General features: G+C 36.7%; 1 protein-coding gene across 1 annotated transcript; it reads left to right on the top strand.

Moving 5' to 3' along the window:
- The first annotated feature begins 17145 nt into the window (after positions 1 to 17145).
- On the top strand, positions 17146 to 67624 carry LOC140170130 (uncharacterized). The gene is made up of 21 exons (XM_072193457.1): positions 17146 to 17277; positions 25003 to 25098; positions 37259 to 37384; positions 39807 to 39959; positions 41145 to 41570; positions 42651 to 42764; positions 44747 to 44860; positions 45555 to 45668; positions 46673 to 46786; positions 47505 to 47657; positions 48339 to 48764; positions 49208 to 49321; positions 50140 to 50283; positions 52108 to 52554; positions 55118 to 55228; positions 60186 to 60299; positions 61554 to 61679; positions 62912 to 63064; positions 64238 to 64662; positions 65612 to 65731; positions 67515 to 67624. Exons 2-20 carry the CDS (start codon positions 25041 to 25043, stop codon positions 65654 to 65656), a joined length of 3477 nt encoding a protein of 1158 aa, XP_072049558.1. The 5' UTR covers positions 17146 to 17277; positions 25003 to 25040; the 3' UTR covers positions 65657 to 65731; positions 67515 to 67624.
- The last annotated feature ends 4465 nt before the right edge of the window (positions 67625 to 72089 follow it).

Raw genomic sequence — 72089 nt, 5'->3', positions numbered from 1 at the left:
TATGCTGGTGGTTCGCAATACTGTTATTTAAGAGAAGGTATCTTCCAAATCCAAATTCAAATGCACGTTTGAGAATTGGTAGTACATGTCATAGACTTTGGGTTGCGATCATTTCGAGCGTGGTGCAGAACTCAAAAGCGTGATCCAGTTGGCATAGTGATAATCGGATTACACGTAACACTTCGCTGGCGAATAGAGGTTATCCACTTGGGGGAGGGGCACCGATCATGATTGGGGGCACCGGGTCTGATACGGGGGCACAAGCCGTTTTTTTGGCAATTTTCCTATGGGATTTTCTAAATTTTTCAATCGATTGGGAGGGGCCACTGCGCCAGCCTTAAGGGGGTACTACACCCCTGCCCACACCCCTGTGTACTCTAGACATTGTTTTTTTCTCGCAAAATTGAGCTTTTTTGAAATGTATTTACTTTGTTATGTTTTTTTATAAATACATGGAAAGAAAATCCAGATTTGTTAACTCCATCTGCTCTAAGCACCACGGAAGCACTGATTTCACAAAAACCTAGCGGTCAAATGGCTCCGTTTTAGGTGATAAAATGTGAATTTTTTCAAGTTCTTTCCCCTGATTTAAACATCAAGATATAGATAGATTTCGCCCAAACTTCTCATGGGGCTGTGAATTTACCCGATGTTTGCGTAATGTAAGGTAGAAAAACGAGAACTGCCGCATTCTCCTGTGAAGCTTCGATCAAAGTGCAAAATATGACCACTTTAAACTTCAACGGCTTTTATTTCAATGTTCATTTTCTCGGTAAAATGACGATTTAGGTACACGATAACTCAATAAATACAGCATCTATAGGTAAGCAATTATGCTCATCATGCTCATCATAAAAAGCATGATCGACTTAAGAAACGGTTTTCTAATTTTTTTATATATTGGTCTATTTCCAATTTTAGGCATCATTTTGTGCAAATATGTGTTTGTAATTGTAAAAAGTTCATTTTGATGCCTTATAGGGTCAATATCTCAAAAAATAAGGCCAATATCAAAAAAAACTAAAAAAAACACGTTTTTTGGAATAGTGCCTCAAGATTAAGAACAAACAAAAAAAAACTTTGGAAAAAGTGTTTTTCTGTTATGATGTACCGAACAAAAATTGCCAAAAATTCACTTTTTTGAGATTTTCTTCATAATACTGTTGTTTTTACACCAAATCTGTATTTATACTGAGATTCATTGATGTTTTGCCTTTATAAAAATGTAAACTTTTATATGTCTTGCGTGAATAATTACAAAGTTATGGCACTTTTACTACATGCATGTCTGAGAGTACACAGTCTCCTTAAAAATATCATATAAAGGAAGAAGCCCATGCATCGTACACTGACTGGAACAAAGAAACATTCAAACAGTACCAATTAGTGCACAATAATATAATTTATTTATATAATTTTAATGCTCTGCGTGCTATAGCCATGCGCTTCAATGGAAAAAGTTCAAAATATTTTCTCAAAATATCAAGAGCTATCTTAAGAACTACTGAATCAATATTAGGCTTGTTTGTACTCATTTTAATGTATTTTTCATGCTGATTCCAAATATGGTCATGAACATTTACATTTCTGAAATTTTTGAATTTCTAATTTTTTTTGGAAACTTGTCGTCTGCAGTCGACACCCGCGTGAAGAGAGTTAATATATCAATTACAGGGCAAAGAAGAAACCCATCTCGTGCACTACCAAAATGTAACAATTAAATTGGTAACAAAACATGCATGTATAGGCAGATGAACCAGAGAAAAAAAAACTCCGGACATACCTTCCATCCTGTGCGGGGATTTGAACTCCAGACCACCAGTGTACGATGTGCGGGCTTCTTTCCTTGTTAGTATGCAGTTACAGAAACCCGCAATGACGGCATTCAACACAAAGATTTTTTTATACTCACGTAGTTATTCGAATTTGTGAGCCCCACTCGACGCCTCCGGGCCCTGGGGATTGGGGAGACGACAGAGCTGCACTCCGCTGGGTGGGGTTCCGTGTTATCATGTTTGGCGAGGGACTGTGTTGGAGATTGGACGTCAGGACCCAACATGTGAAGAGAATTATTATAAGAAAAAACTTAATGAAACAGGATGAAGAAGGCGCATTCTTGGAAAAAAAATGCAATATTACAAAACATGATTAACGTCAATTATGTAGTAAGCTGACATAAAAATAGTGACTTGAGTCAGACTTGAGTCCAAGTCACACGACTCAAGTCTACATCTCTGGAACCTCGGTGGTGCAAAATGGACAGAACCGCTACACTGCCTGCTGCTCCGATAGAGAAACTAATAAAAACTGCCGACGTATACGCGCATTGTGTGAAAAAATAGGTTGTCAAAGTAATATGCTTACCTCCTCCTTGATGACATCACTGACATCAACTGATACAGACTGCTTGACCTCGCCATCCTCACCATCCTCCGGCCGGGACTCGATAATATCTTTTGAGACCGCCTGCTGGACCTCAGCATTCTCGGACTGGGATTCTTCCCTGGTAGGCATATTGTCTGAGATCGGTTTCTGGATTTCGGCAACGGCACAATCAGCATTATCGGGCCGTGATTCATATCTGGTATCATCAAAGATTGGTTTCTGGACCTCGCGCTCGAAACCCTCCGCATTCTCGGGCCGGGTCTCTTCTTGAACTTGGCAGATGGTGTGGCTTACCTCTTCCAGGATGATGTCCTCTTCGCTGGCATCCTCGGAGGTCGACTGCAGGACTTCATCACATTTGACATTATCCGGTTGGGAGTCTTCCTGGACTTCATGCAGCACACTAGTACCACATTTGCTAAAGGAAACAACTTCCTTCTGCTCTACAACTTCACGGACATCCTGATGCTGTTGGTCATCAGAGTCACACATTTGACCGGAAGGATCTTCATCCTCCCTTGCTTCTTTACGGGAATCAGCATCACTCTTGTGAAGAAAATAATATAAAAAATAACTTCAAAATGACGAAGGAGACAAAGGTAAAAAAGAAAAGATTATGAGAACTACCTGGCGATTGGCCAAATTGAATATTGTGTCCACTTTTGAACCAATCAAGGAGGGTATTAATAAGATCATCTGCAAAATGTAAGTCTGACCATAAATAGGTTAAAACCTGTAGTCATAATTTGCAATTGAAATGAGCATTTCAAGTTATCAACCAATCAGAAATGCTGTTAGATGACCAGTAGTGTCCAGAGGGTTAAAGAGGTATAATAGCAATTAGATGGAACAAAGAAAGGAAATGCAAAAATGAATAAAAACAACAAGAACAAAACGAACAATACAGATCTTCGAGAAGGAGGAGGAAAAAGTAACATTGACAGCGAAAGGAAAGAAAGAAGAAGAAAAACGAAATCAAAGAAGAAGAAAATGAAAAAAAAAGAAAAAGAAATAACAAAAAGGACGGAGATCAAGGATAAACTGAAAAGAAGAAAAAGAATTTTCTCTGTAACGTTTGCATCTTTAAAAATTAGCTTGTCAGTTATTGTGGATTAAGTTGCTTTGAATAATTAGTGTGGCAGTAGTACGTCGATCCATATAGCGAGGTGCCGGGGGGGGGGGGGATCCCATGCATATATATTGGTACGCGTCATGTGCCTGTTAATGGACCATCGTTTTCATCAGCTTACAGTAACCCAGTGACCCCTTTTTTCAAATCTGCCACCCAATGACCCCCTTTTTCATCAGCGAATACAACAAATCTGCAGATTTTTGCGCGCTTCGCTAATTGCTAATTTTCACAAACCTTTGCACATTTTTGCCCAGAAAGTTACTTTTTCACCGTCAATGACATCCAATTTTTAGCGTTTCACCACTGTATAACCCCCATTTTCTTGGAACCGCCACTACTGAATGGCCCCCTTTTACCCCTAGTTTTGTACTCCGGTATAGACACAGGTAGGCCTACGTCACTTTCATATTCGAGTGGGACGGGGCCTTTAAAATAATATAGCTTGTAACCTGGCCCAGAGCCCTGATAAAGAACAATCTGTTTCTGTACCGTTATGACAATACTGTAAGTACTTACCTCTTTATACACGTAAGGTGCAGGGGCAACCTTTTTCCTCTTAAACCTGCACAATATGGACAAATAAAAACGAATAAATAAATAAATACATAAATAAATAAATAAATAAATAAATAAATAAATAAATAAATAAATAAATAAATAAATAAATAAATAAATAAATAAATAAATAGATAAATAAATCAGTAAATAAATAAATGCATGAATGTACGAACGAATAAAGAAATGAAGAAATACATATAGGCCTACGTAATTAAATAAATAAATACGGAATAGTTATAAAATAAATAAATAATTTATATAAATATAAACATTACTTAATTAGAACTAAGTATGAAACAATTAATATAACAATTGATAATGAATATTTTTTTTTCGTTAAATAAGAATGAATGAATAATAGTCCAGTCAATCTAAGCAAATTAGTGGTGTCACCCACCACTAATTGCAACATCATGAGAGCGCACCACCAATGATTGCGCCATTGGATTACGCAGGGAAATACGCACGTTTGGATGACGTTTTTCACTGCAAAAACGTAATATAGATAAAAAGTTTGGTATCAAATTAAAGCTTATCACGTGTAGAATATTATTCTTTTAACAGAATATATTGGTGACCATCTACTTTTTTTGCTATTTGGCCGCAAAGAAAAAAACGTGCAAATTTAACCCTAAAAATCACTCAATTTTTGAAACCGGACGTTGTTTCACCTCTGAAATAAAATATTGGGATTTTTTCTCAGATTCCTTCATGTAGACACTTGTCGGAAGCAAATGAGCTGAAAAAGTGCACATTTTGACATTATCTTGAGAAAATAAAGCCGCAACTAGCTGAAATAAGCGGTGGACTATTTTAACCGAATTTCACTGGTACATAGATCGTGGAGTGATTTGGTGGTGCGCCCTCTCGTACCAAAAATATACTAAAATATACTTGGTGGAAAGGTAGTTTTTGGTAGGAAAAGGTCATGCAGGGGTCAAATTTCAAAATTGCTTTAATCTTTTTAAAAACTACACCAAAGCATTCCTCTAGTCTTAAGGATTCAGAAAAAGTATAGTTTGTCATATCTGTGATGTACCATTCTCCAGTTATAAGCAAAAAGGTAAAAGGTCAAATTTTGGGCTCCACGTGGGTCAACTTCGAAAAAATGCTCCGATCTCCTTTAAAATGGTCTCAATGTGTATGTCCTTTAAAAACACTCCAAAATAAGAATAGTTTGCCATATCATGGGTGTTTCGTTACCTAGCTAGCAGGGTAAAAGAGGTCATTGACCATTGAACTCTATTGACCCCGACCTAGTTTTCGATGTTACGCATGTATAATTAAACAACCTAATCAGTGTAAATATTCTTTAAATGAATTATGTTTGCAGGCTGAACAATTTGAGACCATTTTGGTTAAAATCAGACAATTTTTAGTTTTTTGACCTCTGTTGACCCCAACATTTGACCTTTGACCTTTTCGGTTATAACTCAAAAACCGTACATCACAGATATGTCAAAGTATATTTTTTCTGAATCCTTATGACTAGAGGAATAATTTGGTATAGTTTTTAAAATGATTGGAGCGATTTTGAAATTTGACCCCTGTATGACCTTTTCCCGCCAAAAACTACATTTCCAACAAGTATATTTTAGTATACTTTTTGTATGCTGTTCAGGGGACATCTCTGACATTCATAGCAGTGAAAAATATTCTGTTGCAATTAGTGGTGAGTCAAAACCCACTTTGACTGGACTATAAATGAATGAGTGAATGAATGATGAACGAAAGAATGTACAATCGAACGAATGAACGAATAAGAATGGACTAAAACATAAGTAAACAAGAAATAAAATAAAGAAATAAATAAGAAATAATTATTAAACAAATAAATAAATAGATATATAAATAAAAACATTAATTAATTAGAACTTCTATAAGAAAATTAATAAAATAATTGATAATGAATGAATGCATGAATGAATAAACGAATTTTTCGTTAAACAAGAATGAATGAATGAATGAGTGAATGAATGAATGAATGAGTGAATGAGTGAATGAATGAATGAATGAATGAACGAGTTAAAAGCAATGAGTTTACACAGTACTTCAACACAATTAACAGATGTAGCAAAAGTAATAATGAATATTTAAAACCAGGTTGACGATAAAATAAAAAACGGATTTTTTAATTAAAATCGGATCATTGAAAAAATTATATCGATTACAAAAATAATTAAATCGATTTTTTTTAAATTCCAAGAACTGCTATATCCCATGATAAAGTCAAAATAAACCATTAGAATGCTAGATATATTCGCAATCCTATTTTTTTAAAAGTCAAAACATGTTTTATAACATGAGAAAATTTCGAAGAGAAGTTAAAAATTGTGCGGAAAACCTGTTGAATTTTGCACATTAAAGATGAATTTTTAGCAAGAGATAAAATGTCACCATTGTATTGTAATTGTATCCACAAGTTGTAGAAGCATTAGGAATGAAGTAAAACAGTCAATTTAAGAAAGAAATTAACTGACATTCATCAAAAACTTGTAAAAATGAAAAAGTTGATCAATTATGTTGGGAAAAAATCATGTGATTTAAATCGCGTGATTTAAATCAAGTAACTCTATATAAAACTCAAAAACAAATTAACAGTTTAACATAAAGCGATTAGTCCAGACTCCTCCGTGTAATAATGCCATAGGGGGATCGCTACACCTCCTCCACAGCGAGTCTGTTACCTCCCCATCATTTAAGAATGCTGGTACCCATTATATACACCTGGGTGGAGAGGAGTAATCGAGATAAAGTTCCTTACTCAAGGGCACAGCACGATGGCGTCGCCGGGTCTCGAACCCGCAACCTTCCGATTATGAGTCCGAGCCCGTTCCGCTCGGCCACCGTGCTCTCTTAACATAAACAGTACCGTACAAAAATAACAGCAGCAAGTGTAATATAACCTTGGTAACAACAAGAAAGTAAACTAACTTCGCGCCCATAATTAAACTGTAATAAATGTGTTATCTTCAGTAGACAGCAGCGCGGATCTAGGCTTATGAACAACTTCGCTCTCCAAAGGTTAAGACAAGAGCGAATGTATTTGTCATTCTTGGCGAGCCGGAGGGGTTGCCCCTTGGAGTTGAAGAATTTTGAAACAAGTTTTATACGTAGGCCTACAAATAAATTACATATCTCTCCTTGTATGAACGTATGAATTACAGAAGTTAACCTCGCACGTATTTAAGGCGTAAAAAAGACGTTTCAAAGTTATGTCCAAAATAACGTTGTAAATACGTCACTGTGCAAAATTAACTTCTAACAAGTAGGCCTACAACGTCAGCGAAAACGTAGTGCGCGATCACCGCGTGCGAAACCAGGAGTTGAGTGTTCACAAACACAGGAATTCAAGGAGGTTAGACCCAAAAAACAGTAATTCGAGGAGCTTCTCAAAGTGGAGAACCCTATAGGGTTGGAACGTCTTTTTCTGACATTTTTGCCTTCAATTCGAGGAGATCCATAATTGTATTTGTGCTAAGTTCTCCTCACACACCTCCTCATATTCCTGTGAAAACTCCTCGTTTTGTATGTAAAGTGTGCACACCCAACACACTTCATGTCTCCTAGTTTAGACTGCGCTACGAGTAGGCCTATAAATGTGTTGGCTGGGAAAGTGATACTAGGGCCCTATGTAGACCATAATACAGTGTGGGCCAAAAACAACTTTACCCAATTTAAAAGATTCATATCTCAAAATTGAAAAGTCTGTTTCAAATTGTTTTCACATATTCATTAAGAACATTTTCTTAAGATTATTTGGTGAAAAAACTGTCCAAAAATGTATTAAATTAAAAACGTGACGCTAGTTTTAAATGAAAGAGTCAAAATTAACTTTGTCCACGCGAAGACATACTAGCTGTCGCGTCGCATCATTTGCAATAGCGAGTTCGATAGAGAATGAGAACCACTCAGTAACGCACACATTTGTTCAGCAGTTTTATATAACACAATGAAATAAATCAAACATAAACAATTTAAATGTCAAGCTACGATATTTCGTCATGATATGCAGCTTTCTTGCTGCAAAGATAATTAAAAAAACAATTCTCTTCAAATATGCGCAAAGCAGTTGTAACCTTAGACCTCATTTGTGTCATTTTTTGTCAAATGTTATCTACAAGAAAGTTATTGCACTTATTGCATTCGTAGCATGTTAGGCAAATTGCTGCGTCGACAACTGACTCGGGGGTAGTGGGGTTAGCTGCAAGTTCCCTTTGTACCGTGGCAATCGTACTTGCAGCTGAACGGCCAGTTCTTGGACGTCTGCTCCGTGCTTTGCATCTATTCATCACACTTCCGAGGTTGTGAAAGTTGTTCGGAAGTTGAGTTATGGTAGGTTTCGGCGGGACTCTTACGTTCGGGAATCGAATCCGAAATTGACGCTGCACTTCCATAAAGAATTCTGTTCTTAAGTATACCTCAACCATAAAAGTCCTCTCTTGTGTTGTGAATTGGCTTATTTTGACACCTTGCAAACCTATTTAGAAATAAGCCACGCAGTCACAAAATGCACGAAGTCCTATTTAAAATTTAAAAATTGCGCCAGATGAAACCTTTGTAATTGTATAATTATTTTGCTAATTATTGGTCAATGACAGGAGTGAAGTGCGAGTACATGACAAGTAAATGGGGATTAAAATCGATTGTATTTCTTTCATGCATGTTAAACAATCACCACTTTTCAAAGACAAGCTAAACGTGTTTACTAATTACATGTATGCCTATATGTATGTCTTACTCTTAGAAATCGAACAAATCCCATTGAATTACGTGTGGACGAAGTGATTTTTGACCCTCGGACGTAAAACTAGCACCACTTTGTTAATTTAGCTCCTTTTGCTTTCATTGTTTCATCACATACTTTTAGAAAGATATACATTTAGAATATGTAACAATATCATGAATAGCTCTTCTACAATTTGAGCAACCACCCTGTGAAATTGGGTAAAGTTGTTTTTGGCCCACACTGTATAGTGAGATCTTGACCATTAAATGCCCAGTTAATAGTACAGTGATCAAAACTGTGTATAGGCATAAGTCATTGAAACTGTCTTTTTGTATCTTTAAAATAAAAACCTCAGTATTGACAAAGTTAACAATGGTTAAGCCCATTTATATACATGTTGCTAAGTTATCTAAAGTAGGCCTACAGATGTTGTACGCGTATAATTATGTCAACTCAAATTTCCAATAGGCCTATTTTGTCTTTAAAAATGGGCTTTCGGCCTGACCGCTAAATGTTAACATATCTATGTTAAGTATAGTGAAATTATTTATGTTTAATGTTGATAATTTCAAGAATTTTCTCAATGAGAAAATCGCTGAAAATGCATTTATTTAGCCAATCAGATTCACTGATACATGCATTCACGAGACCGCTGGAAGCAACCATTTACTGAAAAGAAAGCGATCTAGTCATGCGCGTACTTTTTTTTTTGGGGGGGCGAGCCCCACGGGTAGGCCTAAAAGCAGGGGCGACAAAAAGAAGGGAGGCGGCAGATAAAGGGGCGGCAAAAAGAATAACTACAGAAAAAAGGGCGTGACCTAAGGGGCGGCAAGAATAATTATCAAGGAAAGAGGGCGAAAAATTATGGAACATTAATGACACTATACCTTTCCGATCGTCATGTCAACAGGGCAACAGCTCTAGGCGGTGGTGTTAATTCGATGGGGGGGGGGCGGGGCTGGTGTAACACCTGCAAAGTTTTACTTTAAAAAAAAATTGCGGCAAATTTTTTAGCTCATACGTTTCTTTGAACAACTTTATTAAGGGTTCATACCACTAAATCCGCCTGTGACGTGAAACGGTTTCCGGTAAAAGTTTATCACGACTATACTATAGTCCCAACTTTGCATAAAAATTGTGCAAAATCGGTACAATATTAACAATTTTAGTGTTGCAAGTCGTGTTTTGCTAGAACTTGTGAATGTGATCTCTACTAATTTGAACAGAAAACGCAAAAATTTGAGTGATGTTTACGATGATGAGCGCATGAACACACGAGGTCAAAACGCGGTTAGCAGTCGGACGTAAACACGGGAAAACGGGCCTTTTATATAGCGCTATTTTTCTCAAAAATAGACCTAAAATATGGTGTCATTTTCAGATATGTTATGCAGAATTTTGTTCTGATTAAGATGATATCAAACATATATTTCAAAGTAAGACTTAACTCGACTTATAGCCTAAAACGTGACCCCTATTTTGGGGGATTTGCCATTTGGTCTAATACCATTTCGTCTAATACCCATTTCTTCTATATCCATTTAATCTAAACCCATTAGGTCTATATCCAGTACGTCCAATAATTATTTGGTCCTATAACCATTTGGTCCGATTACCATTTGGTCCGATAACCATTTGGTCTAATAACCAATAAGTCTAAAACCATTTAGTCTAACAACCATTTAGTCTAATACCCATTTGGTCTATAGCCAATAAGTCTAATAGCCATTTGGTCTAATAGCCAATTGGTCTACAAACCGATTGGTCTAATAGCACGTGTGAGGCTACATAGGCGCAATAACGCTATTACACATACTGTGAGCGTGAGGTCATAGTCCAGGGTCACCGTGGTCTTAAAGGAGCATGTTTCATAAACAGTGTAAACAGGTCTACATGTATTATCCCACATAACTCCATATGCAAATGACAAAAACATGAAACCTAATTTGTTTTAATTTTGGAATGGCAATACCGGCAATTAATGCCCTGTACCGTGGCACACCCAGTGATGCGTGATGAGTCTATTATCATATTAACCTTAAAAGACTGAGGAAAGAAGGACAAATAGTCCGGCAAAATGTCACTTTCACTCGAGTAGGCAATACATGCAGGCTACATGTATCAGTCTTCATTTTTTGGATATATCAATAAGCAATAACAATTATTCTACTTAGAATGCATAAGATTTCATACATATAGTTTACATGAGCTCATCTCTTAACACATGCTTGCCTCATAACATGTATTTTCAGTCCGTAACCGGTAGTAGACGAAATGGCAATTTTTTTAGACGAATTGGCAAATAGACGAAATGATATTAGACTAACTGGTTATTAGACCATATGAGTATTGGACCTAACGGTTATTAGACCAAATGGTTATTAGACCAAATGGTTATTGAAAAAATATTAGACCAAATGGTTATTAGACTATAGGCCTATGGTTAGTAGACATACTGGATATTAGACCAAACAATATTAGACTAAATGGACATTAGACTATATGATTATTAGACTAAATGGCAATTAGCCTTTCTGGTAATAGACCAATTGAGTATAGACGAAACAGGAATGAGACCAAATGGTATTAGACCAAATGGCAATAGACCCTATTTTGCACGTAAAGTCTATGGAAAGCTATTTTGTGGCATGTACCCTTACTCGAATAAGCATGGTATAAATTATACTTCATAACATCAAATGGACTTACCATCTCCGGATCGAGGCAAACGGGCCACCTCCTCGTCTTTTCTTCCTCCGCTCGTTTGCCTCAGTCCCTCCTGCATGGCATCGTCGCCCTCCTACTGCTCCAACAGCTCCTACTACTGCTCCTACTCCTAATGCTACTCCTTCTATTACTCCTGCTCCTACTCCTGCTGCCACTCCTTCTGCTGCTCCTGCTGTTACTCCTGCTCCTACTCCAACTGCTACTCCTTCTGCTGCTCCTGCAGTAACTCCTGCTCCTACTCCTACTGCTACTCCTTCTGCTGCTCCTGCTGTTACTCCTGCTCCTGCTCCTACTCCTACTGCTACTCCTTCTGCTGCTCCTGCTGTAACTCCTGCTCCTACTCCTTCTGTTACTCCTGCTGTTACTCCTGCTCCTACTTCTACTGTTACTCCTTCTGTTGCTTCTGCTGTAACTCCTGCTCCTACTGCTACTCCTTCTGCTGCTCCTGCTGTAACTCCTGCTCCTACTCCTACTCTTTCTGCTGCTCCTGCTGTTACTCCTGCTTCTACTGCTACTGCTACTCCTTCTGCTGCTCCTGCTGTTACTCCTGCTCCTACTCCTACTGCTACTCCTTCTACTGCTCCTCTCTTCTGTCTCCCTTCTCCTTTTCCTCTTCCATCAACGTTCCCTACTGCTCTACTTCTTGCACCCTCTCCTACTTCACCCTCTACTCCCCTCGTCCTCCAACTTCCCCTTCTTAACTCCTCCTTCTCTCGATCTTCCTCTTTCTACTCCTCCTCTTCCTCCTTTCTTTAGACCTAAACTCCTCCTCAGACGCTTGAACGTACAGAAATGAAAAGATTGAAATGAAATTAATTTTAAAGTACAATTTGAATTAGGCTTGAACTTTTAGAGTGCGCGTGTATCAGATTTATAGGCCTACCGTGTGCATATCAGGTAGGCCTATAATTCATTCACTTTCGTGCTAGATTTCGTTCCGATGTTCCAAAAGTGTCATTAGTTAGTATTCGACGATTCAAATAAAACAAAAATTAATTTATATTACAAAAAATTACTGTTTACTTACATTTTTTCTCGCAAGAAATGGTGTGACGTGCTTTATCCGAATGGATAAAGCGGTGTCTGATTTATCTCGTGTTTACGCGTCCTTGTCATAGTGCTGTTACTATGCTGTAACGCGTCACGCCGTCTCACGCATAGCGGTAACGCGTAACGCATAGCAATAAACTGCGGCACAACGCGTTTAATTTCGCCGGGAATTTCGCAATTGGCGTAAATGTTAATTAAGGGTGTGTACCACCAAATCATGAAATCGCTGCGCTGCCAATATTATAATTCATTGTAATTTAATGTGAAATCAGGATGCTTTCGTTTCCATAAACCGGTAGTTATTTGGGGTTTTTTTTAATGCAGATAGGTTTAAATTGGTAAAGTTATATCCAAAGGTGGCCTACCGTCCCACATAGTTGGACGTGCACCTCTATCTGTTATCATGTAGGCCTACTTATACACCCCTTTTTATTTTTTATCGGACCAAGTTAAAATTACGTTCCATTGTGAATATCGGCAACTGCTCCCCATTCTTGGATTAATGATATATAGGCCTACATACATACAAAAGATATTTAGGACGCAATTCGCAATATTGCGTTTACAAAAACAACAAAGCAGTAAAACAAGATAAACAAACAAAGTTCAGAATAAATGAGTTTTTAACAGTTTCTTGAAAGTGTTTGTGGATGTTGCACCCCTGATGTGCAGTGGCAGATTGCAATGTTCCAGGCTTTGGCAGCAGTAGCAGTGAATCTGCGTTCTCCAGCAACAGAGCTGTATCTATGAACTGCAGACGTGAAGGATCATTTGAAGATGTGAGAGGGCGGCCGGGAACACAATAAGAGAACAATTTAGTTATGTACCCAGCAAAGACAAAAACGTTTTAAAAACGTTTTAAATAAGTTATATTTTGGCTTTTGGTTTAGGTAAAAACGTTTTAATAACATTAAAATGTCGGGTTGTATAAATGATAACGTTTTAAAACGTTTTGTATGAAAACACACTACAACAATATTTTTAAAATGTTTTCAAAAAATGTTAGTGTAAACTATTTTTGCAACCATTTTTGCCAAATATTGTGTCAATACTTAAATAACATTATGTTAAAATATTTGAACCCAGCAAACACCGAAATGTTCTTAAAATGTTTTTTCAAAACCTTTTAATAACGTTTAAATATCGGGTTTATAAAGGTCATGAAAACGTGTTTAAAAGGTTATTGAAAATATTTTGGGCAAACATTTTTCGCAAAATATTTTTTCAAACCCAAAATAACATTCTGTTTAGAATGTTTTGTATCAAGTTTTCAAGAACGTTTTTTGGAATGTTATTAAAACGTTTTTATACCCCTTATATAGCCCGACATTTAAACGTTTTCTGTAAAACATTTTTGTTTGTTGAGCAGTAGATTATCAACAAATGTTTTTTAAAGTTATGAAAATGTTTTATACTCTTAATATAGGCCTACCCTTTATATAACCCGACATTTAAACGTTTTCTGACAACCTTTTATTTTTAACCTTTTGCGAATGATGTCGAAAACGTTTTGTGTTTGCTGGGTAAGCTGGTGAGTGGTCATTTAATGCTTTGTATACATAGAGCAAGATCTTGTAAGTTACTCTTTGTGCTATATAAAACACTGAATTGCGACACAATTTACAATTTATAAACATCAAAATTTACACATTAATTAACACAACATAAAAATATATATATACAATTTCAAAGTAATATATTACTACATCAAAAACATATTTAAAAGAAAAGGATTTTAAAAACACAATTTAAATCAATTTCACAAAAAGTCAAAGAGGTAAGAGTAGTGCACTGGTAGGGAGCTCAATTATTGCACAAAAAAACTTTTATATTGATTGAAATGATACATGAATATTGCACACTGTTATGGTGAAAGGTTTTCACTGAGCATTATACAAGCTAAACTACACTTTAATAAAAGTTAAAAAAGACACGGATGAAAATCATGCAAACAGCTAGCACAACAAAAATGAGTGATTTAGGAAGTATAGGAGGGTAGTTCATTTAAAGATAGGGCAGTGGGCTGTTCTTGAATCGGTCAGTTTTGAATCGGTATGGTTTGAATTTTGCTTGTTTCCGGAGTTGCATACTTGACCTGAACTTAGAGCAGGGGAACCACCTTGAGAATCTTTCAGAGCTGCTAGCTTTGATAGCAAATTCCTTGCAGATATGAATTCTGCGGTCCACAAGAGATTGAAGGTTGGGGACTTCCAATGCATCAGAGTAGGTTGATTAATCTGATGAAAGGATGCAACGGCATACACGCTTCTGAATCTTCTCAAGGTGGTTCACCTGCTGCTGAGCGAGGCCATGCAGCACTCCACAATGGTGCAGCATACTCTAGGTCTACATGGGCGGAAATAACCTTTGTAAACAGTAAGGAGATCTTCTTTGTCAAGCCCGGCTCCTTTCAGTTTTCTGAGTATGAACAGCTTTCTGTTGGCCTTAATGTACATTGTATTTACCTGACCCTCCCACTTCAAATCCTTATCAATGATAACTCCAAGTAGTTTGACCTTATCAACAACCACAAGATTCTGACTAGAAATACGGACTTCCACGTTGGGAGCAGGTTTTCTACCAAAATGGACTTGCATGACCTGACATTTTGTAGGATTGAGCATCGTCTAATTATCAACAGTCCATTGGTGCAACGAGTCCAGGCTTTTCTGGATCTTACTAGGTTTCCCATAGCCCCTGCTTTCACCTATGGTCAGGTCGTCGACATATTTCCATACGTGGATGTCCGATTTCTTGTCATTCTCTTGGGCACTGTCATGACTGTTGATCATACTTAAAAAATATTATTGGGCCAAGATTGTACCTTGTGGAACCCCTCCCAATAATGTTTCCCATTCAGACAGACTATTTTTATACTTTACTCTTTGTTACCTACCAGAAATGATATGAAGTCGGCCACCCACTGCACAATAGTTGGTGACATAACCATGCTCAGGAGATTTGAAACAGCAATGCTGTGGTCGATGACATCGAAGGCTTTTGAGAAATCTGTTAGTACCAACGTACTGATTGTACCAGATTTCTCAGCCTCCGAGACCAACTGGTGGTAAACATCTATCAAGCAGTGGGTAGTCGACATACCTTTCTGGTTGCCATATTGCCTCTCATCGACCTGGGATTGAATAGAATCAACAACAAATTTGGAAACCTTGCCTTCAGCTATTTTGGCCAAATAATAATATTTAACGTTGACATTACAACACTTCCCGGGGCATTCCCAAAATGATGTCAAATCCATTTTACGTTCTTGGTGATTCCAAATCCATAATTAGTCCTGAATGTGTTTACTTGTTTACTGTGATTACATGACAAAGGGATTCCAAACTTTATTGTAAACAAAGATAGGCCTCGGCCTAAATGATCAAATTTGGAACATCACAACTTGACATGCTTGGTAAGGGTTTTTTTCTAATAATTTGGGGTTGTGGAACACATATGTGACTCCTCGCCACAACTGAGCCCGGATGTCGCCAGTGCCACTATTGAGATATGCTCCATCGAACTTAACAATAAACAATAGGAAAGAAAGGATTTATTGACTGTTTTATTGATTTTTCACTACTTAAATGTCAAGTACTATAGACATGATATACATCATTTTAAAGCTAATTTCAAGCAGAATATTTTGGTTGAATATCTCAAAAATGATGATTGGCGACATCCGGGCTCAGTTGTGGCGAGGAGTCACATATTGTGGATGCACTGGTATCCATTCATAACCCACCCATCGATATACCAAAATTGTTGAAAAGGTACCCAAAACCGTGCAACCCAAACCGTGCACATCCCCGTATACCTTCAACCAGGAATACCCCCGCCCCGGAGGGATAAAAATGCAGGCATGAGAGTGGTTTTACTTGAAAAAAGCTGAAGTAGAACAAACAAAAAATATTTAAAAAAAGCTGCAAAACAGCATGAAATTGGCAAAAAAAGACCCAAAATTGGGCTGGAAATAAATAAAAATGCGTAAATTTGAATAGTCAAAAAAGCTGATCAGCTGAAAAATCTCATTCCTGAAACCTACGGGGTTAGGCTGTTATACAATGCTAATCTTTCAAAAATAGAATGACTTAGTGTGTCCTCTGTATCATCATGATCATAGGATGGCCTATGCTTGCTTTGCCTTGTAGTATTTTGATATTAGTAGTGAAGTACATAATATTTTCGACCTAAAAATAACTTTTTAATACCAGCTGGGCTTTTTTTTTCTTTTTTTCTTTCTTTCTTTTTTCTTTTCTTTTCTTTTCTTTTTTTTTTTTTTTGCAATCCTCTCAGTTTCTCTCAAACACTCAGGTCTGCACCCCCACACTGCATTTTGAATGCACGGCGTGTATCCTAGGTAACAAACCAACCGTGTTAAACAAACAAATAAACTACTAAAAAGGTTTAAAACCGTAGTTGTCACGTGATTTCTGAACCCGATTTTCTGAACCCTGATAATGTATTGTCGAGACGCGGTCAGCAGTGGCAAAAACTAAATATATGCTATGATGTCAATGTCATGGTATTTGATATTGTTATTTAGTATTCTTACTATGTTCATGTATAAATCGGTGCGCATTCGAGATTCCAGTTCGTAGCAGAAACCTCACTTGGATATCTAATTGAATCGGTTACGATACAGGCACTCGCTTTGATTTTGAAAGACATGTAGAAGATATCTGAAGAATCACAGGTAGTATGTTCTTTTTGAAAAAAAATCGTGACTTGTATTTAAAGGGATCCGTTGAAGAACAAACAAAACTGTACAGTGTTCTTTCAAGAATGGTTAATCAATTAACATGATCAAGTTAGGAAATATCCTTCTAAACCATTTTCTTTTTAAAATATCGACAAAACATAGGGGTAATTGACATGTTAATTAAAAAACAATATCAGATAACAGATATAACAGATAGGGCCTACACTCAAACGCGGACAAACAGAATGTTGGGGTCCATAGGAACCCCCTCCCCACCGACCCCCACCTCACACCCTTAACCGTGGCCACTTTTAAGGATTGAAAGTGGTCAACAACCTCCCTTCATTTTGTGTGGTTCTATAATAAACTATAAGCCTAGGCCTACTATAATTGTATTGCATAGTAGGCCTATAGGCTTTACACGTTATGCTGAACATTTTTTTGTGCATGAGGGTTGGAAAAGGTTCAAACGCACTATACTGTAATCCTATTTAGTGTTAAAAAAAGAGTATATATAGAAATGTGAACCCTATTTATAGAGGCTGGCCTATAATAATGGGCTATTCCATATAAAATCCACACTACCCCTGTGGAAGATTTTGGAAATATCTTCGACAGGGGGAGTATGTTTTTCATATATAATTGGTCAGGGTTAGGTCTATTCAATTTGAAAGTCACACTCCTAACTGTAATGGCCATACCGACATCTTCCACAAGTGGAGTGAGTATTATAAATGGAAGTTACCCAATTCTCTGTTCTATTCAAAATTTATTCTCCCTCTGTGGAAGATTTTAGCTAAATCTTCTACAGGGGTAGTATGGTTTTCAACTGGAATAGTATAGTTTAAACACTGCCAATGGGATCTCTATACAGCCCATGTAATGCGTACGTGCTATAGCCATAGGCTTCAATATAAAACGTCCAAAAATCTCAAGAACCACTGAACAAAACTGGGTTTGATTGCACTCATGCTGATTCAAATTATAATGGCCATGAAAATGAACAATTCTGAACTTTTTGGTTTTTATTATTTATTTTGAATCGACACCCACATGGAGTGAGTTAAGGGTAGACTAAGTATTATCCATGCAACCCCCCCCAAAAAAATCGATTTTCATTATGTAAATAACATGACATTCTTGTCGACAACCAACATGGCCGGTTTCGGGCGAAGAGGTCAACGGAGTCGCAACTTATTTTAACAATTGACGATATCGCCAAAGACCTGGGCCGATATTCATAAAGCCTTGCTAAATTAGCAACCAACTAGTGCTTAGCAAGATGCTAAATCCACTAGTTGATAGCTACGTAGCAATCAACTAATTTCTTATTCATAAAACCTTGCTAAACACTTTGCTAACTAGCTATCAACTAGAAATATTTAGCTGATAACTCATTTGGGTGTTTTGGGTGATATGGCCTTCAACAGTTGTGTAACATCTAATACAATAGGCTTATATAATACATGTCTATTATACTTGAGCTCTGAACCACAGTCAAAATGATCAAAATGTAATGACTCATTGCTGATGGTCTTCATTGAGATTTCGTTAATAAAATTACATGTGTATTTTGTAAGCTATATAGGCCTACAAGGTTGTTACGGCAAATTAAATTAAAAAAGATACTCTGAACAAGTAAAGTTCATATACATGTTAAGTCCTTGGTTTGTTGTAAAAACATACTATACATACTATATTGCTTCATCAAATAGAAAACAACATGCATCCACTTAACGCTGCTCATTTAGCTTCATGAGCAACACTGTGTAAATAATATTAGATAATTTAAGGGATCTAAAATGAGCATTTATTGCGTTTCGACAGTATTTTTGTGGGACATGAGAGCACCTCAGACCTATCGAATTGCATTCTGAATACGAAGCATGTCTTTCTGATATCAAATAATTTTCATTTTTGAAAATCACAATATAATACAAATTTTATGACAAATTATAAAAATTTGATATTTTTTCAAATTTTGATATATAACAGTCCTCGAAGTAAATTATATAAATCTAATGACATATTCTTAAAGTGTATGTAGCAGGGAGGAAAAGCCGACGGTCAATTGAAAATTTTGACCTTTCATATTGAAGATATGGATTTTTTCCCAAAAGACCTAATTTTTTTTGGTGTTTTGGGAAAAAAATCCATATCTTCAATACGAAAGGTCAAAATTTTCAATTGATCGTCGGCTTTTCATCCCACCTACATACACTTTAAGTATAAATCATCAGATATATAAAGTTTACTTCAAGTACTGTTAAATATCAAAATATCAATTTTTAATGATTTGCCATAAAATGTGTATTAAATTGCGAATTTCAAAAATCAAAATTATTTGATATCAGAATGACATTCTTCGTATTCAGAATGCAATTCGATATGTCTGATGTGCTCTAATGTCCCACAATAAATACTGTCCAAACGTTCATACCCCAGCCCTTAATAGCATATGATATATCTTGCTTGTTGTCCTGACAAAAGCCAAGCATGATTTATCTTTATCAAATTGACATATAATTTGTTATTGAAAATAAGTCATGCATCTTTACCAAAGAGAACATTGGTAACATGTAGTCAAAATATATATTTTACGTATCAAACAATTGAACAGAATTGCTTCGATTGATCATATCTGCTTAACTAAAGATTACTTGCTATATCATAATCATTTTTCTTGTGCAAATTTGGTTAAACAATACTGGCTTAGTTCAATGTTTATTCATTCACCCTAAATTTGTTGTGTGTTTTAAGACAGTTTCTTATGTGTAAAACACACTGAAGACCTCAGAAACAGAATATTCTGAGAACATTATTTTTCATAATTGACAACAGTTAATATGAAATTAAAACAATAAATCATGTCAAACTTAGTTCAAAATCATTAAGACTAGTTGTCAACTAGTGACTTAGCGCTGCCCCAGATCAACTCTAAGTTTTGGCAAAATTTTAGAATGTTGCTAACTCTAACTGGGTTTTATGAATAAGAATTAGCAATCAGCTAGGCTTAGCAGCTTGCTAAAGTCAATTTTAGCTGTCAACTAGGCCTAGCGTGGTTTTATGAATATCAGCCCTGAATGATAAGAAACATGTGGATGTGGCATGCAGTTTAAGACTTTACGAATGCTTTTGATAAAGTCCCGCACAGACGTTTAATTCACAAACTTAAGCACTATGGGATTCAACACTTTCTCTGCGATTGGGTTGAAAACTTCCTGAGCAACAGAGTTCAAAGCGTGGTCGTGGAAGGAGAAAAGTCTGCATCAGCAATGGTTCTGTCAGGAGTACCTCAAGGAACAGTGCTGGGGCCATTACTCGTTTTGATTTACATCAATGATATACCCGACAAGCTTCAATCGAAATGCCGTCTTTTGCAGACGACTGTCTGATTTACAAAGATATTTCAACATCTACCGACAAAGACATTCTTCTTGAACAAGACATGCGGCAGTTAGAGTCCTGCGGGGAGTCCTGGCAAGATAAATGGCTCATACAGTTTAATCCCAAGAAGTGTAACACAGTACCTTTTGGCACAAGAGATCCACCAAACAACGAGTATTTCTTCTGTGACGAAATGCTGAAGTCTGAGGAAAGTACAACATACCTCGCCGTTGAGCTCAGTAATACCTTGCGCTGGAACAACCAGACCAAGGCAGCGGTCAAAGAAAGCTCGATAAGTGCTGGGTATGGTTAGGAGGAACCTATGGAATTGCCCTGAAAAAGAAAAAGTCACAGCTTACATCTCGCTTGTGCGACCACACCTTGAGTATGCTGCGGGAGCTTGGTGCCCATACAGGAAGAAGAACATAATGTCCTTGGAAAGAGTCCAAAGGCAAGCTGCCCGGTTTTGTAAAAGGGAATACTCAAGAGAAAAGGGAACCATCACAAAACTTCAATTAAACTGTGGAATAAAATGCCTGCCGATGTAGAAGAAGCAAAAACCTTGCAGAGCTTCAAGTCATCACTGCGCAGCCATTGTAGTGATGTTCAACTTAATACAATTCAAGTTTTCTGCACATCTCCATGCGAGCTCATTGGTCAAGTTGACTTTAATATATGCTTAAAGCACAACGTCGGCTTACCAGAACCAAAAATATGTTATTGAAAAATGATGTTTTGAAAAAGTTTATTATACAAATCATATAGGCCTACTTTGAAAACATGCTTGATTTTATTGTTGTTAATGAGTTATGTACGTTTTACATAAGTGTTGTTGTTTCAGCCCTGTTTGCAACATATCTCAAGAACCACATGACCTATAAATGTATATCTGTGATATTTGAAATTAATTTGTCGATCTTTTTTTTGTTTGTTTGTTTGTTTGTTTTTTGTTTAAGATCCAAGAGTTGTTCGTAGTGTCGTAGCTCGTAGCTTGCCTTGGACCATTTTGGTCAATGAGAAACACTTATAGCTATTAATTATAGCTCGTTTACAGGCACAGGCTGTTGTGTAAGACTTTCAGCGAACAGTTGTTGGTCTTGGTCAGTAACACCGAGGCACCGAGGCTAACAGAATGTACATGAAACTGTATGACTAAAAGTTCATGCAGTTCAATATAGCATTTGTTTTAAATGTACATCATTCATAGACGTCTATAGGTGAATATATTGGGTCTACATCACCGTTCAATATATAAATTTCACTAACATTTATTAAAACGTTTAAAAAATTAGATTGTGATTGTAACTTTTTTTTAAAATTATTATTATTTTTTGGGTCGATCCGGAAAGACTTGATGATTCATTGTACATGTAGAGTTGGTTGTTCCAGTGTTTGAAAATAATTGTGATAACTGAGACTAAAATGTCACAAATAGCAAATGAAAAAAGCAAACAAACAAACAGACAATGCAATTGCAACACCCACACACCGTTCCTGCATGGTTGCTTCCAAATCAAAAGGATCTATGAGCAAGTGAGATATACAGGGTGTATCAAAATGATTGGTACCAAGGACTTCTCATTTTTACTGATTTTTCTTTACTATTTGCTGTACCAGTTTGGGGTAAATTGTTTAACTGTGTGTAATTATAGTAGGCCTAGTGTTATCTTCTCTAAGAACTTTAGATCATAAAAATAGCACATTCTGTTCAGAAGTTACATGATTCTAAAGGAAAGTAGGTGGTTTTACACTTTTCATCGTAACGCTCGATCAGTAGCACACCGTTTTGAAAGCTCTTTTTTACTACAAATACCTTGCATATTGAAAATCATGGAAATGTTTGTTTTCTCCCTTGCCTATAAATGTTGTAATCAATATTTATTGGTTGAGAGTAATATTATTGACTTAAATAATTTTGGTGGGGTGAAAGAAGTTTGTGTATCAACACCTTCCACGGCGGTAATTTAAGTTGTAGTATAAGATGCATTGAGATTACTAAGTAGATGGTGTGGCAGAATGGCTATAGACTGAAGACAGTGTAGGCTAGACTTGGTAAAAGTTATTGGAATGGCTCCACAGTATTCCACACTTTACCGAACATTCATAGTAAAGAATTACTGGCTATGGAGAAGTGCAGAGAAGATTTATAAGACAGTTTCCAAGAGCAAGGAGTATTTCATGCAAACATGCTATAACTTGCAATGTTTCAAAAAATTGATATGGGCAGTTACAACATGGATCCATCCCAGGTGTTAAGTTCATTCAAGATAGGGCTTCACTTTACACTGCCAGAGTCGTTAGTCAGGGACGTTAGGAACTATCTTTCTATAAAAGCATGTGTAAAGCAATTTTATGTTATGCAGACTGAGGTGAGATATTGAAGACCATGTATGCAATAAACAGTTCAACTTCAAGCAGTGAACCTATCCATCTTTTTTTGTGTAAGTAAAACCATGATTACGTCGATCTTCGTTTAAATGACAATAGCTCCCAGATGCAGCAACCTGTTATCTTCTGATTATTAGATGAATAAGTTAACATATGCCCCTTTCTATTTATAGTGAAAAAAACCCTATATTAATTAGCCATTTTATATTTTTGATATATTTTTGAAAATGTCACATTGCCCGGTACCAATCATTTTGATACACCCTGTATAGTGTGCATCAAAATAAAGCAAACATTGAAAATGCCAATATATTTATTATTATGAATATAATTATTTAAATAGAGTATTTGGATAAAATGCTCTAGCCCGGTGGTCTGAATCACCATCTTGCCCTCCCACCACTCTAACATAACTGGCGTATGACCATTGACAAGTACTCGCTATTTTTGTGAGCTGAGTAAAAACGTTAGTTAAGTCAAAAAACTCAATTTGGTGACCACTCTCTGGCTAGTAAGGTTTCACGATTGATTCGACTTCTATGGACCATTTAGAAACAAAATAGCCTCCATGTCCCTCGCGAAAATCCCGGCATTTTTCGCAAAGGGCGCCTTATCCTTAAATAAGGGAATGTAAACCCAAGTTATGGCAGTTTAAACCCCATATAAGGGACATAAACCCCAGATAAGGCGGTAATGACACACTTATGCTTCTGCTCTCATTCAAAAATCACATTTACGCTCTACCAATTGGGGGCCATCTTGGATTTCTGGGCAAAAATTATGTTATAACGTCAATTAATGTCAGATTCGGATTTCTTGGGGTCGACTTACCTGAAAAAGTGTCTTTGTATCCATCTTGGATTTCTGGGTAAAAATGAGGTCGTAATGTCAAAGTAATGTCAGATTCAAAATCCCTGTGGTCGACTAATGCAAAAAAGTGTCTTTGTACACGATTTTAGTTCCTCTGGTTCAAAACTAAATTTTTCAAGATGGTGCCGGCCACCATCTTGGATTTCTGGGTAAAAATGATGCCGTAATGTCAAACTAATGTCAGAATCGGAATCTTTGTACTCGACATATTCGAAAAAGTCTCTGTGTGCATGATTATAGGTTCTCTGGTTCAAAACTTACATTTTCAAAATGGTGGCGGCGGCCATTTTGGATTTTGGCCTCTAGCGAAAAATGACGGTATTTTCGAGAGGGACATGGAGGCTATTTTGTTTCCAAATGGTCCATAGAAGTCGAATCAATCGTCAAACCTTACTAGCCAGAGAGTGGCCACCAAATTGAGTTTTTTGACTTAACTACGTAGTTGCACAAAGTCAGTTAAATCAAAACAACATGAAAATCAGATGTTTTGCCAGTAAATGATATAACATCTTGTAGAATTGTTTTACTGTCGTGTAATTACGTCGCACTTTGCACAACTGGAGTTTTTCTTGTGGAGCTACCTGAAATCAAAGATTTTCTCACGTTCTCCTGAAGACCTTGATGAACTCTAGAGATGCATAATTAATCATGTGATTGCTTTGATACTTCAAGTGGATTGCCCCCGGACTCTGATCTTAAACGTATTTCTTCTTGAGTTTCTTGTAGGGCTATCTATTATCAAATGTTTTCACAAGTTCTCCTGAAGACCTTGATGAGTGACGCATGACATCCTCAGGAAGGACAGACATCTGATTAAGACTCTGCGGAGACACGATGTTGAGGAGAGCTGAAATCTGAATGCAGAAGAATGGCTGCCAAATGATTGACAGTCCAGTGATTTGACAGTTGTTGAAGGACAAGATGTTGATTCAGCTATCAAGTAGATCACTGTCCGGCTTTCCATAAAAATCAGAAAAACGTACCTGCAAGGGAGTTAGCTTACAAAGAAGTACAGAATTTATTCTGATAAATATTGTCATTGTTTTATTAAAGTGTTTGTATTAAATCGAATAGGACAATAAGCTGCGACAGCCTTTACCAAGGTAACCAGGATGATTTTGTTCTGTGTAGTTCTGCTTTTGACGGGCACGTCCCTTACTCTTGGTCAGGGTAAGTTGGATTATTCTTGATATCAAAATTGATTCAGCTGTTATAGTTTTGTTATTAGGCTATTCCATTTAAAATCCCCACTACCCCTGAATAAGATTTTCAAAATATCTTTCACAGGGGGAGTATACATTTCAAAATGGAAAGCACGTTGGGCAGCTCTATTTGAAATTCACCCATCCTCTGCGGAAGATTCAGATCGAATCTTTCTCAGAGGATGTATGAAATTCAAATTGAGCTGCCTACTGTGTTGATTCCATTTGAAATGCATACTCCCCCTGTGAAAGATATTTTCAAAATTTTCCACAGGGGTTGTGTGTATTTAAAATGGAATAGTCCGATTTTGTTTCCACATAGCTTCTTTCACGAAGGCTTTTTATCACCAAATGTTAAAAGTGAGGGGTGGAGAGTAGGAGTGTGGGTGGGCCGGGTGTGGGGATATATATGTGATGGTGTAAGGGGGTGGGGCGGGGTATGTGTGTAGTTGTGTGGTGGTGGGGTGATGGGGTGGGTGTGTTTGGACATATCTTTCTTTGATCGTTCACACACCATTAATGTATAATTATCATAAATATTACTCCCGAAATACGACTCTACAGTGATGCGACATGATAATGAGCGTTTATGGCGTTTCGACAGTATTTTTTGTGGGACATGAGAGCACCTCAGACGTATCGAATTGCATTCTGAATACGAAGCATGTCTTTCTGATATCAAATAATTTTTGAAATTCACGATATAATACAAATTTTATGACAAATTATTAAAATTTGATATTTTTCAAATTTTTGATATATAGTAGTCATCGAAGTAAATTTTTTATAAATCTAATGATATATTCTTAAAGTATATGTAGCTGGGAGGAAAAGCCGACGATCAATTGAAAATTTTGACCATTTATATTGAAGATATGGATTTTTTTCCCAAAAAACCTGGTTTTTTTTTGGTAAAAAAAAAAAAAATCCATATCTTCAATACGAAAGGTCAAAATTTTCAATTGATCCCCAACAAACACAAAAACGTTTTTAAAACGCTTTAAATAAGTTATATTTTGGCTTTTGGTTCAGGTAAAAACGTTTTAATAACATTAAAATGTCGGGTTATATAAAGGTCATGAAAACGTTTTAAAACGTTTTGTATGAAAACACACTACAACAAAACTGTTATTGTAAACTATTTTTGCAAACATTTTTGCCAAATATTGTGTCAATACCTAAATAAGATTATATTAAAATGTTTGAACCCAGCAAACACAGAAATGCTCTTAAAATGTTTTATCAAAACCTTTTAATAACATTTAAATGTCGGGTTATATAAAGGTCATGAAAACGTTTTTAAAACGTTATTGAAAATATTTTGGGCAAACATTTTCGCAAAATAATTTTGTCAACTCCCAAAATAACATTCTGTTTAGAATGTTTTGTGTCAAGTTTTCAAGAATGTTTTTGGAATGTTATTAAAACGTTTTTATATCCTTTATATAACCCGACATTTAAACGTTTTCTGTCAAACATGTTTGTTTGCTGAGCAGTCGATTATCATAAAATGTTTTTTATGGTCATGAAAACGTTTTATACTCTTAAAAGGGCATTTCGTGATCCACAGCTTCGTCCCCCCACTTTTCTCAAAAAAAGTTGAGATTTTTATATCACTGGAAACCTCTGTCTACACAATGTTTATATACAAAATATTTCTTGCAGATTAATTCGTTTAGCAGAGATATCGTGAAATTTGAATTTCGTTCTGGTGCACCAGAACGAAATTACAACGCATTGTCTATGGAGCAGTGTAATACACATAATCATGCATAACTCGCGAACGCAAAATCGGAATCAACTGAAATTTTGGGAATAGGTTTTTTCGTGGATATCTACTGAAAAATGACATAAATAGCGGATGCTAGGATCACGAAATACTCCTTTAATATACCCTTTATATAACCCCACATTTAAACGTTTTCTGACAACCTTTTATAACCTTTTGCGAATGATGTCCAAAACGTTTTGTGTTTGCTGGGTCGTCGGCTTTTCATCCCACCTACATACACTTTAAGTATAAATCATCAGATTTATAAAGTTTACTTCGAGTACAGTTAAATATCAAAAATATCAATTTTTAATGATTTGCCATAAAATGTGTACTACATTGCGAATTTCAAAAAATCAAATTATTTGATATCAGAAGGACATTCTTCGTATTCAGAATGCGATTCGATATGTCTGATGTGCTCTAATGTCCCACAATAAATACTGTCCAAACGTTCATACCCCTTCCCTTAACGGAATACGGTATATATAATATTAAAAGCATATATCTGTTCTTATATCCATAGTTCTAGTATGGCAAAATTTGTAGAACGATCTGGGAAGGGATGGATGGAGAGGTTTCAACCCTAACATATTTTTGTTTGTTCAATATATGACGATATTTTTTGGATTGAATAAATTTCTTTTGCACAAAACAAGAATTTTACTCACGATTGACGGTTTTGTCTGATCAAAGAAATGATATTGTCATATCACTGAATTGATTCATCAAGTTTGTAGATAAACAGATTAAATAAATTTCTTTTGCACAAAACCAGATTTTTACTCACGAATTGACGGTTTCGTCTATTATGGTAGATAGACATCTACAGAATGATGATGGCAGATCCTCACTAGTCGGGCTCTCATTCACGCGCGGATGGGAAATAGTGTTCACTTTATGTTTGATACGGTGTCTAGACTGAAATTTTGCGTAGAACACGCCCCGTAGTCCACTTTAATTAAAAATGTGCCCAAAGTGCTTTTTCCGGGGGGTGCCCCTACAATGGGGGTCAAAATTACTAAAAATGTATTCTAAGGCCAATGGTGGTGATTTTGGTGTCTAAATATATGTTTATGGACATGAGAAAGTCATTTAGACAGTTTACGAAATCCAAAATGGCTTCCTTATGTTCCAAAATTCAAAATGGCGGCCAAAATCGTGAATTTTAGCCAAACTTATTTGAACGGCTTTTTCAGGCCGATGGTGGTGATTTGAGTGTCTATGAATATATCTGTGGACATGAAAAAGTTATTTACATAGTTTATCAAAATCCAAAATGGCTGCCTTATACAAAAAAATTCAAAATGGCCGCCAAAATGCCGAAAATTATTCTAACTTATTTGAACGGCGCTCTCGGCCCGATGGTCGTGATTTGGGTGTAGGTATATGTTTGCGGACATGATACAGTCATTTATATTGCTTATAAAAATCCAAAATGGCTGAACTATGCCCAAAAATTCAAAATGGCGGTCAAAATGTCGAATATTAGTCTATATCATTTGAACGATGGTGGTGATTTTGGTGTCCAGTTATATGTTAGGGGACATGACAAAGTCATTCAGCTAGTTTACAAAATCCAAAAAAGTTGCCCTATGGTCCAGAATTCAAAATGGCGGCTAAAATAGTGAATTTTAGTAAAAATTACTTGAAAGATATTCTTAGGCCGATGGTAGCGATATTGGTGTCTAGAGGGCGCAACACTAAATCACTCCGCATTTTATGTAAGAACGAAATTCGGCTAATATAGTCCATAGTGAATATGAGATTGTAGCAACCATATCTACCGACATGTTCACTTTAAATCCCTCAATATTGGCTCATATGAATTCGACAAGTGTCTTTAATGATAACATGCAGAAAAAAACTGGACAATTGATCTCAAAAGCAATTCTCTGTGGCGGATTAAGAGAAAACCCGATTTTGAAATGTGAGTGGTGAATTTAGTATATTTTTAGCTATTTTATTTTGCACCGCAAAATAGCGAAAAAAGTCAATGGTCATCGATATATGCCGACAAAAGTTTTGGAATCTAGAGAAACAGAGCTTTAATTTGATACCAAATTTATTTTGCCAAGTATTGCAGGGACGCCAGAAATGGCGCTTGAAATAGGCCGAATTCACACGTTATCCTATGGGACGCTGAATTAGTGCTGCGCCCCCTTGTAACGGTCGTCGTTATGAACGCGTTCCTTTTACATTCTTCGCGCAAAATAAGAGATGCGCTTCACAAAATGTGTTCTATTTCAATCATGATGATAAACAAAGATTACAAAAAGTCATCCCCATGAAAAATTATTGGAAAAAACACTTTATTGGCCGAGTAGGCGCCTGCAAAGTCTAGATATGCGCCCAAAAATTCTCAAAAAGGCTCATAATGGATTTTAAGGTTAATAGACATTGTTAATCTGCATGAAGCCGTTTTGCTGAATATTCAGTAGGCCTACGCAAAAAGATCGTAATTGTTACCACTGGAACGGGGGGGGGGGGGTATTTATACTTCAGACTTAGTAATAAATGATTTCCAAAACAAAATGGGAACACTGATAATCTAGAAAAGAAATTAAACTTGGTTCAAAGACGTGCTCAAATTGTCGTCTGTCACTAAGTTTGTGAGTTTTGTATAAACTTTCGCATATTGGAGGAAAAGTCGAAATATTCGATTTTCGGCATTTCGGCACTGATCTTTAAAACATCATTTCTCTTGAACGGAATGTCGCAGAGACATGAAATCTTCTGTGTTGAGCTTCAAAGTTTCTCTAGTTTACTTAATGAGTAATAAATGTGGATTTTGAAAACTTTTAACACCTTATAAGAGGGCGCAACACTAAATCACTCCGCATTTTATGTAAGAACGAAATTCGGCTAATATAGTCCATAGTGAATATGAGATTGTAGCAACCATATCTACCGACATGTTCACTTTAAATCCCTCAATATTGGCTCATATGAATTCGACAAGTGTCTTTAATGATAACATGCAGAAAAAAACTGGACAATTGATCTCAAAAGCAATTCTCTGTGGCGGATTAAGAGAAAACCCGATTTTGAAATGTGAGTGGTGAATTTAGTATATTTTTAGCTATTTTATTTTGCACCGCAAAATAGCGAAAAAAGTCAATGGTCATCGATATATGCCGACAAAAGTTTTGGAATCTAGAGAAACAGAGCTTTAATTTGATACCAAATTTATTTTGCCAAGTATTGCAGGGACGCCAGAAATGGCGCTTGAAATAGGCCGAATTCACACGTTATCCTATGGGACGCTGAATTAGTGCTGCGCCCCCTTGTAACGGTCGTCGTTATGAACGCGTTCCTTTTACATTCTTCGCGCAAAATAAGAGATGCGCTTCACAAAATGTGTTCTATTTCAATCATGATGATAAAAAAAAAAAAAAAAAAGTCATCCCCATGAAAAAATTATTGGAAAAAACACTTTATTGGCCGAGTAGGCGCCTGCAAAGTCTAGATATGCGCCCAAAAATTCTCAAAAAGGCTCAAAAATGGATTTTAAGGTTAATAGACATTGTTAATCTGCATGAAGCCGTTTTGCTGAATATTCAGTAGGCCTACGCAAAAAGATCGTAATTGTTACCACTGGAACGGGGGGTATTTATACTTCAGACTTAGTAATAAATGATTTCCAAAACAAAATGGGAACACTGATAATCTAGAAAAGAAATTAAACTTGGTTCAAAGACGTGCTCAAATTGTCGTCTGTCACTAAGTTTGTGAGTTTTGTATAAACTTTCGCATATTGGAGGAAAAGTCGAAATATTCGATTTTCGGCATTTCGGCACTGATCTTTAAAACATCATTTCTCTTGAACGGAATGTCGCAGAGACATGAAATCTTCTGTGTTGAGCTTCAAAGTTTCTCTAGTTTACTTAATGAGTAATAAATGTGGATTTTGAAAACTTTTAACACCTTATAAGAGGGCGCAACACTAAATCACTCCGCATTTTATGTAAGAACGAAATTCGGCTAATATAGTCCATAGTGAATATGAGATTGTAGCAACCATATCTACCGACATGTTCACTTTAAATCCCTCAATATTGGCTCATATGAATTCGACAAGTGTCTTTAATGATAACATGCAGAAAAAAAACTGGACAATTGATCTCAAAAGCAATTCTCTGTGGCGGATTAAGAGAAAACCCGATTTTGAAATGTGAGTGGTGAATTTAGTATATTTTTAGCTATTTTATTTTGCACCGCAAAATAGCGAAAAAAGTCAATGGTCATCGATATATGCCGACAAAAGTTTTGGAATCTAGAGAAACAGAGCTTTAATTTGATACCAAATTTATTTTGCCAAGTATTGCAGGGACGCCAGAAATGGCGCTTGAAATAGGCCGAATTCACACGTTATCCTATGGGACGCTGAATTAGTGCTGCGCCCCCTCTAGGTATATGTTTCTGACATATAGGCCCCTATAGTGTACATGACCAAGTCATTTAGATGATGAAATCTTAAATGGCTGCCCTATGCTAAAAAAATCAAGTGGTGGTCAAAATTGCAAATTTTATATTGATTTCACATAATTATCATATAGACACCCCAGCTCTTGGGACTTAATTTTTGTTTTAAATCTAAGGTCGCCGTGTCACAACATAATCACTTGTATTTGGTACATAGATGCCCAAATTATTCAAAATGGCGCCATTAACCAAATAATAACATTTGATGTCCATTGATCTATTATGATTAAAAAAGGTGGCCAACTGTTGTATATCCCGTAAAAGGTATTAAGCGATTTCTATCTTTAAACTGGGGTATTTGAAGATCGGCCATAATAAGAAACATAATAACCATTATAATGCAATTAAGGAAAGTGATTAACCCTAGAACTACGTAGGAGGTTGTACTACCCCTAAGGTTTTCCATCCTCCATAAAAAACACGCGTCTTTACGCCCAAACGACTTAAACTAATCGTAGATCCATCATGTACGCTCTTTTAAGTGATATACCCCAGCAACTTACCCGGGGTATGTCCGACCATCAAAGATGATTGATCATAGAGAGGGGGGGTGAGGCCCACCATAGGTTTCTACAGTAAATACAGTTTCATTTCACTCTTGTAAAATTATTCCAAGATATATTGACTTTTTACTTGTTAGTTAGGTTGAAATAGTCATTTTCTTTTATATTTATGAGACAATTCGGTCAAAATCGCATGTTCGTAGAATTTTTGGAAGAAGATCAATAGTTTGCCTATACTTTTGTAAATAACCAGAATTGAATACATGAATACAAAACCCACCCAAGTCCATCGAAAGTGATTTTGAGAAAACTAAAAAACAAATGTGTATCATACATGCCGGGTATAGGCCATTTTGGATTTCACATGCTAATAGACCCACGTAAAGGGTTGATTTGAGTTCAACTTTTATATATATGATAGGCCTATGTATAAGCAACAATTTTCCATGCTTAACTCAATTTGGCCAAAGTATGGACTTGGGTGGGTTGTGCATTCATATATTCAATTTTGCAAGGATGTGCTCACATTATGACGTCATAGCGATATTATGTGGGGAATGTTTGTACTTCTTTTGGTATCACTGGATAGACAAAGACACATAGCTATACATTGGTACCAAATACAATTGAAAAGTAGGGGCATTTATTTAACCTGTGGTGACCAATCAATGCACTGGCACTGTTCTCCCTTGGTTCCCAGTTTCTCAGTTCTAGTGTTAAACGTACACATGTTACCACTTTTGATTTGTTATGAGTTCAAATGAGTCCAGGGATGCCGTTTTCAAGCAACCAGCCGTAGTTGAGAGGATATGTCTGTTTATATAAATCATAAAAGCAGTTAACAATGCCATTTGCGACGAATATTACTCGCAGGATATGACATTTCGTGGATTTTCTGCATGGTCAAGGAGCCTTTGCTAGGGAGTGAACTTTTAGGCGTTTCTTCCTCATGCCGCTATCACCATGATGATGGTATATAGCGACTGTTCCTTGGAGTCAGTAAGTAACAGCGAAAGCTGGATTTGTTAGAAGCTGTAAGAAAGCCATCACATTCGCTTTGTTTGGTAATAATATTGACCAAGACCTGATATCCTTCTGATAAAGGCGAGTATCCATTGAGCAAGGATAGATGATAAACAATAGTTGCCACTTTTAGCACATTAATTTCACTCATAACAGATCAAAAGTGGAAACGTGTGTAAGTTTAACTCTAGAACTACTGAGCCATACTTTGTAACACGGACTACAAAGGGGTGGGGTGTTGCAACCCCCCCAATTTTCAATTACAAACGTCATATGCTGTTATATTTGGTACCAAAGTATAGCTATAGGTCTACTCTCTCCAGTGATTCCAAAAAAGTCCACATTCCTCAGTCATAATATCGCTATGACGTCATAATGTGAGCACACCCTTGTAAAATTGGGACATTTTGGCTATCTACAAAAGTATAGGCAAAATAGATTCGGCCAAAATAATCTACGATTTTAATCTAAAGTGCGATTTTCACCGAATTTTCTCATAAATATAAAAGGAAATAACTATTTCAACCTAATTAACAAGTTAAAAGTCAATATATCTTGGAATGATTTTACAAGAGTGAAATGAAAATCATGATGGGCCTCACCTCCCCCACCCCATGGCCATCTTTGATGGTCGGTCCTACCCCCCGGTAAGATGCTTGGGCAAACATTTTATCACTAAAATGAGCGCAATGGATGGATCTACGATTAGCTTAAGTCGTTTGGACGTAAATACGCGTGTGTTTTTTATGGCGGATGAAAAACTTTTGGGGTGGTACAACTCCCTGCTTAGTTCTAGGGTTTATCACTTTACTTATTGCGTTATAATGATTTCCATAATATGATGTTTCATATTATGGCCGCCAAGGTCTTCAAGTGCCCAGGTTTAGAGATAGAACAAGTTTACATTTTACGGGATATACAACATTTTCAATCGTCTTTGGACTACCTTATTAAATCATAATAGATCAATGGACATCAAATGTGATCCTTATAGTGTTAGTTAGTATTAACATTTGGTTTAATGACGCCATTTTGAATATTTTGGGTATCTATGTTCCATTTATAAGTGATTATATTGTAACACGGCGACTTTAGATTTAAAACAAAATTTAAGTCCCAAGAGCTGGGGTGTCTATATGATAATTAGATAAAATCAATATAAAATTTGCAATTTTGGCCACCATTTGATTTTTTAGCATAGGGCAGCCATTCTAGATTTCATCAACTATCTAAATGACTTGGTCATGTACACTATAGGGGCCTATATGCCACAAACATATACCTAGACACCAATGTCGCTACCATCAGCCTAATAATATCTTTCAAGTAATTTTTACTAAAATTCACTATTTTAGCCGCCATTTTGAATTTTGAACCATAGGGCAACATTTTTGGATTTTGTAAACTAGCTGAATGACTTTGTCATGTCCCCAAACATATAACTGGACACCAAAATCACCACCAGCGGCCTGAGAATGCCGTTCAAATGATATAGACTAATATTCGACATTTTGACCGCCATTTTGAATTTTTGGGCATATGGCAGCCATTTTGGATTTTTATAAGCAATGACAAATGACTGTTTCATGTCCAAAAACATATACATACACCCAAATTACGACCATCGAGCCGAGAGTGCTGTTCAAATAAGTTAGAATAATTTTCGGCATTTTGGCGGCCATTTTGAATTTTTTTTGTATAAGGCAGCCATTTTGGATTTTGATAAACTATGTAAATAACTTTTTCATGTCCACAGTCATATTCATAGACTCTCAAATCACCACCATCGGCCTGATAAAGCCGTTCAAATAAGTTTGGCTAAAATTCACCATTTTGGCCGCCATTTTGAATTTTGGAACATAAGGAAGCCATTTTGGATTTCGTAAACTGTCTAAATGACTTTCTCATGTCCATAAACATATATTTAGACACCAAAATCACCAACATTGGCCTTAGAATACATTTTTAGTAATTTTGACCCCCATTGTAGGGGCACCCCCGGAAAAAGCACTTTGGGCACATTTTTAATTAAAGTGGACTACGGGAGCGTGTTCTACGCAAAATTTCAGTCTAGAAACCGTATCAAACATAAAGTGAACACTATTTCCCATCCGCGCGTGAATGAGAGCCCGACTACACCACTTCCGGTTTGTCGGATCCCGACTGTAGATGGTGTATCAGTCAGGAGAGGATCGTATACTAGTACGTGACGTAAGTTGTGGGATCCTTCGTCCCTATTCTTGGGTCCTCTTTTCCTGATCCAGACGGATTCCCTGAAGTGCCTAGAGTTTGAATCACACTCCTTAGGCACCAGAACCAAATTTGTCCGATCTTTGGATCGACCGTCGATGTTGCTGATGTAACTAACAACTAAATCAAAATTAATGCTAAATTTTTATTGGTCATCAATACAGGCATATATTCATATGTTATCTAAATTAACAGTAGTTAATTAATTGATTTCGTAAATAATAGGGATCGACCAAGCATCGATGTTCAATCAAAAGATCGAACTAATTTGTTTCTATTGATCCATCTGCATCAGGAAAAGAGGACCCGGCCGGGGGGGGGGGGAGTTTCTTTGTACGGGGTGTGCCACGCAGACTTTCGGATGCTGACTTTCTCTATACCTACTTTTTGCAGTTTTTGCTACCCATCAGTATACCAATTTTTAAGAAAAAGCACAAAAGCACCTAAATTTGTCATAATTGGGCGCTGTATGTAAGGGCATTTTTTCCCAAATGCGCCCAATTGGGCGCATTGGTTGCTACTGAAAACCCACCCATCGATATACCAAAATCGCTGAAAAGGTACCCCAAAACCGTGGCACATTCCCGTATACCTTTAACCAGGAGGAACCCCCTCCGGGGAACCCGGCGTCAAGAATAGGAACGAGGGGCCCACAACTCACGTCACGTATACGATCCTCTCCTGACTGATACACCATCTACAGTCGGGATCCGGCAAACCTGAAGTGGTGAGGATCTACCATCATCATTCTGTAGATGTCTATCTACCATAGACGAAACCGTCAATCGTGAGTAAAATTCTGGTTTTGTTCAAAAGAAACTTATTCAATCTGTTTATGTACAAACTTGATGAATCAGTTCAGTGATATGACAATGTTATTTCTTTGCTCGGTTAACCTCAGTATTTTCTGTATAATAATGGGAAGCAACTAGACGTAAAACGTTTCAAATCTTTTCAAAACGTGTCATTTTTGTTAAAACATAGTTGTATTACATTGTGCTGTCACCGATTTTATATTGCATACAAATCGCATTGGTTCCACCCAATTATGTACGAAATAATTACCCTCCACATGCGATGAAACTTTTAAGCCAGATATAATTTAGATTGCTGCTTCCAATTTTATATTGGTCATCATTTAGTGTTGAATTTTGATCGATTCGATTTTGTTGTGATATCGCGATATTGCAAACCACTATGATGTTATATTTTGATACCAATACATACATAGCTATATAATAATAATGTGCCTCTTCGACGTTCGCAGTGGCGGCGCTGGGCTATTTCACATTTCACCCTGGGGAAGACCTTACCATGATCTTCTACACAGACAGTGTGAATTTCAAACGGGGTTACCTAAATGGGTGATTTTATTTGAAATCTACACCCCTGTATGGCAGATTTAAGGTCATATCTTAGAAAAGGGAGAAGGAAGGAGGTAGAAGATAAGATAAGAAACAAGAAACGAGCTTATATGTGACCCGGCAGCACAAATGAGCCGTAAATTCCCTAAATTGTATTCTGAGTTACGGTGTAAAATGTGTACGAAGGTCTTATTCATCGGTTACTTAATCTGTCTTATTTTGGTAGTCAAAAAACTAATCAATAATCCTATTGTTGAAGTGGATAGTAAGCTTCTACCTTAGATGGCTATAGAACTTTTAATAGCTCTGGTCTTTGTTTGCTTTTGCTAAATCCTGTTCAAGTGGTGGGTTACCAGGCATTGTATTTTGTACAGGTATGCATAACCAACAATTAACAATGAGAGAACTTCCTTAAACCTCGTTGACTTGGGAATGATTTGAAATGACCGCCGATTATAACTGTTTGATATTTATTGCCAGCAATGTGGGAAAAGAGACACATGTAAAAACGTAAAAGCTATAATTTTGTTGAAGGAGCAAAGTTTAACAAACCATAACCCCGCTTCTGGATATCGTTTGAAGTTAAATGATATAACATGTTTAAGTTTATGATGTTTATTTTTAAACATGAAATAAAACAAAATTGACTGGGGAGGAATTTACGGCTCATTCGCCGTGGACGGTCACATATATAATTATTACTTATACCATGTACACGATATTTCATTTCAGGTGCATCTGTCACATCATGTAATCCGAATCCATGTTTGAACGGTGGTGTTTGCTCCGAAACCGGGCTAGGGACGAATCCTTTTACTTGCACCTGTGGTGACGGTTTTGCTGGTAGCATTTGTCAATGTAAGAAAACAAAAACATGTTTTAGGGACATGCAAGGATGTTTATTTTAAATTCCGCAATTCTTTTTAACAATTCGTCACAACTTTAGTTCACATAGGAATTCTACACCTGTCCTTGAAATGACCAGGTTATCAGCAAAGGGGAAGCAAACCCCAAGAATTGGTTGATATATCCGAGTTTCGCCAGCCCATTCTTGGATTTTGCTTAATGTTAATTCAATGCATTGAAATCGAATTGAATTGAAATGAATTTTGGGCGATTTTCAGTTCAATGCATTGGAATTGAATTGGAATCGAAATGAGTGGGCTTGGGCATGAATTGAATTGGATTGGAATTGAAATCATCGTGAGCAATGAAGAATTGAATTTGGATTGGAATTGAAATCATGTTGAGTGATGAAGAATAAAGTGGAATTGAAATGAAATTCAGCTTTGATTTCAATTCACAAGCAGATATCTGCGATTCTACATGTAGATCATTCCACCTGTAAAAAGTGCTCTTCCCCTGTTCGGAATTCTGATACACTTCCAGGTCTATTCACATAAGAGACACACATTAAAAACTTTTGGCACTAATCATAAAGCCCCTATTTTTCTCAAGCTCCTAATTTTTATGCTCAAATGTCATTGTACATTTGAATAAATTGTGAGAAAACCATTAAAGAAAATGCTTCTATCTTTGACAGCTTTTTTCACATTTTTAAAAGTACAATGATTTTATGTGTAAAATCTTAGGAGGAGCAGGAGACAAGTAGGGGCTATCTAATCATAGATCATGTAAATACATATGGTCTAATAGTATCAAAACCTTGATTTTTGGCATCTTTGAGATCAGTGTGGGAACAGCGGACAGGGTCCCATTATCGATCGTAGTATCGTACCACACTCCTTAAAGGTTGGTCTGAACCCTGGAAATATGGAAACTTTCGGGCCTTAAGTTTAGAAAATATTTATAATGTGCATAGTGGACAAGAAGTTAAGACAAATACTAGGAAGTCAGTCACCTAAGAACTAAGAAGTTCCAAAGTTTCATAAAATAGGACACAGACGTCAAAGATCACTCACATTGTTTGAATGTGAAAAGTGAGTTAACATAACAATAAATACTTGATTGTGACTTTGTGTTGCTGACTCAAGTGTTATAAAATTGGTAGTAAAATTGAAAAGATGCACTGCAAAAACAGTGTCTAGATATTAAACACCATTCTAAACACCATCTCGTCCTCGATTTGTAAACATGTCTAAATGCTAAACATGTTTAGTAATTTGATGCCTTGTGTTTGGATAGAAAATATTTATAATGCGCATGGTGGACAAGAAGTTAAGAAAAATACTAGGAAGTCAGTCACCTAAGAACTAAGAAGCTCCAAAGTTTCATAAAATAGGACCCAGAAGTCAAGGATCACTCACATTGTTTGAATGTGAAAAGTGAGTTAACATAACAATAAAGTATCTTCTGTTGAAATGCTTTTGTGACAAGTTGTGTACTTGATTTTGACTTTGTGTTGCTGACTCAAGTGTTATAAAAGTGGTAGTAAAATTGAAAACATGCACTGCAAAAACAGTGTCTATATATTATATTAAACACCATTCTAAACACCATCTCGTCCTCGATTTGTAAACATGTCTAAATGCTAAACATGTTTAGTAAGTTTGACAATTTGTATTTAGATTTTACATGTGTTTACAAATCAAGGACAAAAAAGTGTTCAATCTCTAGACACAGTTTTTGCAGTGTGCCTTTGGTCAATTAACACAAACTGCAACTGTATTGGAATTGGAATTGAATTGGAATTGCAATGAATGCTCAGAATTAAATTGAAATTGATTAGCTGCTAATTCCACTGCATTGGATTGGAATTGAATTGAAATGATTTTGAAAATGAAAAATTGAATTGGAATTGAATTGAATTAATTCTAAAGCAAGGTGGATTGAATTGGAATTGAATAGCAAGACTCCAGGTGTAGAAAGAATCGAATATGAATTGAATTGAAATCAATTTTCTGGAGTGAAATAACAATAGTTTTGCTCCCCAAACTAAGGAATAGCTCAGCAAAACTCAAATCGGGTAGCGATTCAAGGGTTTTACAGTTTAAGAATTCAGGTAATCGGGCAATATAATGTAACTTTAAGTGTAATGTAAAAATAAAAGGGTTAAACCTTATTAATACATGTAGTTAAAATTGTAACTATAAGCTGATTGCCTCATACAGGATTTGTGTTACCTCAACTTCTTACTTCAAAGTTTTGGTGAATCCTTTCTTTAATTGTTATATTTGTAATGTCAAATGCTGTAAAGGAGCATGTAACGAAAGCTAAGCTAAAACTGTTTTTGTATAACAGATACCTGATCAACAGTTTTTTTTGTTTTTTTAAATTTTAAATGGTGTTTTGATATTCCCCTTTGTTTCTTCCCAAACAGATTCCCCAGGTGAACTTTGCCCTCCAGGATCTATGGGCTCCCAGGCGTGTGGATCAAAGACATGTTTGAATAGAAACGTCACTGGAGAACCTGACTACGTTTGTGTTTGCACAGATCGTTTCCAGATGGGTTTTGACTGTAATGTAAACAATGGTATGTTCCATGGAGTTATTCCGATTCCAAATTTACTTATCTTGATGACATCAAGTTCTTAGAGCCATAATATACGATTTCGGTCAATTGATTGTGTTATTCTTTGCCATAAATTATGAAATAGTTATAAGTAACAATTGAATACATGAATACAAAAGCCACCCAAGTCCATGGGAAGTGATTTTGAGAGAAAAAGCTGTGTATCATTTTAATTCCTTCAGTTAGATTTACCTAGTCAATATGGTAAGTTGTATGTGCAAATGAGTGGATTAACCTGTATTAGGTATGACGATTAGCTTTTCATGGACTTCGTGGGGTTCATTTTAAATTTTGGACTTGGGTGGTTTTTTGAATCATATACAAAGACAACAATGTTAGAATGAGATTACCACTGGTAAGATAATACAAAATAAAGCACACAGGTATGTATAATGTTGATAAGCATTCTGCCATGTAATATAAACCACACACTTTCCATTATTAAACCCTTTTTTTTTTCAAAAGTCACTCTCTAGCAATGAATGTGTTACAAGTGGACTTTTATACACACTGGATTTCAATCAATGTATTACAAGACTCAAATCATGGAATTGGGTGATTCTTTCATAAATGCTATTTTTCACATGCTCAATAGACACAGAGGATGAATTTGAGTTGTTCTTTCATACATATGACAGGCCTATGTATAGCAACAATTTCCCATGCTTAACTCAATTTGGCCAAAGTATGGACTTGGGTGGCCTTTGTATTCATATATTCAATTGTCTGGAAGGTTTCTGGTCATTTAAAACCGAAATAATGAGGTAAAATGGAAGAAAACACACTTTCTATCTTGGCTGCTTAACTGTCGCGTTCTATGAGGGATCAGTGCAGTTAGTTGTAGTCCTTGCCCCTATAATATACATATCTTACCTGTCACCAATGCGCTATAACGTTTGAGAAAAATGCAAAAATAGGCACAAAATTGGCCAGGGGTGTAGTACCTCCTTCAATTAACCATGAACGCAACTCGTACAATAGTGCGCAGCTTCACCCCCATGATTGTGTGACTTCACAGTTGGTATACCATGTATACGAGATTGCCAAGATTTGTAGACAAGAATGCGTAAACTCATTTTAATTATATTTTTAAAATTTTATGTTTTATTTTATGTTAATTTACTTTATACACGTATCTTCCCGTAGATAACAGATTCTTAAACTCGTGCTATGGCGCTACATGTGTAGATCGAGTAGACAGATTTGGAAATCCTTTCAACTACTTTGAGTCACCGGGTTATCCCGGGCTATATCCAAACAGACTCCGGGCTTTGTATCTATTATATATACCAGGCGTTACAGAGATATGTTTGGATTTTGATCAGACTGCCTTCGATGTTGAAAACAATAAGGACGAATTATACGTGGGACCTGGATTACAGTTTGATTTTAAGGATTTAGGAGGCCGTTCGTACACTCCACCAGAAATATATTTCTTTGAAAACAAAAATATAACGAATGGAGGCAGAACCCCACAAAACTTTTGCATCCCGTCAGACACTATTTGGATGTATTTCCTAACCGACTATGGTATTATGCTGAACGGGTGGCGTCTGTATTGGAGAATTTCAGGTGAGAGTAACCGGGAGTGTAGCATGTCTTAATCTTTAAACATTAGTTTCTTACACATTTCGTACTGAGGTATTATTGTAACCCCAGCAAACAAAAAATGTTCCTAAAACGTTTATTCAAAACGTTTTTTATAACATTTAAATTTCGGGTTATATAAAGACCATGAATACGTTCTTAAAAACGTTATTATCAAATATTTTGGGCAAATAATAAAAGGAAAATATCTTGTCAATAGTTTTTATGAAAAAAATGTTTTATGAATATTATTAAAACGCTTTTCTATCCATAACCCGACTTTTAAACTTTTTTGTAAAACGTTGTGTGTTTGTAACTCTCAAGATATACACGTATGACTAATAACCTGAAGAGAAATGCCTCGTAATTATTACAAAGCCGACCAGTGGCGACGCCAAGGGGTGGCGGTGTGGGGGAATGCCATCAGTCGGAAGTTTTTCCCCACAGTTGCCTCTCAGTAAAAACATAAAATTATGTACGAAAATTTCAACTTTTTTCGGCAATTTTGCGCAAAATTTGTTGATTTGTTGCCCCCCCTAAAAATAAAGTCTAGCGCCGCCACTGAAACAGAACGACCCGATTTCAAGAGTCCGTCTGGCAGTAGAATCGGGAGTTATTTTGTCACATTCGCAACAACTTTTTCTTAAAATGATGTATACTTTTTGTTTTTGTATTGTTTTGTTTTATTTCTTCGTTAACCTGAGTTACTAGCAAGTAGTCCTCTGTTCTTCTACGAGGCCATAACCAAGTCGCGGAATTTTGAAATAATAGAGGCCATGCATGTTTTTATCGATTGGCTCCAAACAAGGATTTGAACCGGTGTCCTTCACCGTAATCATGGCGCAGTGCAGTCCATTCAATCAAATGTTGTCATCAACCTTTTGATCGTAGTGCATTTGTTATGTGTGTGAGACGAACTGTCGCGGTAGATTGCAATATGCTTTTGTTGAACGCATTTGAGAAGTCCGCCATATTTTCGGTATGATACGTCATTATGCACGACCTCTATAGTTACCCGGGTTTCTAGATAATACCACCCTGGCCAATTATTATTGTTTTCTACAGATGTTGACGAATGTGCAAGTTTCCCGTGTGAGAATCAAGGCACGTGTACCGATAAGGTGAATGGATTTATATGTACATGCAGAGAGGGCTTCATAGGAGAACGCTGTCAAACAGGTAAGTAAGTCTTGTTTTGCCAAATGAAACATAGCTAAATCCTAGTTCCTAAATTAGTTCTAAATGGCAATTAAAGTCAAATTTTAATATTTGGAAAAATATGTCAAAAGCATGCAATTTTGAATGTTTTTCTACAATTGTAGTCACGAAGTTCTAAGACTGTACAATTTTAAGTATTCAAAATCTTGAGAACGGGCTAAAAGTTAGCACACAATTTTAATATTTTATGTTATTTGATTGGTTTATAAAAAATGGGTTTTCCAAAAATTAATGCATAACCTGAGATCAGTCTTTGTACAAGTATTTGGGCTTAATACAGTATACGACAACACGCTAAAAATGCACGTTTTTGGACTTTATTTCTAGACCAATAGGAGACATGGATTTGGACGAGCTTGCTGGAGATATGCCGGCTATATGCAAATTAGGTGATTGATGTTTTTATGCTAAAAAATACGAACATTTGCACTTTTTTTCATTCAATATTGTGAAGTACCATACAGCGATTAGTTCAATATGTTAGGAAAATATTTTTCCTGAAGACCTAATGTTGACATTGGTTGAATAAGCTATACTTTCACTCACAAGGGTGACAGTTCTTGTCGCGATTTTGCTATGTTTGTTTTCACAGGCGACATGACCGTTTGAGGTCATCTAGTAGACTTCCTTACCAGTCATTTTTGTTATTTTAACTAATTTCCCCCTTTGAAAAGTGAACTTCGACGTATGCGCTGCGAAAATTATTGCCACCAGCTGCGGTCTGTTTTTGTGGCGGTTCCCGATTTTTTTTATCGTGTGGTTGAGCGGTGCCTGAAAACTGGAGGGTAATAACACGGGGCACTAGCTTAACTGCCTTGGTTTAATTAGTGAAAATAGTGAAAGAGTAAAATAAATCAAAAGCGAAGAAGGGTTACATTTATATACTGAACACTCTTTGAACACCTGAATTATATTGAGGTATTTCTCCTTTGAAGTGCACGCGCGCTGCACAATGCATTCAGATTTGATAAGGAAGCATAAGTTTGAATTAAAATGTATCATACTTACGTAAGTCTGCACGAACAATAATGAATGACAAGACTTAGAATATTAATCCTCAAATGGAGAATCACGACCAAACTGTCGGTATATTTTAAACAAGCCAAGCAAGAATTTTCTTTAAAAAGATTTTTTTTTGAAAGTTGGTGTTGTATAGCAATGTACATGGGGAATGTGATGGGTTGATTTTTGTTGTGTTTTGTTTGCGTTATAATATTAATTTATGGAAAGATTGAAATAGCTAGAAGTTCATAAACGTTATGCGTTGCCACAATTTATGTTGTGCAATTTGCCTTGTCAAATTTTAGACATATATAAATTTGTGTTTCTTTTGATTGGTATTTGCTTACAGCCATATTGTAATATTTGAAGAGGAGGACGCCACGAATATTTTTCAAAATTCTGTTTTTTACACGATTGTAATGTACTTCATTAAACCAACATACCCAGCAAAAATCAAGACTTTAGATGCTGTAGTTTTGTCAAAATCCGTAATTTTGAATAAACCGTCTGCACACGACGGTTTGTTATGTTAGGATTAAAATTAATATTAGTCGAACGAGTGCTCGATGTTCATGACATTTCAAAGAACCGGCCCGACTCACGTTCGAAGGAATGGCTCGCAATGGCTACATATTCGCTGGTACTATGTACAAATTGTCTTTGTATTGCCTCATCTGATTGAGCTAATATTCAAAGAGGACATACCTGATAGTGAAAACTAACATTTTGTGAAAAAAAGAAAGAAAAACAATTCTATATATGTCTAATGGAAATGTTACAATATGACTTAAAAGCTTACCTTATGTGCACAATTTGCAGAAATAGGTAGTTTTTGTGTGAATTACTTTTCATTGTTTGTTTTTATGTATATATTATGGTATTGTATGTGGACACTAGATCATTTATAACATTGAGTATCATTTGTTTGTTGGTTTCCACAGATATTAACGAATGTGCTAGTTTCCCGTGTGAGAATCAAGGCACGTGTACAGACATGGTAGATGGATTCATGTGTACATGCACAGAGGGCTTCTCAGGAATCCGCTGTCAAACAGGTATGTCAGACGAGCACACTTCTAGTCATTGTAATAAGCCCATATAAAAAATGAGAGAAAGTGTTACATTTCTTTTGTTCAGGGCAGCGCGCCTCGAAATCAGGTTAATCAGTGTAGGTACGGAGAATAAAACAAATGGAGACAATAAGTGTTAAACCTCTTTTGTGTCACTTTGATATTATTTCTGAAGATTTTGAAATAGAGCTTCCCTTTTTAACAAAATGGTTGTGCGTGTATTTCTCTGTTTCTTCACCTTCTCTCCCTCCCCGTCGTACTCTTTTAATGGTTTCACAGATATCAACGAATGTACAAGTTCAATTTGTGTCTATGTGTGTTGCGCGCACGAGGGGGGGGGGTGAGGGTTGATTGGTTGTGTATCTGGGTTGGTTGGTTCTACGCCATGTAATTTATTTGATAATTAAAATATTGATTTGAGACACAAACGTGTATCTAATAGAACACCGGGGATGCGACCATTTTAAGTGGACCAATGAGCCTAGTAATCGCATTTATCATAGTTTGGAGAGTACAAGAATAGAAAGTAATGGTTGACATGATTCCTTCTTTCGTCCTTTTTTCTCTTTTCCATGATGTGAGGAATGTGAGTGTGTGTTTTTTAATTTCTTTGCGCATTATGTTTGTTTTTGTGTCTATGGCATTGAATGTGAACAAATCTCTTCTATATCATTAACAGATATTAACGAATGTGCAAGTTCCCCGTGTGAGAATCAAGGCACGTGCACCGATATGGTGAATGGATACATGTGTACATGCAGAGAAGGCTTCACAGGAGAACGCTGTCAAACAGGTATGTCAGGGGGCACACTATCATCGCCCCGATATCTTCATGGCAGAAATCCCTATAATAGTATATGTCGAATCCACTAGTTCTGTAACCACGCATGGCCCTTTTGTCCCAACCTGTATAATAGTTTTGAAACTATGGTCCCAGGGACCTCCAACTATTAGGTTCTTGACAAAAGCCTGGTCACTGACCTCTGTAGAGGTCAGTGAGACTGGTACGTTTCTTCCCCACTATATGCGCGGCAGCCCTTCATCTGCTTTAAGGACTCATTTTTTTGTTCTGCGCATATAAAATCCGATTTTGTTTTGTCAGTTTTTGGTTTCAATACGCGGGGTTGGTTTTCAATAATCACACTGAAGATTATTATGTTCTTTCAACACCTATATTCAAGTGCAAGCCTTACAAATGGTTTAGAAACCAAAAATAACGGGAGATATTCATCATTTTCTACATTCAAAGATCTATCGTCTGAATATCAAATAGCAGATACACCACATTACGCCATGCACAACTCGGCTAGCCCTATTCCCCTAGCCCACGGAAAGGACAAGAGCGCGGGCGGTGATCAAAGTATCTCATTGCCACCATGTGGTCTAATCGTTCAGGAATTCTATAGAGACAGTGAGACACTGCTTATTTTATTGTCCCCCTCAACAATATAGGATTTTTATTCTGTTTGGTCGTTACTAACAATAAGGTAATTATCATTAATTAGGAGCGAATAGAAATGTCAATTCTATTTTGCAAATGGCGATATAGCGGTGTGATAACAGATACACTTGTATTGATTTAGTTTTCCGCCTGTACAATATAATTATTTATCTGTGGGAGGACACCTTTAAATCAGTTTAACTAGCGCATAGCACGGAGAGTAAAATAAATGATAACTTCCTGAAAATCAGGGTTTTCCCCGTCATATAAATCAAGAACAGAAAAATAGTGAAACACCGGAGGTAGAGGAAAAGATGTGATGAAAACGGATGTTTAATTATTATATTTTATTTCAGATGTATGTAACCCTAATCCATGTTTGAACGGTGGTGCATGCTCCGCAACCAAAACCGGGATTGATCCTTTTACTTGCACTTGTGGTGACGGGTTTGCCGGTAGCATTTGTCAATGTAAGAAAATAATAATAATAAAAAAAAACTATAAAAAAAACCATATTCTAGGGACATGCAAGGATGCTTATTTTAAATTCCGCATTTTTTTTAGCAATTCTTGACAACTTAAGTTTGCAAAGGTTTGCAGCTCGCCATTCACCCAAGGGGAACATACGACCCAGATAAGGAATATGTTACAAATCAGATGCCCATATGCAGTACAACATTAGCTTGTCAGAAAGTGACCTTCGCGTGAGGCTATTGTTGTCAAATGTTGACAGTTGGTAATGGGTATCCTGCATGCTACAAGCATTTTATGACCGTGATATGGTAGAATGGTTTATTACCGACCTTTTCGGCTAAACCGTTCAAAAACGGGATTGATTTGAATCATAATGGTTTTTTTCAACACAACTCAAAGTTACAATAATCCATATTTTAGTAAGACATTTGGTCTGTTGTTGCTATTGGTGTGATTGCCTCATACCGTTGTGGTTTACTTTTTGTTTATTTGTGAATTCTTAGTGAATTCTTAGTATTACGTAAACTTTTTTTTTGAAAGTTGTGGGGAACCCTTCCTTAATTGTTACATTGTAACGACAATTTCAGAGGCTCTGCTATGCAATAACTGTTTTTAGTTAAGATGGTAAAAAAAAAGTTCCCTGAGTCATATTTTGATCTGAATTAGTAAACTGTAATCGATGTTTTGATATTCCCCTTGTTTTTTCCCAAACAGATTCCCCAGGTGAACTTTGCCCTCCAGGATCTATGGGCTCTCAGGCGTGTGGATCAAAGACATGTTTGAATAGAAACGTTACGGGAAAAGCCGACTACGTTTGTGTTTGCACAGATCCTTTACGGATGGGTTTTGACTGCAATGTAGAAGAATGTAATGTTTGATGTTTACTCGAATTCCAAATTTACTTAAACTAATTTCTTAAGTGCACAATCAGTTCCGAAAGATATGAAAACACGAGTCGAAACACGATAAAAAATAAAGAAACAACAACAATAACAAAAAACAAAAAGAAAACAAAAGAAAACAACAAAAAAAACGACAACAAACAACAACAAACAACAACAACAAAAAACAACAACAACAACAACAAACCAACCAACAAAACAACAAAACAATGAAATCGCAAACAAGCATACAAACCAACCCGATTTAAAAAGAAAAAGAAAAAGCGCAGTGATTTAGACGTTGATCCACAAGCCTCAGCACACTTTACAGGATGTCGCTGACCACTACGGCCCACATCATTCCATAAACCATTTAACAACAAATCAGGGACTTTGCTGCTTCAAGAGCGCATACCCTAGACATTCCACAAATAACCATCGCAACCAGGATCAGCTCCCCGAGTTTCGTACGGGTTACTCTCACAAGTCATTAAAGGTGCATTGTGAGAGTTCACAAAAAATGTGCCCTCGCGATTAAATCGATAATGTCACCTTAGGCTGTGCACTTAAAATGAATAAATACAAGATTGTATAAATTCTTTTTCATAGAAAAACAACAACACACACCTAGAAATGTATATCATGTCATATTTTCTTTCTAACTTAGATACCAGGCTCCTCGACTCGTGCTATGGCAGTAGCTGTGTAGATCGAATAGACAGATTTGGAAATCCTCTGAACTACTTTGAGTCACCGGGTTATCCCGACCACTCCATAAGGACTAATGGAGCTTTGTATCTATTATACATACCAGGCGTTACAGAGATCTGTTTTTATTTTGACCAAACTGCCTTCAGGATTGAAACCTTTAAGGACGAATTATACGTGGGACCCGGATTACAGTTTGATCCTGACGATTTATGGTATGATGTGGCCACTCCACCAGAAATATTTTTCTTTGAAACCAGTAATATAACGAATGGAGGCAGAACCCCACAAAGCTTCTGCATCCCCTCAGACACTGTTTGGATGTATTCTATAGAGGACAGGAGTTTGGTAGATAAAGTTTGGCGTTTGTATTGGACAATTTCAGGTGAGCATAATATCTTTGTTTAGCATTCTTTATTTCGCCCCGTTGGTAATCGGTTATTATTGTAATTTAATATAAAGAAATGCAATGTTTTATTGATATTATTACAAGAAAGACCCATCGATGTCCTGTAGAATTACCGACCTGATTTCAAGAGTCTGTATGTCCATAGAAGCGTTCTTTTGCACCAACACATTCCCGACGATTCCCGCCTAAATAATGAAAATTCTGGTTCGTTTTAGAAAGACTAGTCACGGCATTTGAAAGGCAGCTGCAACCTTTACCAAACATGCCAAAAGGTTTGAATTTCAAGACCCTTTCCCCTTATTTTAGGTATGTTAATGTTGAAATACAAGTTACCCCGGGTTTCTAAAACCATTTGTAGGAATCACATTGAATAAGGACGAGTGAATAACTCCATTGACCATTTGATTGTTTTTCTACAGATGTTGACGAATGTGCAAGTTCCCCGTGTGAGAATCGAGGCACGTGTACGGATATGGTGAATGGGTTCACATGTACATGCAAAGAGGGCTTCATAGGAGAACGCTGTCAAACAAGTATGTTAAAGAAGCACACCTCTAATCCTGATTACTGACAAATACAGCGCTACTAATATTTTGAAATATTTTTTTTTTTTATGAAATATAGCTATATCGTAAATTAGTTTAAACTGACAATAAAAGTCAAGTAATATTTTTGCAATTAAAGGAAAATGGGCCAAAAACATGCAATTGTGTATGTCCTACAATTGCAGTCACAAAATTCCAAGACTTCGTACAAGTCTAAGCATTCTAAATCTTGAAAACAGACTAAGAGTTTAAAGCACATAATTTTAATATCTATATTATTTTTGATGATTGGTTATGAAAAAGATATTAACCCTAGAAATACGAAGGGGCACCCCCTAAGATTTTTATCCGTCATAAAAAACGCACGCATTTATGCCCAAACGACCTATTCTAATCTTGGATCCATCCTTTGCGCTCATTTTAGTGATAAAATTGTTACCCCAGCACTTTACCCGGGGATAGGACCGGCCATGAAAGATGACCATAGAGGGGGGGCACCAGTGATATTCATTTCGCTCTTGTGAAATTAATCCAAGAGCTACTGACTTTTATTTGTTTATTTCATTTCCTTTTATTTTTAGGAGAAAATTCGGTGAAAATCGCATTTTTGTAGAATTTTTTAGCCGAAAATCAATTTACAGTTTGTACATAGCCAGAATTTTACAAATTTGCATGGGCGCCCTCACATATGACGAGGTGATTATAATTATGCTATAATTGTTTACGAGGGTAAACAGTTTCCATTAATTTTTCGTAAATGAACCTTTAATTGATTTATGTTTTACACTCCACTTGTTTCTTGCCAGGTGAACATTGCGCTCCAGAATCTTTGGGCTCCCAGTTGTGTGGATCAAAAGCATGTTTTAATAGAAATGTTACTGGAGAACCCAACTACGTTTGTGCGTGTGAAGATTCTTACAAGATGGGTTTTGACTGTAATGTAGACTCTGGTATGATTGATAGAATTAAAAGAATTGCAAATTTACTTCCCTGACATAAATTAATGTACATACCTGTAAATATCTGCCAGTTTCGATAAATTTTTGATATATAACAGTCCTCGAAGTAAGTTTTATAAATCTGATGATATATTCTTAAAGTGTATGTTCCTGGGAGGAAAAGCCGACGATCAATTGAAAATTTTGACCTTTCATATTGAAGATATGGACTTGTTTTTGGGAAAAATCCAGATCTTCAATACGAAATATCTTCTACATACACTTTAAGTATAAATCATCAGATTTATAAAGTTTACTGCGAGTACTGTTAAATATCAAAAATATCAATTTTTAATCATTTGCCATAAAATGTGTATTACCTACATTGCGAATGTCAAAAAATCAAAAGTATTTGATATCAGAAGGACATTCTTCGTATTTAGAATGCAATTCGATATGTATGATGTGCTCTCATGTCCCAAAATAAATACTGTCCAAACGTTCATACCCCATCCCGTAAACATCAGTAATGATCTGCAGTACATCTACCTGTGCATTTGCGTAATATTTGTATATGTGTATTGTACCTCGACTGCCTAATTGCCCAGTTTGAACCACCGTTTGTCAGTGGCAGCTGGTGACCTAATGGTGAGGTCACCCGTCTAGTGATCGGAAGGTCGTGGGTTCAAATCCCGCGACGGCAAATCCCCTCGCTTTTTTTCAAGTTGGATTTTGTGCCGGTCGGCTTTTATTTGTTCTTTCTTCTTAATAAGTATATTCCGTTTCTTCTTCTTGTAGCAAGCAATCGTCCCCATTCTGTTTATGTTCGTGTGCAGGATGCGTAGCCGTATATAGCCCCATTACCTACTTTAAGCCATAATGTGCGATCTTATAATATGAAATTGGTTTATTCTTTTGATACCTGATTTTTTGGCATAGTGTCTGTGTCTGTTGGAAGGTCGTGGGTTCGAGTCCCGCGCAGCACATTCCCTTCCTTTTTTCAAGTTGGGTTGTGTGCCGATCGGGATTTGTGTTTATTTGTTGTATTGTTTATCTTCTTTAATTGTAACACTTTGGTTAACTATTTTTCTGGGTGGAGCTGTTCTGCCCATTTGGTAAACAATCTGGAAGAACATATAACAAATTATATACCATTTTGTAGCTGAGATCATGTGTTTTCTTATCTACCAAAAAAACGTTGACAACGTAAAGAAATCAGCAAGTTTAAAAAAACCCACCTCGGCTCACTTTTTGAAACTTGGTCCCATTTGTAAAAGGTACCGATTTAAACTTTATCATATTTATATGAATTTAAAACAAGTTTCAAAAAGTGAGCCGAGGTGGGTTTTTTTAAACTTGCTGATTTCTTTACATTGTCAACGTTTTTTTGGTAGATTTCTTTTCTTTTTATGAATGTAGCCAATCAGCTCCAAGCTTGGAAAGTGCTACATAAAACGAATATAAATAATATAAATACTAATAATAACTCATCAGGATATTTTCCCCGAACCAATTGGTTCCTTCTTCAGTGGGTAATGGTATGTGAGATGCTGAGATCAGCGTTTCTAGAAGTTCATCTACAAGAGTTGCCAGTTGATTTCACTGATTTTTGCAAGGTTTTTTTTTTTTTTTTACTGGAGGTATTGGAGAAACTCTCTCAGCATGTAACACACCATTACCCACTGAGCAAAAAAACAGTTGGTTCTGAAAATATCTGGATAAAATATTCTGGTGAGTACAGTTAAATGTCTCAATCTTTCTACTTTTAGTTTGTTACGTACACGTATGAACATAACTGTGTATGCTATGTTATATTTTCTTTATCATTTTCCATAGAAAACACAGTCTTAAACTCATGCTATGGAACAAGCTGTGTAGATCGACTTGACAGATACTTCTATCCTGGCAACTACTTTGAGTCACCTAGAAGTTATGTATATCCCAGCTTCAATGAAGAGATCCAACGATCTTTGTATCTTTTATATATACCAGGCGTTACAGAGATATGTTTTGATTTTGATCAGCGCTTTAGCTTCGGTATTGAAAACGGGACGGATGAGTTATACGTCGGACCCGGGTTACAGTTTGACTATGCTGATTTAGGAGGAGATGTTGCCACTCCACCAGAAATTTATTTCTTTAAAAGCGGAAATATAGCGAATGGAGGCAGAACCCCACAAAACTTTTGCATTCCGTCAGACACTGTTTGGGTGTATTTCTTTAAGGACAGGAATATTAATAGGTATTATAATAACGGATGGCGCCTGTATTGGAGAATTTCAGGTGAGTACAGCATGTCTACAAACAGCCTAGTCTCCCATATAAACGGCCGCATATGGTCAGTTTACAAATGGTCTTAAACTGATTATATACGGCAGTTTACGTATATTCAACGTTTTGACTTCATAGATTATATGTATTGTTTATTACATTATATTGTCGTTACATTAACGTTACTCAAGGTTTTAATATTAAGGTCAAGTTAAAATGCCAAATCCGATAGAGACAGCGGGGCAGTTATATTTTGGAACTCCACTGGTTTTTTTTGTTGTTTTTTTTCCTTTTTGCGGGTTTTTTTAAAGTATTTTTTCTAAATGTTTTTTGTTGATTCTGAGGCCCAGTATCAATCATTGTTTTGACCGGTAATTGTTTCTGCGGGGCAACCCTGAACAATATAAGTCTTTGAGCGCTGTTTTTTACTAATGGCGTTCTAATATATAATTGCTTCCTAGGACTATAAAACAATGCGTATGTTATCGAAACCCATCACCCCCATTTTTACCCTTTAATTTCCGTAATTCTTCAGACCCTGTCCTCTATCGGGAGCTGATTTATAGTTTAAGCTTGTTGGCTACGGTTTCTGAGCGCTAATTGTTTCTATGTAGCCCTGCGGGTAACCTTGAACAATATTGTCTTTGAACGCTATTGGTTTTTTTACGGCCGACACCTCCCCAACTTTCCCAATACCTCACAGAGGCATTTTACTAATCAAATTGAAAGTTTTTATAATCTATGTTGTCAAAATATCTTCAAAACGTTAGATAAACGCACTAAATTTAATTCATAACAACAGAGGGCGCTATCACTTTTAAGATATTAAACTACCGTATTTGATCATTTAAGATCATTTGTAAACTGACTATACGGCAGTTTATTTGGGACATCAGGTTGATATATTGGCATATACTGTAACAGAGTAGGTTTTACCATGATTACCACCTGACACTACACCCACACACACATCCAACCCCCTACAACCGACCACGCAACGTGAGTGGTGAGGGCATGTTAAATATGCTAAGATAAACCATCACACATAGAATTACTAAACCGCAAATAATATCAGTGTACAAGCATATCCACACACCCTCATATACACTCGCGCTAAATACTAGTTTTTATAGTCAATGGTGTCAAAATATCTGTCAAAATATCTTAAACGCATTAAATTTAATTGATAAAACTTGAGATATCTTAAACTGCCGTATATGATCAGTTTAAGTTTAGTTGGGAGGCCAGGTTGCTGTAAACATTAATTTTACATCATTAATCTTTAAATCAATGCATATAAAAATATAAAGACCATCAACAACATCCATTTCCACATGGATTGACTTGACATCTTAAAAGTGTTTATGAACTATGAAAACAACCAAGGATTTACCTCCCCCCTCCCCCCCCCCAATCCATTTCCTTATTATTTGGTACGCGGATGATATACATGTTGAAATAAAAGTGTCCCGGGCTTCTAGTAACCATCTTTTGTTTTCTACAGATGTTAGGGGATGTGCAAGTTCCCCGTGCGAGAATCAAGGCACGTGTACGGACACGGCGAGTGGATTCATGTGTACATGCACAGAGGGCTTCAGAGGAGGATGCTGTGAAATAAGTATGTTGCATATCATGTAGCCAAAGGTGCTCTATGTAATGATTTCGTAGGACAGGTGTTTCAAATGGAAAATCATATTTCAAAATGTGCTCTCCTTCAATGCTGGCCATAAGTGTTGGAACGGTTTTGAGAGGGTTATGTAAATAAGCCCCCAATCCCCGGTCAATGTTGAATCCTATTTTTTGGTCACGGGCGCCTAGTGGCGCCCAACATTGATTGCTGGGGACGGGGGAGGATTAATTCTTACCTGTTAGGAAAATGTATAGGCTTGAAACCAAAGAAACCTCCATTTCAACACGTCACAAGTTACGGAAATAAGGCTATTATAATAAAGTGTACATTTTCCATAAGTGTCCCAACACATTTTTACCATGGTTGTAGGTTAGCAAATTTGTAACGCGCGTTCTTTTCCGTTTCCATGGCAACAGTTGCCCTATTGAAGGAGTTTTCTCATCTTTACCCAAAAATATCACAATTTTTAAAATCTATGAACAAAGTCATCACTTCATTCATTGCATTAAATTTTATTTTTTAGTGATTTGTGTAATGTATATTTTACACGGGGAATGCGTCATGGGATTGGTATATGGATTTATTGAGATGGATGTTTGGATCAAATAGGTCAATCACAGCATTTTTCTATGACCTATGGTGTTTGACCGATGACCTCTTGAAATTCATAAGTAGGCATAAAGTGCACGGGTTTGGTGATTTTGGCCAAAATGTATCCGTTTTTAAATCATTTTTAGCAATTTGATAAAATGAATGGAGAAAGTAATGATTCACGGAGTCGGACATTGTTCAACTTCTTTTGTGTCACTTTCCCTTTCTTAATAATATGAGTGTGTGAATTGGTGTTCTTGATTATATTTTGTCTGTTTTTATGTCTATGGTATAATGGTATTGCATTTGAACACTAGATAATTTATAGCCATTATCATTTGATGGTTTCCACAGATATTAACGAATGTACAAGTTCCCCGTGTGAGAATCAAGGCACGTGTACCGATAAGGTGAATGGATTCATATGTACATGCAAAGAAACCTTCGCAGGAGAACGCTGTCAAGGTATGTCAGAGGAGCGTGCACACTTCTAATCAGTGTAAATACACAGGAAAAATTATTCAAACAACTTGTTAAATTTCAAAATTTTTAACAGCAGTTGTTTAAGCAGTGAAACTGAATAACTGTTGTAAAAAATGAAGGTTGTTTTAATTTTAAACATTTAGTTGTTTTAAATTTCAAGCTTTTAAACAATCTACTGCTAAGCAACTGTTGTTTAAAAAGGGTCGTCATCATGGTTGTTGCTTAAAAGTACAGGTTGCTAATGGTGGTTGTTTAAATGGCTGTTTAAAAATGCAGGGTTGTGTAAAGATAGTTGCTTAAATAACCAGGGTTGTTTAATGGTAGTTGTTTAAAATTCCTAGGCTTTTCAATATGACTCTTTCATGTTGAAAACGCAGTCTCGGAAACGATGCCCGAACTTTATACATCGCTTATGTTATGCTATAACACGATGACTGAGATTGTGAAGTAAGCACGTGCGACTATGCAAGTGATCGTCTGTGCAAAATTCACATGCATGCATGCACAATACACGATCTATCACACTGGCAACCACGACAAAACTTAATAGATTTTCTAGCATGACATGGCAGGGAGCCTTCTAAATAAGCCAATCAAGTCCTCCAAGCCCCAACTCCTCCAGGATTCTGCATACTGCATCCGCCATGACGATAAGATCAATTTGCAACATCGCGAACGAATGAGGAGCGAACCCGGGGGGGGGGTTCTCAAGTTTGGTTTTGGTAGGGACGTGCCGCTGAGATTTTGGAAGTGGACCCATAAATATACCAATTTTTCAAGAAATTTGGACCCATTGATATACCAAAAAATTTCGGCCGAATTTAACCAAAAGTGTCTTAGTTTTAAACAAGAAATGTCTTTAAAAAGACAACGCCATGGATGAAGATCATGTTTCATAATTTTGCATTGCAAGTACTTGGAAAGCTAGTAAATTTGAATGTTTGGCACAACTAACCGGGTGTGAAATATTGGCATTTATTGTTAAATACCACCAATGACATACTAGGAAATACTCAAAATTTTCATGTCGAAAGCTGAATTGGAAAATGTGTGCTAAATTGGTCTACATTTAATTCATACTTGTAACAAACGCCTCAATTGAAATCACATCCTCTGAGTTTTACAACAATCCAACAATCTATATTCAGATAACCTTAAGAATGTTTGCTGCTTAATTAAGGGATTTCATATCAACCACATTTCATGACAATCCAATTATCTATTATCAGTAACTGTTAACCTTGATATTGAAGCATGGTAATTAATTTTAGATATATTTATTCGCAATGTATAGTTTACTGGTAGTTACAATCACATCATAAGGCCACTAACAGTCAATTTTGAGTTTCCCGTCACATAATTTCTGAAAACAAGTGAGGTAACTTTTTCATTATTCATTATTTTTCTGCCTTTCGTTATATGACTAACACGAATGTAAAATGTGTTGTTATTTGCCACTCACTCACTTGAAGATGGATGTTTAGCCCTAATGAGATTCAAAAGTATATTAAAAATAGTCACAATAATGAATTCAAATGAGGGTCAGAAAATGAAGTGAGGGCGGTGACGGGAAACTTAAAATCGACTTTCATTGGCCTAATCAAAAAGACTGATTACTCAATCCCAGGGATTCCCGGTTGCTCTACACGTACCAAAAATGTATAAAACCAAAGCCACTATCTACCCCAATTACTGGTACCCCCCGACGACTAGTGTCACTCCCAACATCAATTAGTGTGTGTCTTAGTTTTAAAAAATTTTGGGAAAATTTTGAAAATTTTTGCTAGATTAAGGAAAAAAATGGGCTGTTTTTCGAACAAAATTGAGAAAATTTTGAAAAAAGGACCCATTCATATACCAAAATAGGCTTTGAAAAAGGGGTCATTGATATACCAGAAGGCCGAAAATGCTACCCATGTTTGCAGCACGTCCCTGTATGGTCATTTGTACTGAGTACCCCCCCGGGCGCAAAGCATTGTGACACATGATTTGTGACGTCAAGTTTGAACAACGTTGTTCATTATTTTCTACGCTAAAACAAGCTTAAAACCAAAAGCCTTTTCGTTGTTTAAAATTTTACACAACTTGTTAAACAACGCGAGTTTAAACGGCGTTTTTGTTGTGTAACGCATAAGAAGAGTAAAATAAGTAAAGAGAGAAAGTGTTGCATTTCTTTTTTTTCCTCTTCCACCCTTTAATAATTTCCCGAAGTAGATGAAATAAAACTTCCCTTTTTAATATAATTTTTATGCCTTTATTTCCTTTTTCTATCTCCTGAGCTACTGGCCCTTCCTCTCTATCTCTGTCTCCCCCTTTCCATACCGTAGTAGTGAGGACTTTCTCTCTCTCCCCAATCTCTTTCCCCTGCCCTCCTCCCTCTCTCTATCTTACGCCATGGCATTTATTAGTGAATGACAGTATTGATTTGAAATCCAGCCGTGTATCTGTCGTCTAATAGAACACGGGATATATCATTTATATTTGCAGTGAACCAACGAGGCTCTTCCAGATAATTTCTAGTACAGTTAAGAGGTCATAGGTCAAGAAAGGTCAAAATTTCAAATTGCCCCTCTGGAACTCAAACTTGGTGAGTGGGTGGACCTTGGACTAACAATCAAAAGTTTCCACAGTGATCTTTTCTTCAGACCTACGGTTAAGAGGTCAAAGGTCAAAAAGGTAAAAATTTCAAATTGCCTGTGGAGCTCATACTTGGTGGGTAGGTGGAAATTGGACTAACAAACAAAAGTTCCATTGTGACCTTTTTGTCAGACCTACGGTTGAGAGGTCAAAAAACAAAGATTTCAAATTGCTCATGGAGCTCAAACTTGGTCGGTGGGTGTACCTTTGGCCAAAGAAGCCCAGGTTTGAGATCTGCAAAAGCCAATAACTATGACAGCCGAGAACCGCGAAATACGGGTAACCGCCTAGTCTATATAATAATACGCTATTCTCTGTCTGTAGATCTGTAGATCTGTCTGTCTGTCTGTGACTGCTAATGTGAGGCCGCCGTAGGTCATACGGGGCTCAAACTTGGTGGGTGGGTGCAGCTTGGTATGAGACCGAACGAGTTTATATTTTTAAAGGTCAAAGGTCAAGGACGGGGTCAAGTTCAATTGAAGTCTAATTTCAAATACTTTAATCGGCAAATCTAGCCATGCCATTGTGTTGACCTTGGACTATCAAACAAAAGTTTCCACGGTGACCTTTTTGTCAGACCAACGGTTTAGAGGTCAAAGGTCAAGAAAGGTAAAAATTTCAAACTGCCCCTATGAAGCTCAAACTTGGTCGGTGGATGGGACTTGGAATAACAAATAAAAGTTTCCACAATGACCTTTTTGTCAGACCTACGGTTAAGAGGTCATAGGTCAAGAAAGGTAACAATTTCAAATTGCCCCTATGGAGCTCAAACTTGGTGGGTGGGTGGACCTTGGACTAACAAACAAAAGTTTCCACGGTGACCTTTTCATCATACCTACGGTTAAGAGGTCATAGGTCAAGAAAGGTAACAAATTCAAATTACTCCTATGGAGCTCAAACTTGGTGGGTGGGTGGACCTTGGACTAACAAACAAAAGTTTCCACGGTGACATTTTCGTCATACCTACGGTTAAGAGGTCATACCTGTAGGTCAAGAAAGGTGAATTTCAAGGACGGGGTCAAGTTCAATTGAAGTCTAATTTCAAATACTTTAATCGGCAAATCTAACCATGCCATTGTGTTGACCTTGGACTATCAAACAAAAGTTTCCACGGTGACCTTTTTGTCAGACCAACGGTTTAGAGGTCAAAGGTCAAGAAAGGTAAAAATTTCAAACTGCCCCTATGAAGCTCAAACTTGGTCGGTGGATGGGACTTGGAATAACAAATAAAAGTTTCCACAATGACCTTTTGTCAGACCTACGGTTAAGAGGTCATAGGTCAAGAAAGGTAACAATTTCAAATTGCCCCTATGGAGCTCAAACTTGGTGGGTGGGTGGACCTTGGACTAACAAACAAAAGTTTCCACGGTGACCTTTTCATCATACCTACGGTTAAGAGGTCATAGGTCAAGAAAGGTAACAAATTCAAATTACTCCTATGGAGCTCAAACTTGGTGGGTGGGTGGACCTTGGACTAACAAACAAAAGTTTCCACGGTGACATTTTCGTCATACCTACGGTTAAGAGGTCATACCTGTAGGTCAAGAAAGGTGAATTTCAAATTGCTCCCATTGAGCTCAAACTTGGTGGGTGTGTGGACCTTGGACTAACACACAAAAGTTTCCACGGTTACCTTTTCGTCAGACCTACGGTTAAGAGGTCATAGGTCAAGAAAGGTCAAAATTTCAAATTGCCCCTCTGGAACTCAAACTTGGTGGGTGGGTGCACCTTGGACTAACAAACAAAAGATTCCACGGTGATCTTTTTTTCAGACCTACGTTTAAGAGGTCAAAGGTCAAAAAGGTAAAAATTTCAAATTGCCTATGGAACTCATACTTGGTGGGTAGGTGGAAATTGGACTAACAAACAAAAGTTCCATTGTGACCTTTTTGTCAGACCTACGGTTGAGAGGTCATAGGTCAAAAACAAAGATTTCAAATTGCTCATGGAGCTCAAACTTGGTCGGTGGGTGTAACTTTGGCCAAGGAAGCCCAGGTTTGTGTTTGTTAGGTCATCCATGGTCAACGATTTTGAGATCTGCAAAAGCCAATAACTATGACAGCCGAGAACCGCGAAATACGGGTAACCGCCTAGTTTAATATAATGTTGGAGAGTAAAATGTATTTATAGAGGAAGTATAATTCCTGGGCATTGTTCGTGCCACTTTCCCTTTCTTGATATGAGTGTGTGGATTATATTTTTTTTGATATATTTTGTTTTCATTATATGTTTGTTTTTATGTGTATGGTATTGTATGTGAATCATTTATAACCACATTGAATATCATTTGATGGTTCCACAGATACTGACGAATGTGCGAGTTCCCCGTGTGAGAATCAAGGCACGTGTACCGATATGGTAAATGGATTCATATGTACATGTACAGAGGGCTTCACAGGAAAACGCTGTCAAACAAGTATGTCAGGGGAGCACACCCTTGAATTTAGTTAATCAATTTAGGTGCGGAGAGTAAAACAATTGATCAGTTAAGATAATTTTCAAACTTCTTTTGTGTCACCTAGACAACTTCCTACTTATTTTGAAGGAGATTTTAATTTTTACAATCATTGTGCGTGTATGTCTCTGTTTTTTCCGATTTCATTATCTTCCCTTCCTCGTTCTCTACACCCCCCCCGCCATTTGTCTCCCCTTCCTCTCTCTATCTGTTCTCCGCTTGAGTACACGAATGTGTATATGGTTTTACATAGCTTTAAGCGATATCAATAAATTCAGCATTAATCAGGTTAATCAGTGTAGGTGCGGATAGTAAAACAAATTTAGAACATGAGTGATAAACTTTTTGGCATTTTTTTCTTTCTCTCTTTTGTTTTCTTCTATCATCTTTTGGTCTCTCTGTAGTTTTCCCCGCAATTTTTCTTTACTCCCTCCCCACTCCTTCTCCCTCTCTCACCCCCCCCCCCAAACATAACCCCACCCCGACATACCCCCTGCTCGGTCACGCATACAAAGTGAGATTTACACTTAGTGCAAAGCGAGCATAAAAAAGACATATGCATCGAGGTCTTTGCATTTTCACATTAGAAGTGAGGAGTATGCCTTTATACCCCTAGCCACCTCGTCGCTACGTCAATATCATTAGGAATGCAAGCCTCGCTTTGTTTTGTTTTCTGCTTCCTTGCTTTGTTCATCGCTTTTGCCCAAAATTATCGGTTTGTTGGTGTTTTGCTAAACACACGGCCCCACTTTGATGGTGCATTCGAATACCCCACACATGTACACTTCGTTCTCTCTTTCCTCCGGTGCACATGTGTGTCTATGGGTGAAGTTCACCCTGTGGGTGGGGATGTATGTGGGAAGGTGGGCTGAGTCGGTGGTGTATGAATGCGTGAAGTGTAAATTTTACGCCATGGTATTTATGTGAGAATAAACGTATTGATTTGAGATCCAGCCGTTTATCTATATTGTCTAATTGAACATGGGAGATGACATTATTTTAAGTGGACCAACAAGGCTCTTCCAGATATCAAGGCATGTCAACTGATATGGTGAATGGAATTATAAATTATGTACAATGTCAAATACAATGTCAGAGTAGCTAACACACCTGTGAATCAGTTGAATTAACACAATGAGCTGAGACTAAAAAAAATTAAAGAAATGTGACTTCCTGAAAATCGGGATTTTGATCAATTGATATATTTTATTTCAGGTTCATCTATCACACCATGTAACCCGAATCCATGTTTGAACGGTGGTGTATGCTCTGAAACCCAAACCGGGCAAGGGACGAATCCTTGTACCTGTGCTGACGGTTTTGCTGGTGGCCTTTGTCAATGTAAGAGAAACTAAAATGTTTAATAATGACATGAATGAGGCTTTATATTAAAATGCTTTGTCGGCAGCATGTATAAACACAGTCCTCAACATTTTTGAAAACATTGGATATGATGATAATATTATTGATAATTGTAATTGATCTTTCATTGCTTGTTCCCAGCTGCAGACAAAATTCACTGACTACAAATTTCCGCCATCACCCACATCGTGAGGGGGAGGGAGGAAAATGCCACATATCGGGGTGGGTTTGTGCATGTGACGTGTGTGGGGGTATATACGTCATATTAGTGGGTATAAGATGCCCTCAATGTATCTCCGGGGTGAGAAAGTCATTATTTTTTTTTGCAAAAAAGAAATCATTTTGAAGCTCATACTCCCGCTGTATTATAACTTTACCTATATCTGGTGAGTGAGTATTTCAAATGGCAGTTACCTAATTAACTATTGTATTCAAAAATCATACTCCCTCTGTCGAATACTTTAGCTAAATCTTCCACAGGGGTAGTGTGGATTTTAAATGGAATAGCCCAATATGGCTTTAATTGGCAGCATTAGTAACCAAAGGGATTATTATACCCTTGTCCTTAATATGATCAGTTTATCAGCTCGCACCCCCATGAGCAATATGCTACAAATCCGATGATCATGTTCAGTCCAGCTTTCCAGAAAGTGACTGAGGCAATAGTTGTCAAATGTTGACAGTTGGTAACAAGCGTCATGTCAGAGGCATTTCAGTTGAAGCATTAGTAAAACAGGACTGATTGTATCGTAATATTATTTGTGATTTATGTGGAACAAACTCCCAAGAAATCTCATCGCCTAATGTATTGTTGGTCATATACGAGAGTTGATGTTTGCTTGACTCGACTTTGTTGCATGCTTCTAATTGGCCCCTGAAAAATTCAAGTAATTGGACAATATAATGTAAATGACTAAGCATAGACCGAAAAAAATAAATAAATGGGCTATGTATCTTATATGTAGTTAGAAATTCAGTTTGTTGCAACTATTTATGCGATCGCTCCATACCGGGACATTTGTTTTATTTAGCTGTTGTGAAACCTTTCTTAAATTGTTACATTGTTAATATCAAAATGCTTGAACGAGGTATGCATGAATGATATGGCATCATGTTTAAATTATGACAAAAAAAGGTCCACGATCATCAGTTTTTTTTCTGAATTTAGTTTAATCGATGTTTTTACATTCCACCTGTTTCTTCCCAAACAGATTCTCCAGGTGAACTTTGCCCTCCAGGATCTATGGGCTCCCAGGCGTGTGGATCTAAGACATGTTTGAATAGAAACGTTACTGGGGTTGCTAATTACGTATGTGTTTGCGAAGGTCAATTCAGGATGGGTTTTAGCTGTAATGTTTACTCTGGTATGTTCGATAGAATTACCCAAATTGCACATTTACTTAAAGTAAGTTCTTAATGCGCCTGCAAATATATATCAGTTCAAAACAAAAACTGAAGACATGAGTTGAAATACATAAATCAGGAAACAAATAAACAATGAAAATTAAAATAAACAGGTCCCACTTCCATCTTGAAGGCGCGCACAATAAATAAAACCCCCAATAACACATAAAGAAAAACATTAGTTTTACACTTGTGACAAGCGATTATCATGTATTACCATGCAGCACTTTGTGAGAGAATTGGATTCCAAGTTCAAAACATAAAAAATTGCTTCAAATATTGACTTCGTCACCCGAGGTCAAATAAATGCTGACGCGCATACAATTTGTAAACGCAGATAAGATATCTTCATACTCTTCCCAGAATACTGGTACATGATCACCTTATTTTATCAAGTGACATTTTTTTTTCAATTTGAGAATAAGATCTGGATATGCTCACGGTTTTTTGATGGGATCATTTATTAGTTTTTCAAACAAAACATTATGTACAACCAAATTTTAGGCCTGAACAGCTAAATGTGATATCTTGCTAATGTATACAGATGCTTTTGAGTCATTCTCAACTTAAATTTTCCCTCTTTTACAAAATTATTCACTTTTATAGCATTTTTATAGCCTTTTCGGATATAAAATGTATCTATTAATGACAAAATTGGTGGCGCTATTTAGTTACTGGAAATTACCCTTTCAAGCTTTTAATACAAATAACTCCTTTTATTGTTTGATAAGATATATGTTTATAAAATTTCCTTGTTGCTTGTTTCACCTGTTCCAGCTGTTTTAATGGCAGTATTAATCACCTGCCCCTTGCAAATAAGAAATATGATTTAGGATAAATAGCGCCATCTATAGTTTGCATTTAGTTAATAATGAAGCCAATTCTATATACATCAAACAACCGTGTGCTCTGTTCATTGGGGTACATTTCGTTATGTTGCACTAGATAGCAAATCTAGTGCAGGAAATTAAAATGTGAGAAATGCATTATGGGAAGTATAAGATATGTACTCTGGAGTGAACGTAAGGCTGTTAACATTTTTTTTATCATTTCAAACTTGCAACTTATGTCATGTTATATTAATTGTCTCTATTAACTTAACTATTAATTTTCTTTACTATAACTTCCTGTAGATAACAGATTCCTAAACTCATGCTATGGCGCTGCCTGTCTAGATCGAATCGACAGATTTGGAAATCCTTTCAACTACTTTGAATCGCCAGGTTATCCAGGCCTCTATGAAGACAGAATTCGAGCTTTGTATCTATTATACATACCAGGCGTTACAGAGATATGTTTTGATTTTGATCAAACCGCCTTCGGTATTGAAAACGTAAACGATGAATTGTACGTGGGACCTGGATTACAGTTTCATTTTGATGATCTTAGAGGGCGTGGTGCCACTCCACCAGAGATATATTTCTTTGAAAACAGGAATATAGCGAATGGAGGCATAACCCCACAAAACTTTTGCATCCCGTCAGACACTGTTTGGATGTATTTCCTGACTAGCAGGAATATTGTTAAGAACGGTGGCGTCTGCATTGGAGAATACCAGGTGAGTAACAACACTTCCATGTCTGTAAACATAATCTATGTCAAATCAATGGCCTTCCATAGTTCCTTGCAAAATGCCTTTTCTACTCCTCCATGCATGTTTCCTGACAATGGACAAAGTGTTTCCATACTTCTTTCTATTATGCTATTTCTGATGGTTTAACTTGTGCCTATCTTGTCTGTAAGATCCTGGAATTTGTTTTCCTGTCTTCCCATGTCACCTGCAGAAGTCTCCTTCAACATCATATCTCAAAAGTATCATCTATTGAGATATGGTGTAGAAGGAGACTTCTCAAAAGTATCATCTTTTGCATCTTTTGTCATTCTTGGTCATAGCTCAAGATTCAGCTCCGTAAATAGCAGTGGAAAACACAGTTGCAGGAGTAGACGTACCTTCAGATCAATGGATAGAGGTTTCGGCCTTTGTATATGCCTTGCAATAGCCAGCCTTAATTTCAGTTGCTCTGTCATCACTGTTGTTAATTATATACACCAAGTATTAAAATTTCTTCACCTTCTCAGTCCATTTATCATAAATTCAATACTCCTTCGGTGTCTGTTTACTATCAATATTTTTGTCTTCTTTGTGTTCAGGAGAAGGCCTTTTTGGTCTTTTTTGTTTTCAAGACGCTATTGGTGAAGTAACCAATCAGACGTTCGCTTCAAAGTAAAACAGAGTAGAAATCCAAGCGATATTTTTGAAGTTGTCGTTAACATAAGAAAATTTTCAAAGTTCAATTCGCCAACTCTCTTGTTTATCAAGCCCTATATATACTGTTTAACATTGTATTAACGAACATTGTGTGTTTGACTATTGCTTTTCCTTTCTGTGTTGAGTTCCAGACAATGATTCTAGTTAATGTATGTAGTATTTTATAATGGCGTCAACCCATCAGCTTTACGTGAGTAGATGACATTGAACAAAAAAACGGTATTCCTTCTACTTTCAGGCGGTGGATGTGCTAACAATCCATGTATGTATGGCCAATGTATAGATGGAATCAATCAATTCACATGTATTTGTGATCCAGGATGGACTGGCACTAACTGTGATGCTGGTCTTGATATTGGTAATTAACTTCAAAAAGAGAATTTAATATTACTACTCGCAGGAACTACCTGCCAGGAAGGGCGACTGACAAAATGGAACATACGTTCGATTTAACCAAATGGCTGCCATCGCTCTCCACTCTAGTGACCACGTTTTCGACGACATTGCCGCTATAGATGACCTCAATGCAAGGGACTGGTATATCGATATGCTTGAGCGAATTGCATACAGCCACTACACTGTTCTATAGTCGTATTGTAATATGGCGGGTGATTTAAAAGCACGGGCTCTGAACAAAATATGCTGCGCGCGCATACTGCCAGTTAAAAAACAATGGAAATTGCAATAATGTGTGCGCATACTGTCAGGAAATGACTTTACAAGTCAACTCAACTATACCTAGTGGCCTACCCCATCTGAATAAGGGTTTCGCTAAACAAATAAGATGGCCTGTCCAGATCTCCATTTACAATCTCTCGTGTCTCCACTACAGATTAAAACAAAATTAGAGCAGTTTTTAGGTTTTGCCCATGTGGAGCCAAAATCGTGACCTTTGGCCCTTTTGCTTGTAATTTCGGAATCATGCATCGCAGAACGCTCAAATAATTATACTTTTCATGAATCTTTATGACATGCGGGAATACTTTTATTGGGGTGGTGTTGTGTTTGAACAAATAGAGACATTGCGATTTCCAAATGTAGACATCGGACGTACGTTGATCTATTCAAAACCACTCTCCTGTATCGAAGCGAGGTCACGTATTTAGCTATTTTTGAAGATATTCCACGTGCGAAATCGACGTAGATACATCGTTGAAAATGCACAAAATGTGTCCATTTCACAATATGTTAAAGACAGTCAAAGATAATGAACATACGAAGAAAAGTCTAATTATTATTATGATCCTTTTTGTTTGTAACAAATCATTATAATAAAAGGTACAGCGATGTGTTAAAAATGAACTTAATTTAAACGCAATATTCATACGCAGAGATTGCCCATTGAAATGTGTGTGATACTTTGCGTACAAAAAACGTAGAATAAAACGCAGATGCTACGTTGAAATATGCTGATTTTACCTCATGACTAAGTGCATGCAACGCGCCCATTTTCAGGACGAAAAAGTCTCATATTGAAAGTAAAGTCATGATGTATGGATGTAGTGATTTTTAATCTACCAAAATATATGTTTTTGGGCAATACAATATTTGGGGTGCACAAAAAACCAATTAAGTTTAATCAGCATGTTAAGTCAAAATTGTAGTCAAAATCAAAAGCGGCCTGTTTGAATTAGGCAGAGACTCAGCTTACTGTTATTTTTTCAATCACTATGCCCTTTATCGACCTAGATTAGATTAGATCAAATATTATAGTATTTATTCTAGCTGACTTGTTCTCCTTCGTGACGAATGAGCACAATCCAGTTTGGAACCGAGACTAGCAATATTTAACACCGTATTAACGTACGTGCTGCGTTTGGAACATCGCAATCTCTCTAATATTTGAACAAGTTAAAATCTGACCCCTGTATAAACTTTGATTACATTTTTCAATAACATTTTACAATATTGTTTTTGGGTTGATCACCACAGGGGCTAGGGGTTACATTCATACCGTACCCACCAAAGTTTAGTAACATTCCAGTTGAGGTAATTTACTTCGGCCATCAGGTACTATGCAGTCTCTAACGACCTGCTTCAAACCATGGCACACTGACCAGTTTAGGTAGCACCATGTACGTCCGTCCATGTCAGTACATATCAATTTCATAAAATTGTTTTTCGTTTATATTTTTTTTCAGATGTTGTTAACTGTGCTAGAAAAGATAAGGGCAATCCATGTGTGAATGGTCAATGTTGGATTGGAAACAATGAATACACGTGCTTCTGTGATCCCGGTTGGACAGGTACTTTCTGCGGAATAGGTAAGTATCTTCAAAAGACAACACACTTTATAATGTTGTACCATCAGGCATCAAATATTTGCAGATTTGTACCCAATCGTGCTTATTATTATTATTATAATTATTAGACCAAAAAACAAAAGGTTTGTCTCAAAGCTTGAGCGCGCATTTTTAAAATCGCGCGACTTGTAAAAAAAAAAAAAAGAAACAAGAATTTTTTTTTAATTTAATTTTTTTTTTTTTTATAGTTTTCTGCGGAATAATTTTTTTCTCAAAATACCGAAAAAAAAATTGCATTTTGTATTTGTTTTCAAACTACTCGTGAGCTTTGAGACAAACCTTTTTTTAATTATCATTATCATTATTATTATTATCATTATTAGTATTATTATTATTATTATTATTATTATTATTATTATTATTATTATTATTATTATTATTATTATTTATTAATAAAAATGACAGAATGTATTTCAATACATTTAGGAGTTACAAAATGGGACCAAATTAAAAAAAGGTGAAGTCACAATGAGTAAATAATATTTTTCAACTTTAGAGTTGCTTTTACGTTTGTAGCATTTTTTGGTGAATGATAACTTTCTTCTTACGTATTCCAAATGTGTAGATATCAATGAGTGTGTTTCAGAGCCATGTCAAAATAGTGGAATATGCTTGAACTTTGTTGACTTTTATATATGTTCGTGTCCGGTTGGATTTGATGGAACACATTGTGAACTAAGTAAGTTTACTTGATATAATATTAATGTTATTATAAGTTTCTTAATTTACATGTCCAAGCAATATAAGTTTCCTCTGTAACTTTAAAAGTCTGAAATTTTCCCGATGATGTTTTTATACAAAAATGGTCAATTTTTTGAAAACATTTCCTCGCATATTATTTTGTAGATATCAACGAGTGTGCATCACTGCCATGTCAAAATAGTGGGGTATGTATAGATGCGGTCGGTCAATTCGCATGTATATGTGATCCAGGATGGACGGGCACTAACTGCGAGATTGGTATTGACAGTGGTAAGTATATAACTTCAAAACATAGCGAACAAGCAAGTATATAGTATACTATCAAATTCATAATATTACCATTATATTTCGTTTTGATTGATTTATTCAAATGTAAGATGTGTATTTGACTCCAGTTGGACAGGCACTAGTTGTGATATTGGTAAATATCTTCAAAAGGCAACATGCTTATGTTGTACAATCACACACTTTCGGAGTTTTACCCAGTCCTGTCCTTGTTGGACAAATATGCACAAATAATTCCCAAAATGTCATCATAGTAGATAATGTTATCAATAATCACGTGGCGGGTACATGTACTCTCCATAGCATGCTCTCATATAAGTTAATATCTTTAAAAGGCAACACACTTTATAATGTCGTACCATCAAATATTTGCAGATTTTTACCCAATCGTGCCTTTATGTACGATCCTTTTCAGAATATACCTTTATTTTTATCAAAACCGATTTTTTTGCATATTTGTAATACTTACACATGTTCTAACTTAAATCTATGAGCAAACTGTCAAATTCGCCCTATTTGTTGTAAAACGGGATGGTTTTCTGTTGGTCCGATATTTTTTAGATTATGATAATATGTCTGAACAATCGTAAATCGTAGTCTCCTACGAATCCAATTTGTTTACGCTCCCTCCACATGTGGAGGGAGCGTAACCAAACTTGCTGCGTAGGAGTCTTAATTCATATATTTTTTTTGCTGGATGACAATGTTCTTGAAATAACTTACTCACAAATTTCTAGATATCAATGAGTGTGTATCACAACCATGTCAAAACAGTGGAACATGCTTGGACGGTGATGGCATGTATACATGTCAGTGCACACTGGGATTTACTGGAACGCAATGTGAACTTGGTAAGTTTATTTAATATTGTATTAGAATGCTATAATTGTAAAAGCTTGAAAAGAATTAGAAATGATGATCTTGTCTAAAGTAATATTTTCTACCCCTACCCATAATTTATTTTTTTAAATTTATTTATTTATAACATTCGGCCGAAGCCAGGCTAAACCCAATAGTGCTCAGGGGCTACTAAATTCAAGGGATGCCTCCAGATATGACGGGACAGGAATATGGGAAGAGGTCCGATTTTAGAAGCAGGAGGAAAACCGGAGCACCTGGGAAAACCTGCGAGGACGAGCATGGATCGGCAACCAAACTCACATGTGGCACCGCGGGGAATTGAACCCGGGCCACAGTGGTGAGAAGCGAGTGAGAAGACCACTACACTAACTCGCCCTCATAATATTAACACAACCGTATTGTGACTGGAGCTGGTATGTTTCTTGATTTACATGCCCGTTAATTTTCTTCCAGATATTGGTGGGTGTTCTAGTAGTCCATGTCAGAATGGAGCGACTTGTTATCAAGAGCCCATCAATTTTATATACTTCTGCTACTGTGTGCAAGGTTACACTGGAATAAACTGTGAACAAGGTATGTATTACGACGCACATTGTGTAGACACACCCCTACCACACCCACATACCCCACACTCCTACACCCGCAGCATGACATATAAAAACAAAGCATCACACGATACAATTGTGGGTAATCGCAGTCTTTATTTAGTTTCTTGACACCAGAAGCTTGTTAAAACAAGCTTCTGGACATTGACCCTCAACAGGTTTACCTGAAACCAATGTACATAAAAAACACACACAAAAACAAACAAAACAAACACAAACACCCCCCCACACACACACACAAAAAAAAAACACACCCAGCAATATCAATCTTAAGAATTTATAGTACATATATAAATACCACAGTCACTGACTAAGAATTATATACCATATTGCCATCGTTTGCCAAGATTTACACGATTCATAAATTTGTCAGTGACTTAATTGTTATAACTTGTAGATATCAACGAGTGTGTATCACAGCCATGTCGAAATGGTGGAACATGCTTGGACGGTGATGGCATGTATACATGTCTGTGTCCACTGGGATTTACTGGAACACAATGCAACATTAGTAAGTTTATTTAATGTTGTATTAGAATATTATTATTGTTAAAGTGAACAATTTTGAAATAACAATTTCGTTTAAAATAATATTTTTATTCTAAATAGCACACGGTATTATGATTTATAGGGCTGGTATGTTTTTATTTGTTTGTTTTTATTTGATTTGTTCGGATTTTGACAACCCTGGATAACCCAAGAAAGCCTCTATTGAAGCTTATTTCCATTGGGGTCCATTTGAACCCCGGGGCGGGTTGAGAACAGTCAGGGGTTAACACCCTACTCTTTTCGAAACTGGCTGCGAAATACATGTACAGGTATGGCTCTCTGCACACGGGACCGACGGCTTAATGTCCCCTCCGAAGGACGGAGTACTTTCATGATTCATTTACCCAATTCTAATTGAACCATGGGGAGAACGGAAGTCTGAATTTAATCTACAGAAGTTGCCAATTAAATTCAGATTTTTTTTCCCAACTTTATAACCCAGCAAATCGCCATCGACGGGAATTGAACCCGGGACCTTGATTTCTTGATTGCCTGTCGAATTTTTTTCAGATATTGCTGGATGTTCCAGTAACCCGTGTCAGAATGAAGCGACTTGTTTTCAAGGACCTTTCAACTCATATTTCTGCTACTGTTTGCAAGGTTATACTGGAATAAACTGTGAACAGGGTAGGTATTACCACGCTCTTTTATATCAGTTTTAAATTTAGCATAAGTACCTCAAGAAACTGTTCAAAAACCCTCCAAGCTATTTTTTTATTATAGTTTTTAGTCACAATCGTTTTAAATATGAACCAGCTAACCACAGCTAATGTTATTTAAGATACATGTTCCAAACACTCCAAAGAAATAATGTGGCCATATATTGTTGTAATATCTTAGCGTTAGCTTTTAAATTATTTTCTTTATTTTTCACCCGACTACTAGTATTTTGGACATATTAAAATGTTGAAAGCTAATGCTATCTAGGGCGCCTCCGCCTAAAGTAAACAAAGGAATACACACAATATTTTGAGTTTATGTTCCTTGACCTTTTGCAATTTGTTATCAAATGTTGCAGTTGGTTACAGGTGCCTAGAAGCATTTTATGCAGTGGCGGCGCCAAGGGGGGGGGGATGCCCCCAATCAGAACTCTTGCCCCCCCCCGCCCCCCGTTGCCCCCAAACCCCCAAAATTGCGAAAATGTCTAAATTTGCGCAAAATTTGTTGGTTTTCCCCTGAAATTCACTTTGACCCCACAATACCCCCCCCCCCTGAAAATGGCCATACCGTATATAGACCAATATTTATGCCGGTTTCATACTGACGTTTTGCTCGCCGCCGAGCGACATGACGCTCGATCTTGTCGCTTGCACTTTCCTGCAAACGGCGCGGCATGCTGTTCAACGACAGTGGCAGTGTTGTCGCTCGTTGCTCATATGTCAGTTGACATGAAGTTAACTCCAAGCCATTT

The sequence above is a fragment of the Amphiura filiformis genome, chromosome 14, assembly GCF_039555335.1.
Source record: "Amphiura filiformis chromosome 14, Afil_fr2py, whole genome shotgun sequence".
Lineage (NCBI taxonomy): Eukaryota > Metazoa > Echinodermata > Ophiuroidea > Amphilepidida > Amphiuridae > Amphiura > Amphiura filiformis.
The sequence above is the reverse complement of the archived record's forward strand: the minus strand, read 5'-3'. Positions and strand labels throughout refer to the sequence as shown.

What these genes read in the sequence shown, in the direction of transcription:
- LOC140170130 (XM_072193457.1), top strand. Translation starts at nt 25,041, where the DNA reads ATGATTTTGTTCTGTGTAGTTCTGCTTTTGACGGGCACGTCCCTTACT. An exon ending in TGACTGTAATGTAGACTCTG is followed by an intron (nt 50,284 to 52,107) that starts GTATGATTGATA and finishes CATTTTCCATAG; the next exon opens with AAAACACAGTCTTAAACTCA. An exon ending in CCTGTATTGGAGAATTTCAG is followed by an intron (nt 52,555 to 55,117) that starts GTGAGTACAGCA and finishes TGGTTTCCACAG; the next exon opens with ATATTAACGAATGTACAAGT.